At 41.2% G+C, this 71733-nt stretch overlaps 4 protein-coding genes and 2 long non-coding RNA genes across 36 annotated transcripts in view; 5 read left to right on the top strand and 1 right to left on the bottom strand.

Moving 5' to 3' along the window:
- Window positions 1-7034, top strand: part of LOC125717848 (uncharacterized) — a 7074-nt gene extending 40 nt beyond the window's left edge. Inside the window, exons 1-6 of one of the 24 annotated variants that reach the window (XR_007384684.1) lie at window positions 1-227; window positions 1396-1998; window positions 2035-2070; window positions 2107-3039; window positions 6029-6113; window positions 6293-7034. The exon at window positions 1-227 is cut by the window's left edge and continues 39 nt beyond it. This is a non-coding gene — a long non-coding RNA (uncharacterized LOC125717848). Of the gene's footprint in view, window positions 228-1395; window positions 3040-6028; window positions 6114-6292 lie in introns of all 24 variants that reach the window. The other 23 variants (XR_007384656.1, XR_007384670.1, XR_007384648.1 and 20 more) reach the window with 23 other exon arrangements.
- Window positions 7035-7194: 160 nt separating this feature from the next.
- npc1l1 (NPC1-like 1) lies at window positions 7195-21463 on the bottom strand. The gene is made up of 18 exons (XM_048990099.1): window positions 21201-21463; window positions 18578-20142; window positions 18019-18119; window positions 17644-17816; window positions 17413-17541; window positions 16988-17170; window positions 15421-15535; window positions 14306-14571; window positions 14063-14152; window positions 12835-13025; window positions 12373-12500; window positions 11960-12089; window positions 11173-11228; window positions 10853-11003; window positions 10177-10408; window positions 8609-8722; window positions 8297-8459; window positions 7195-7996 (listed from the first exon to the last, which is right to left on the bottom strand). The coding sequence occupies exons 1-18, from the start codon at window positions 21246-21248 to the stop codon at window positions 7770-7772; spliced, it is 4062 nt and encodes a 1353-aa protein (XP_048846056.1). The 5' UTR covers window positions 21249-21463; the 3' UTR covers window positions 7195-7769.
- Window positions 21464-32997: 11534 nt separating this feature from the next.
- Window positions 32998-35012, top strand: LOC125717916 (uncharacterized). The gene is made up of 4 exons (XR_007384704.1): window positions 32998-33124; window positions 33431-33530; window positions 34048-34187; window positions 34282-35012. It is a non-coding gene; the product is annotated as an uncharacterized LOC125717916 (long non-coding RNA).
- A 4137-nt stretch (window positions 35013-39149) lies between these two features.
- On the top strand, window positions 39150-43187 carry dusp2 (dual specificity phosphatase 2). The gene is made up of 4 exons (XM_048990906.1): window positions 39150-39789; window positions 40092-40222; window positions 40536-40755; window positions 41114-43187. Exons 1-4 carry the CDS (start codon window positions 39396-39398, stop codon window positions 41326-41328), a joined length of 960 nt encoding a protein of 319 aa, XP_048846863.1. The 5' UTR covers window positions 39150-39395; the 3' UTR covers window positions 41329-43187.
- A 5715-nt stretch (window positions 43188-48902) lies between these two features.
- On the top strand, window positions 48903-53302 carry adra2b (adrenoceptor alpha 2B). 2 transcript variants are annotated; one of them, XM_048990638.1, is made up of 2 exons: window positions 48903-49465; window positions 49990-53302. In XM_048990638.1, exon 2 carries the CDS (start codon window positions 50022-50024, stop codon window positions 51510-51512), a length of 1491 nt encoding a protein of 496 aa, XP_048846595.1. In that variant the 5' UTR covers window positions 48903-49465; window positions 49990-50021; the 3' UTR covers window positions 51513-53302. The 2 variants fall into 2 exon arrangements, with proteins under 2 accessions (XP_048846595.1, XP_048846584.1); XM_048990627.1 differs by having other exon boundaries at window positions 48903-49532.
- A 5103-nt stretch (window positions 53303-58405) lies between these two features.
- gpat2 (glycerol-3-phosphate acyltransferase 2, mitochondrial) overlaps window positions 58406-71733 on the top strand; it is a 65496-nt gene continuing 52168 nt past the window's right edge. For 4 of the 7 annotated variants that reach the window (XM_048990429.1, XM_048990409.1, XM_048990440.1 and 1 more), the window contains exon 1: window positions 58419-58678. The gene's annotated coding sequence lies outside the window, so the exon portion shown is untranslated. Of the gene's footprint in view, window positions 58679-58820; window positions 58846-61815; window positions 61841-71733 lie in introns of those variants that run through there. The other 3 variants (XM_048990377.1, XM_048990401.1, XM_048990394.1) reach the window with 3 other exon arrangements.

The following is a 71733-nucleotide window of genomic DNA, read 5'->3' as shown; positions in this document are numbered from 1 at the left end:
AGTATTGTTCATACGGATGTTTATCAACAGAAGACCGGCCTCTGTCGGGTTTTCTTGTATGGATCTGACGTAGTCGTCCTGGTTTTGCATATAGACAGACATACACCTGATGAATGCCTTTAAGCGGCGACGATCCGAGCTGCATCTCACCGCGGAAAATGTGGAAAATAGCAGGAAACCGGACTGACGAGCTGTGGTTCCGAGAAATTACTGCGAATACTTCTGAGGTACGCCAGTGATTTACAAGGGAACTGTTTAAAAATCACCTTTTTTATGTTTAGTGGCCGCGATTAAGTTTTCATGTTTTAAGTTTTCGTGTATCTTCGCGTTATTGTTATTGTTTTTTTTTTTTTTTTTTTTTTTTTACAAAGGACAAGTAATCTCATTAACTCGCGTTAAAGGACTAGTTATGTGACATGAAAAAGCTGATTTTTCGTTAAATGTAATATTATTTTTGTAACTTTTCTGTAGTAATAATGAAAAAAGACTGGACGGAGTTTCTTTTAATAAGAAACATATAAGCGTAGTGTATAAACAACGCATTTCTTACAGCAAGTTATATGTATACTATTCACTTTATAATTGCAGACATAATTAGTCCATATAGACTACTATATTCCTCTTACACATAGGTTCAGCAATAGATATTGTTTCTAAATTGCAAGGATTGATATGAGAAAAGTGCTGATCTATGTTATGACAAAGATTTACACGTTACATTGACGACGAATAATTCACCGCCGAATGGAGGCCTATTGCTTTATTTGAAATTTATTATGCCTATAAAAGTTGTTTTGCAAAGTTTTTAGATTAATTGAATCGAAAGAAAAGGAAACGGTTATAAACCGATCGTAATAATCGTATCATAACCATACTTTGTTTTACCTGTAGGCCTATGCTGCAAACTCTAATATGTTCCCCGAGGCCCTATAGAAGTGGTAGATAAACGTAAATATCCAAAAATTCGTTGAGATTTTAATTATCTTCAAGCTGATGAAGCAATTTTAAGGTATAAATTTAAGATGGTCCACAGGACAGCTGTCGTAGTTTTTTTCCTGCCTCCACGAAACAAATAGCTGGAACTAGTATGTACTTGCACTTGAGAGCAGACAGTCCCTGAAAGTAGATAAGTAAGGCATGAGACATTCAAAACATGCTCTGACAAGAATATACAATCCTGTTGTTATTAAACCTGTTCTTCTGGTCAGTACAATGAGAATTTAGTTGGCTCCCAATGTTTGAGTGCTGGGGGTACCGTGGGGGTGTCACTAAAATACTGTGCTTGGAAAGAGGAGGCAGCTCGGACCGTGGTCTTTTGTGACCGTGGTGGGGCTGCTTCTCATAGATGTTGACTGACTGTCTGCCTGTACGGGCCTGTGTGTCGCTGTCTTTCAGAGGAATATTCCGGAGCAGCTTGGTCTTTCCCTTGCTGCGGTGCACAGTAACGGTGAGTCGGTGACCCACACACTCCGTCAGAGCCTGACCCTCAGCTCACCTCGATCCCTGACTGTGTCAGTCCTCTTGGGGGTGTTTCCGGACCAGGAAAGACATGCTCACTGGCTTTTCTGCTATGTAAGCAGCAGGGAAGACGGGGTGCTTGAGGCCTGGGATTACTACTAGAGAGATTACCCTGTACGTGTGATGGGCATGATGGACAAGTGACTGATTTCAGGGGTCCTGTAAGTGATGGACAAGTGATTGATTTCAGAGGTCCTGTAAGTGATGGACAAGTGATTGATTTCAGAGGTCCTGTAAGTGATGGACAAGTGACTGATTTCAGAGATTCTGCATGTGATGGACAAGTGACTGATTTCAGAGGTCCTGTAAGTGATGGACAAGTGACTGATTTCAGAGGTCCTGTAAGTGATGGACAAGTGACTGATTTCAGAGGTCCTGTAAGTGATGGACAAGTGACTGATTTCAGATGTCCTGTAAGTGATGGACAAGTGACTGATTTCAGAGGTCCTGTAAGTGATGGACAAGTGACTGATTTCAGAGGTCCTGTAAGTGAGGGACAAGTGACTGATTTCTGAGGTCCTGTAAGTGATGGACAAGTGACTGATTTCAGAGGTCCTGTAAGTGAGGGACAAGTGACTGATTTCTGAGGTCCTGTAAGTGATGGACAAGTGACTGATTTCAGAGGTCCTGTAAGTGAGGGACAAGTGACTGATTTCAGAAGTCCTGTAAGTGATGGACAAGTGACTGATTTTAGAGGTCCTGTAAGTGAGGGACAAGTGACTGATTTCAGAGGTTCTGTAAGTGATGGACAAGTGACTGATTTTAGAGGTCCTGTAAGTGAGGGACAAGTGACTGATTTCAGAGGTTCTGTGAGTGATGGACAAATGACTGATTTCAGAGGTCCTGTAAGTGATGGACAAGTGACTGATTCTTGATTTGATATACATTTGTTTATTTTGCTAGCACCAGCCACCAAAAGCTGTATAATAATAATAATAATAATAATAATAACAATAATAATAATAATAACAATAATAATAATAATAATAATAATAATAATAATAATAATGAAATTATGTAAAAATCTATTACATATTTCGAATTGGTGACTAGCTGGCCAACTATGCAAGGTTAATGCCTAGATAAAACATATTAGGTAAAATGATTAAACATGGTGAATGTATGTTGTTGATAGTCCACAATTTAATTATTATATGCCATGTGTAGGACCACTTTGCCTGTGGTATCTTGATATTTGTTTGTTTTGACACTTCCTGTTCTCAACAATACATTGTATATCATGGAGGATGGTCATCAGTCATTTTTTGCCCAGTTCTCACTCTTTGAATATAATGCAAGGAATTCACGTTGAACGAATTCAAAGCAGGAAGTGTGTAAAGGATTTCTTCACTTGTATATACATATATACAAAAGGCAAACATCTTGCAACCACATCTGATTGGCAGAGTCCTATGGGCAGGATCTCTCACCCAATCATCTTTTTCTGACTAGGCTCCCAACCTGGCCCGGGGGGCCTTACGGCCGCCCCTCCGGCAGAGAAGACTAGTGGTATAGTCCCAGGTGAGTGGCCTTGACATTCCGCAGTGCCTCATAGAGGCCCACTGTTGGCAGTTTCAGGGGACTTATACAAGCGGTCCCTGGGTCCAACTTACAATCAACTCGTACATATGAACGGACTGCTATAAAGCCTGTTACTTTATATTCAAATTTTGAGTTAAATACAATGGTTCATAATAAGGAACATGTGCACTACTTTGGGATGCTTGTGAAAACATTGCACGGCTTCAGAGATTCGTTAGCTTGAGATACAAAACAATACCGTATGTACTTACTTTTATTGACTGTTCTATTGACTTATTATGATTATTATAATGTATTATCATTGTTCCGTCTTACCTACAGATTTGACTTAAAGACAGACTTATGGAATGGACCTCATTTGTAACTTTGGGACTGCTTGTAGTCAGTTGTTTATTGTATATTTCTTTGTTTACTGTGGTACAAACTCTTGGTGAACATATTCCAACAAATGTACAATATTCTGTTATAGAAATTGTTTCAATAGTAAGGGCTAACCCCCTTTTAATGTGAACTTTGCTATAATAATATAGCTGCATTGAAATACAAATAACAATCAGACATACATATATTTTCTTTGAAAATGATATTAGCAGTGTGGCATTGTACAGTGACACAGTGGGTAGCATTAATACCTCACATACACTGGGCTGGGTTTTGAGTCCTGCCTCCACTCTTTGTTCTCCCAGTTTCATACGGGTTTCCTCCCATAGTCCAAAGACATGCAGTTAAGCAAACTAGTTTGTCTGTGATGGGCTGGTATCCCACCCATGGCGTGCCCCGCCCCCTTACGGCCTGAGCTGCCAGGGACAGGTTTCAGGCAACCCTGTCCGGGATAAGCAATTAGAAAATGGATTACATGAGAAATATGCTAAAAATATTCACAATGTAAATTTAATTTTAGGCTTAAATATAACTTGGACAGAAATCTTTCCTGGCAAATGAAGGGCGTTTTTCCGTAAAATACGGTATCTTCCTTTTTTTGGTGTTGTTGCATGAAACTGCCTTTAAGTATCAGTTAGTTTCAGTTTGGCCGTAGTGCTTGAAAAAATAGCCATTTAAACGTGTGCCTGTCCATCCCAGAAAGCAGATGAAGCTGAGTGTTTGTGCCAGTTGCTTACTTTGAGGAGACAAAAAAGTAGCTCTTTACTTGTGTGGACACAAATAATGTAGTATTATACTATTACTTGTGTATTAATTAACCACAAGTTAAGCGTTAGTTACAAACTGATCTCATGTGTGTTCATCACTTATGAATTGTCATACATCTTATCTACTGTATTTGTTACTATATCTGTTCATTCTGTAAACGTTTATGAACTACAGAAGGAACCACCGTAGGGAGTACTACTGTAGGAACAAATAATGAATAACATGTTCTTGTGCTTGTTCACCATTGATGAATTGTGACGCATCATTTATTCCAAACAGCTACTATATTTTTTACTGTATCTATTTCTGTAAATCTTAGTTAATTACTGAAGGAATTACTGAGGAACTATTGAAGGAACAAGTAATGAATAACACAAGTGAAATACTGATGTCATGTTTGTTCATAGTTAATGAATCATGACTCACCTTTCATCTTAAGTAACTATTTTTGTTCATGATTTGTTCATGACTTGTGCTTCAGTAATTAAGTTATTAAAAGTATTTGTGTCCCTTCAAGTGAAGTGTTACCGACAAGGCCAGTAGTGTGTCATTTTTCTCTCTGGTAAAATAAACAGGCTGATTAAACACGCTCCCCCCACAACCCTGGCCTTCGGTTTTTGATCTGCCCTAAGCCCCTGGCCACCCACGCGTGTCTTGTTGTGCATGTCTCAGTTGTCATCGGAACCCTAGTGTGACTTCACATGGGGCTTCACACTGACCCACGTGATGATTCATTGTCACAGGCTTCCTCTCGCCCACGTTACGCTTTCTGTAGTTGGCAAATTGGAAACAGGTCTTAGTTTGCTATTCCCCAGCTTCCCTGCCTTGATAATGGGGCCTGAAGCAAACACTAGCTGGTGCCCGACGAAGCTCAGGCCTTATCTGACGCTATCTTAGCATTGCCGCTAGCATAAGAATGTTTGCCGTTGGGCTCTGCGAGCCAGGCTAAGTCTGCCTGTTTTCAAACAGACAGCGAAGCCCTTTCAGCTGCGATGATACAATGACAGTCTGACAAATCAATTCAAGGGGACCTTTGTAGACTTGGCAAACAGCTGAGTTTGCACACTGCCGTGGGTGTTTCCATTTCAGAGGGGAAGGTTATGGATATATGCTGATTGGCAGATGATTTAGATACTATGTCACATTTCGAAAGGAGCTTTATTGACATGTAGCATATGGGAACATTTAGTCAATGCCCTCAGTGAAGATTTCACTGAATTTTATCTTTTAATTTTACATAACTAATAATTTGTATTTTAGTAAAGGATTCTAAAGATTGTCGTACTTGCTATATATCGTTATCTTCTGCACATTGGTTTACTCTGGTCATGCAGACCTTTGCAAGTGGCCATATACTAATACGCTTTACGTTTAGCTACTTTTTCTGAATCATTTCCAAAATCTGCTGAATGAATTTTTAATGTGTCTGACCATGTCTAAAACCATGCCAGGGCTCGCTGAGTCAGCTTTCCTGTTACAAGCTATCGATTTTTCAGCTGGGACGCTCATGTGGTGTTAAACGCAGGTGTCGGGGTAATATGCTTAGCTGCAAATAGTAAAACTCTTCTACCATGCATTTCATGAATTTCATATGCAAGCTAATTTAAATCAGCATTTACTTTGTCACAGGACCACTGTTTCCCATTTATGAGTTAAAGAATTAAATGTATATTTGCGAAAAGCGGTTGTACTCAAAAGAAACATCATTTTCAGGAAGATGTTCCCTGTCGCAAAAAGCATGTCATTAGCCTTCAAGTTACTCAATCTGTGTTATACCGGAAGTTGGCTGTTGCCGTAATGCTCGCCTGTTTCTGTGCAGGCCTGATCGCAGCGGGGCTGTTCATCCTCTTCCTTTTGGGTCTGTATGCATTGCTGTGGAGGTGCATGGTGACCTTGCCTAGCAGGTAAGGTGAGGCAGACTCCCACACAAACACAACCGGGGGGCTATTTTTTAAAGAACACAGACAAATAAAAACGTCAGCTCCTGATCTTTATCTCAGACTTGTGATCACATGGGTGGATTTACTTTTTTGGTGCACAGACGTAAATCCTGGTAAACAAGAACTGCCTTGTCATCTTACAGGAGACTGAGGAAAAAGAGGGCAAGGGCCCGTGGAAAGCCGGACCCAGTGTGTTGAAAGGCAGAGCTGTGTCAGTGGAAGGGATCCTGGGTGCCCTGTGGTCTACCTCAAGCCTGGGCTTGGAGCGGCGAAATAAAATGAAGAGCCTGCTTACCTGACCAAGAGTCATGAGGGTCTGCTAGGGATCTGTGTTGCAGCTCGGGAATACAAGTGCCCTTGTCTAATGTGGACTGATAGACAGATCATAGCCTGATCTCTTAGCTACGGAACACGTTACAGGCACTGTGGGGCAGGGCTGGCCCGACAAATTAGGTGACATAGATGGTAACCTAGACTGCCATCACATTAGGGACCGCAATAGAGTGAGCAGTGGAAAAAAAGCACAAGAAATATGTGATATTGCACTTATTTCAACTAGTTTAAATATTTCTCTACTTTTCCTGTGAAGCAGATGGCAGTGAACTAGTTTGCCGCCATACACTCTATCCTACTCAAATATTTTTAATATAAATGTACTGATAAAATTTGTTTTGTGCTGCCCTGGGGTGAGGTGGGGGGGGGGGGGTGAAGTGCTCAGCAGAATGTCGCCTGGGGCCCCGGACACCCAGGGCCTTGGGATGTAAATGGACCCGATCTTTCTGTGTAGGTGTTTTGGTCCTTAAGTGTCACATTTCATTTAGAAACAAAATTTGTACATGTTTGTACAATGTATATTACATCTATAAAGAAAATTTGTGCTGTTAATTTGATTTTCAGTCAGTTTCTAGTAAAAAAAAAAAAAACATTTTGTAGCCTGCTTAAGGCACGATCATTGCAGGAATGGCACTGCATGAAAAATCCTGTCCCCTTGGACTTATCTTTCAACACTTATGACATGTGTTATTCACCCCTACTTCACACAAAATATAAAAAATAATATAATTTTAATATGATAGTATAGTTATTTTTTTTTATATAAATCAGTTACCTTATATATTTGAAGACTATTTACATCGTCACTGTTTACATGTGGTAGTTTGAAGTTTCATAAATTTTACTGGAGTGTTCGCCCCCTGAATGAGACATATAAATTTACTACTGTGTTACATCTCAACAAATAAAAAAAAAATTGCAAAAGTACCAACTGATATAAAACACATATTTCAAAATCTGATACGGTCTGAAAGGGTAAGGCACTCCATCCTGAAGACTCTCCCGTTGCAATTGTATGACCACAACCACCTGTCCTCCTTATTTTCACTTTCATTTTCCTTTCTTTTCAACAAAAAACCTGGATTATTTTACAATTAAGTTATAGATTAGCAGTGCTGTTGGCTATCATCATTTCAGCCCTCTCGCTCTAGTGCTAGCAAAGTATGCCCAGCAAAATTGCATTGACGTTGCACAGTGAGATTTATGAAAACCATTCCAGACGGTAAACTGCAGTTGTAGAGGTATTTCTCCTTGGGGAAAAAAAGTGAATGAGTGCCCTAGCACTGTTTAGAAGCCGCTGCTTAACTCCACCCCCTTGCTTGGTCCAGGGTCATTTTTCATTGCATCAGCTTGGTCCTCATACCGGGGTGGAAAGCCTGTTTGGCTCTTCTCAGAGTTCACAAATCCCATGTTGCTGTACATGTTTTCATAAATGTGTATGTTTGCGTTGAATGATGACGCTTCAGCTGCTTTCTTCTGCTGATCCAGCAATAAGGCTTTGTTCCGCTCAGGTCCTGAGAGAAGAGAAGAGAAGAGAAGAGCAACTTTTCACCATGATCAGCGTTCAAGTGGTTTCAGAATGATGTATGCAATGACTGCTGTGTAACCATGGCAATAGCATAATATGTTTATGACATAAGTAAATCCGTAATACTGAGACTTTCTTTCATGACTGCTTTAAGACAAAGTGTAATTAAGAGGAAATATAATTTGTGCAATTTGATGACAATCTTTGAAGCAGACAGAATGAAAATGACGTCCAAGACATGGAAGCTAGTGGGCCTGCATTTGTGTTGGTAGGGCCTCTCTCTCACCAAAGAAACTGAGCAGCACAGGCAGGAAAACAAGGCCGTGCACCAGCCCCAGGAGCGTGATGACCAGGTTCAGCCGGAAGAAGAAGATCTGTATTAGCTGGGCCTTGGCGAACGCCAGCACCACAATCCCCGGCAAGTTTGTCATGGCCACACCCGCGAATACCTGAAGAGCACAGCAAGTCACGTGGAAGGCTTGGCTGCTCGACTCATACGATGCCTTCAGATGGTTACCGTTTCAGTACAATGCAAATTGTTCTGATCGACATCAGGGATTCGAAGCGGAGTCCAGGTTTCGCCAAGGACGCCCCTTACCGCGCTGCCCATGTTGGCCGTGGCATCCTTAGCTCTCTCCACACGCGTGGGCTGGGTGCTGAGGGCAAAGGAGCGTGTCAGATGGGACACGAACTCCACTGAGATTCCCACGGCCTATAACCAAACAACAAACACACAATTGGTGTTAATATTTAGAGCGGAGCTGCGGAGCGAATATGTGGGAAATAAAGGATTCTAACATGAGATCATCCATGTAGTAACTCAATGCCTAAACATACGTAGCTATGCAAGAGTCTGCAAACATTTGCAATATTTTCCACTTGTATAACACGCCTGGTATGTGCGCTATTTTGATGCTGGCTCAGGTTGCAACCTTTTAACTCTATGTTCTTGTCATTTACAGAATAGTTCCCTTTATAATTGATGTCACCACAGTTTCATTACAGGTTTATATATAATAAAAGTATATACACTCAGAGTTAGTCTCCTGCCCCATTTGTGTCTCTGTTCTGATGCTCATAAAAATAATTCAGCCTTTATCTAGATGTAATTCTGCATTGAGTAAAGGAATGATGATGTGGGTCTGTACTACAAAATGGGTGGTTCAGTAACACTTTTCAAAATAACAAAAGTAAAGTTGCAACAACTAATCAATAATGCCAATAATAATTGGTAATAAAAATAGCTGAAAATGAATTTTTTTCATCGATTGGTTGCATTTTTGTGGTTTGTTGCATAATTGCATATAATGACATCACAACCTAGCAACGTTAACATAGGTGTGTTAAGACTAGTTCATACATACATATTTTCTGCAAGCCCTTTGACTTGTGTACATACTACATTTCTCCATGGACTCGGGCAGTTGATACTCCCCCAGACCAGCAGAGGGCAGATGTATAGCAACAAACACAAATACAACCAATGTAGTGAAATGGGAATCTTGGTATAGAGCACAATTGTTATCAAGCTAAACATGGTGGCGACGGCAGATCTTTGTTTCTACACCACTTTGTCACTTTAAATAGAGATTCTCTACACTGTGTTAAGTTTTTTTTATTACAACTATTAAACAGTTCTTTTAAATAAAGCATTTGAATTGTTCTTTAAACCATGTGTTTTGGCCTCACTAATTTATTAGAAAGTGCCTGATTAAATGATTAATCAAATATCAAAATAATTATTTTTGCAGCCCTAAAATAGAGTGTAACATTTGGATAATTGTGAACAAAGACAGCTTAGGATCCATTACGGGAAGTTTAAATAAACACCTTTTTTAAGCTATTCATTAATTTTCAGCTCATTTTCAATTTTAGAAGAGTTTATGAATAGCAGTGTTGGTCGTTTTTTAAATGCCCATTTTCAAGAGATGTTATGATAATTTATGTTGAAGGTTTTACGAAGTATTGTTTTAATATCTTAAAACACGGCTATTGGTTGTAAAATAGGTCACAGATGAAAGACGGAACCAGTCTCGGGAGAAGCGAAACATAAATAAAGTTTATCATTCAAGCACGAAAAGTATCGTACACAAATATATTTATGAAAAATACAGGTAGCTAATTTGAACACAAAATCCGTTCTCGCTGTGACTGTCACTCACTGACCGTGACGAGGTTGATGAGGGACACAGCATTGTAGTCGATGCCCCACAATGTCATCACACCCACGGTATCCACGGTGATCATGATGATGGTGAGCAGGTTGAGCAGGCCTGAACGAATGTCCATGCCCAGCAGGATGCAGCACACCACGAATGTGGGCAGCAGACACATGGAGATGTTGAAGAGGCCCTCAGGAACAATGCTCAGGTATTGTTCATAGAAGACATATGTCACCCTGTGGAAGTGGGGAGGAGAATGACCTTTTATACACTAGTGTATACTTTTATCAGGCCCTTTTATACACTAGTGGTCAAAACTGTGGAAACACTTCCAAGTTTTAGAGATTGCAGAACTTTATTCAAAGCTCCAGTTATGTACCTATTCATCCAATGTGTGATATTTGTAAACATTCTTTGACTGTTGATTGACATTACTGCTAATATTGTGCAGTAATTTTTAAAGCGTAATGCCAAAAATGTTGGGTGTTTCCACAATTTTGCCCACTGGTGTACATCCCATACCCCTCAAACAATACGGTGGCAGCTGATAGCCAGCCACAGGCAGCCACCTTAAGCACATGGTCAACAGGTTAAGACCTTGTAGGGATTGTGATCGCTGCTATCATTACTAGGGCGCAAATCCACTGCTTTCCCAACTGGAACGAACGGCGCCCACATACGTGTAAGGGAAGACCTCGAAGTCCGGTGAGGTGCCAGGCAAGGCCCGCATGCCAAGCGTGATGTTGGCGGCTAGCTCCCGTGCTATCTTCAGAGCATCGGTGAACTCCTGGGAGGTGGTCAGCGGTGTGTGGTATGCCATGAACCGGGAAGCTGGGGGCACAAAGAGCAGAGGGTCACGTCAACAATTGAAACCCTCCATGAAATATTATTTTGGCTGCTTGATCTTTAGTTTGTGGATCTCAGTATGAAAAAGCATGAGGCAGGTACAGCCAGGGGAAAGCCAGCTATGGTTTTATTTATTCAGTGGAAATAATTTTACCTATTATTTCGTCATTCTCGTCTTTCACTACAGCTTTGTCGTAGGCTCCCAGGCCACTGTCAAAAGAGGCACAAATCAGGTTTCTAGCAGCTGTGACTGAAAAGCTAGAAACTCAGTAAACAATTGATAACATTCATATCTGTTAAAGTTAAACTGATCACAGCTGATATCCTTTTTGTACCTGAGTTGGATTTTAAAGAAGTGTTTCCCAATCCAGCTTTTTGGGACCCACAGTCAGTCCATGTTTTTCCTCCCTCTCAGCTCTGTGCCATATAGTTCATGTTTTTGCTCCCTCCAAACTCCCTGCCAGACAGGCCATGTTTTTTGCTCCCTCTGAACTTCCTGCCAGACAGTCCATGTTTTTGCTCCCTGCCTGACAGTCCCTGTTTTTGCTTCCTCCAAGCTCCCTGCCAGACAGTCCATGCTTTTGCTTCCTCCAAGCTCCCTGCCAGACAGTCCACATTTTTGCTTCCTACCAAAAATGTAGATTGTCTATGGGTCTCCAAGGACCAGATTGGGAAAAACTGCTTTTAAAGAAATGATGTCACCTACCAGCTAGCTACCTGTTAGCAGAGTAATCTTAAAGGAACTAACCATATCTGCGGAATGGCAAGGTCTATACAGATGACAACATATATGACGTCATATTTTCTCTATATTCGTGAAATTCGTGCAAACTAATATAATGATAGTTGCATAATAAACATGGTATAAGCATGTATCTAAGTAAATTTTAAAAAGGCCTGTATGTCAACCCATGGTTGCCCTTTAGGATGGGGAGCCTTACCCTTTGGGACACTGCAGGTCTGGCCGATTGGTCAGGAAGCTGGGAAGGTACCGATTAAACTGTTCAACTGAAGGCCTCAGAACACCATTGGGGGGAGGACCCATGCACTTCTTTCCGCATATGAATCCAGCTACGATAAAAATGGATGGGAAAAGCTGTCATTAAGTGTATCTGTGCTGTGCAAAACATCTGATTGAAAAACAAAAAAACTGAAATTGGAATGGAATCGCATTTCAAACGTATAACATGTAGCACTGTTGCCTAGTAGATGCTGCAATTTCAATGTAATTTTTGCAGCTTCCATTTTATGACTTAATTTAGCTTAATAGTGAATTTACGAGTTTTTACACTTTTTCCTTAGGGCCTTGGTGATCATATCATTTAATGTTGTGTAGTTTTAATATGGCACATACACTGGCTGGCAGGGCAAAAACTCCCTGCATTGGGGCCCAGGGTGTACAGCCGGCAGCATTTAGATCCAGGATTGAGCCAATCAATAAAATCATCCACCCAGGAGGAAGCTGGAATCGCCAGATAAGACCTGACATCAGAGGGAAGAGATTTTAGAAAGATTGAGCAATACACTTTTTGTTGGAAACATGAAAGCCCTTATCTTTATATAGCTTAATCTTTATTTAAAATACTTTTATATAAGTTATTTTGGTACAGATACTTGAAGGGAAAAAAAATGCAGATTACATAAGAATGTGAGCTGAAACTTAATATCTGCACTCTGGAATCTTCATTATGCAACTCCTTAATCCTCATTAATCGTTAATCCTCCAGGACATTGTGTGTAAAACATGCATTGTTAGTTGTCTGTGAACTATGTTTAAGGTCCAGGGGTGGAGGCCGTTATGGGTATGAGTACTCACCGCTCGGGATACTCGGTGGCATGCTGGATTTTCTGAGTGAGGGAGAAAGGGTCGCAGCCCACACTGGAACACACAGCATCCATACCCTGTACCATACTGAAGTTGAAGCCCCGTGTTGTCACGAAGTACGTGGGAACACCCACCTCGAAGTACTTGTATAAGTACTTGAAGTACTCTAACATGTATGAGTCCTGCAACACCAGAAGAAGGGTCATAGTCGGTTGAGCCCCAATAGGAAAGTGTTTTGAGCAGTAGTGGCAGATTAACGAGGTCAGGGGCCCCTAAGCTTTCCTTTCCAAAGGCCCTTCTTCTGCCCCCATTCCCCAAAACCATACAACAATTACCTATAAACCATTATATACACTCAATGACCAAAAACAGTTAAGCATTGTTTAGCAGAAGTTAAGCAGAAGTAATGGTCCGATTTGGGAGCAGCAGTGGGCCCATACTGCCAGTTCTGTTGTCCCTTTGATCTGATATTATACTCATTGTGATACAGTCACATGACCTTTCATCACGTGCAGATTCATTTCATTTCCACCACTCCGTCTGGATGCTTAACGTTTTTTTGTCACTGAGTGTATTACTAATTTTTACAAAGTCAAACAGAATGAGACGCTGTATCAAACGAGAAGAGTCAACAAATTGACAAGTTACACTTTCACATCAGTCATATGCAGCAACCAGAAAGAGCTCAGCAGAGACCTCCCTGAATAAAGGCATTTCAACAGAGACAACCATACATTTTTAGACTCTGATCCAGTGCACTTCAACTGCATTTACAATATGCACTCAAGCATATACTGTATAGCATAGACCATGGATAATTTTACAGAGAGGGGCAAATTCCAAAAGAATTTAAATCAAGTTCTTACCATTAGAATTCACTTTTCATGCTTATTTGGCATAAAACTCATTGATCAGGCTCGTAAAAGCCATTTTACAAAGGAAACAGACTATGTGTACGTGTAGCAGAAAATACACAAAGGTATAAAAAGAGCGGCAAAAAACAAATATGTTTAGAATTGATTTCTCCGTTCAGTTTTAATCAATCACCAACTTGTAGACATATAAACGACCAATAAAGGATTGTGTTTAAAAATAGTAATAAAAAAATAATAATAGGCAACCAAAAGGGCCTCCCTGATTACTCTGAGGCCCTGAGCTGCAGCCTATGCAAGCCTGTTCATTAATCCGCTTCTGTCGAGAGATCCTGGACGAAACTCACCATGGGCAAAGCCAGCTCTTGATCGAGACCCACTTTGACATGGAACATCAGGAAAACTGAGCCACAGAACATGAAGATGAACACCACAATCTGGAGGAACATATCAGCAGCTGAAGTGAGAACAGTTTAAGTGAGAGCACCCAAGATTGCCAGGCCAGGTTAAGAGCTTCTAATCTGGGCGCATTTTGCACCCGTAAAAATCCTCCTAAACCCCAGTTACTGACTCAAGCTAAAGGTACATACCACAATGATCCTAGTCACAGGATGCAGCAAGACAGGGGCATAGAAGCGCTCCATGGTGGAAAGCAGCAAGCCCTGTTTGCGTTTGGAAGGCCGGGGGGTGGACACCGTCACACAGTAGGCCACTTCGCAGCGGTTCTGGTCTTGCCTGCGTGCGTCCAGCGACAGCAGGGCTACGAAGGCCGTCATCTGCAGCAGGAAGTCCATCAGCACAGCCAGGGCGGCGTACAAGGCGAACGACCTGACGGCTGGCATGCTGCTGAGAGCCCCTAAAAGGATGCCACAGTATTACTGGGATGCCCTGCTTTGTACAAGTCTTGTGTCTCCAATCCCCCCTGCTGTCATTACAGTCAGAAAAAAAGTAGCAATTTGTACCTTTGAGGGTACGATTAGTCACTGAGGTCCCTGGGGCTGTACCCTCAAGGGTCTGCGAATACTACCCTAGCTGTAGGTAAATGTACCTTTTAAGGTACAGAATTAGACTCAAAGGAACATTTTTATACCAGTGAGGGTATATTAATCTTGTTCTTATCTTAGGGAACAAAACTACCAGGGTTGTACCCTTTTTTCCGACAGTGTAAAGTGAATACACTCTGTATGTGACTGTACCCTTGTAATTGTACATTTTAAGATACAGAAATGGACTCTGAGGAACATCCCAATGATACAAACAGCATTAATGTACAAAATGGGATAGAAATGTTCCTCAGAGTCCCTTTCTATACCTTCAAATGTACATTTACCTATAGCTAAGGGTAAAACCTGAGGGTACAGTCCCAGTGACAAGCAGAAATTTTTACCGTTTTTTCCGAGAGTGTACTTGTATACCTCAGTTTAGTTAAATTGCTGATATTTTTAGTTACCACACTCTGCCTGAAATGCGAACTGTTCTGAGATCAGTGTGGCGTGAGGGGTGGCACGGTATGTACTACACCATTACATCGATGCCAAGGCAATAATTTATTTGGACGCTTCATGTTGTACGGTTCAGAGGACTTACCGACTGGGGAAGCAGCTAAATATGTTCCTTGCCTAATAGACTACATTATCCTGATTCATCCACCAAGGAGCACCATAAGTACACTGACATATATGTGATACATAATGGGAGAACTCACCCAGGAAGAAGCAAATAGACTCTGAGAGGCTGCAAAGCAGCATGCTAGGGGCGACCCGGCCCAGGACTCTGCCGATCTGCTCCTCCCGTCTCTCCCCAGGCCTACGCTCATCTCTCTGTGTAAGAAGGCAGATTAATGCTCACCAGATCCTGACATTCAGGACCTCCTGGCATCATGGGAACACAAATCACGTCTCCTTATTTTATTTCTCTTTAGAGGAAGCTTTTCTGTTTCATGTATTTTCTATATGTATTACTAATACATGCTACATGTATTAGTAATGTATTTTATATATATATATATATATATATATATATATATATATATATATATATATATATATATATATATATATATATATATATATATATATATATATATATATACACACACAGTGGTACCTTGGTTTGCGAGCATAATTCGTTCTGGAAACGTGTTTGTAATCCAATATCTCAAAGCAAATTTTCCCATAAGAAATAATGGAAACTCAGATGATTCGATCCACAACCCAAAAATATTCATATTAAGATGATTAATTCCAAAATATTAAGTAAACAAAACAAACAAATTAACCTGCACTTTACCTTTGAAAAGAATCGTGGATGGTGTGAGGGAGACGAGAGAGAGAGAAGAGGAGGGTTATTTTGTAGGACGACTTTCACTATAACTAACGGAATCACTGCTATCTGTTGGCTCACTGGAATCTTTTTCTTTTTGTGCAACTTTAACAAGGAACCTATCCAATGACAGCCGCTTTTGCCTCCTTTTCTATTTCACGGAAATGTGGACATTGCATTGTCGTTAGATAATAATAATAATAATATATAATATAATCTAATAATATTAAATATAATGTATTATTATTATTATTATTATTATTATTATTTATAGGCGCCTTTCTAGACACTCAAGGACACTGTACAATAAATGCAAAAGTACAATATAAATAACAAAACTATAATAATACAAAAAATGCAAGAATATAAAACATAGGTTAAAATTAGATTCATCTTTCACACTGCTACGCCCTTATTCGGGTGGTGTTTTTCTATTAAATTTTGACTATACGAGTAAGGCACGCCGACTGACACCGAGCATGGCAGACAATTACCTACAATCCCGCAGCAAGAGAGACAGAGAAGAACGGTCGGTTCAGTCGTGATCATGTGGCGCTCGGCAGACAAAGTGTATGTGTAATACTCGTATTGCAAGACCTCGCTCGTTTATCAAGTTAAAATTCATAAAAAAATTTTGCTCGTCTTGCAAAACACTTGCAAACCAAGTTACTCACAATCCAAGGTTTTACTGTATATTTTACCTTATCTTAATATGATTTCTTAATGTTTGGTTGTGTTCTTATTTTATTATTTATTTTATCTTGATTCTGTTTTGTTTTTATTTAGTTTTTATTCTTTTTGTTTTTATTATTTGTTATTTTCACTCGCTGTAAAGCATGTTTTATTAGACAAACTGACATAACTGAAGCAGATGGCACTGCATTATTTTAATAAATACTGTGCAATTAAAAGTAAATTCATGGCATCTTTGGTTCACTAGTATTCTATACCTGGTACTCCAAGACGAAGATGAAGATATTATCAGCTCCAACCGCCAACACTAGGAAGGGCACCACCTGCAGGATGACCAGTGACGAGGGGATGCCGATCCAGGCATAAAATCCCATGGACGCCAAGACCGAGCATCCGACCACCAGGATCCCACCGAGACCCACTAGAATTTTAGAGTCCACCTGCAACAGAGTGTTCTACCTCAGCTTTCCTTCATTTATCTATAACAGCAGCTATACCTTCATTCCCTCCAGCTACCCAGGTGCCTCAAAAAAGATTACATTTGGATAATTTTTAACTGTCAATTCCACATCTGGGGAACAAATATCAGCCCAGTAAGTGTTGGAATTCTCTGCATTATATTAAAACTAGAGCATTTTTGAGTCCACCGATTATGGCGGATAGCCCCTGCAGTGTAACTCACCAGTACACGTTTAAACGAGGAATATTCTCCAAGTGCCACGGCGATGTAGAGGAAGATGACAGCATAGCTGATCATGAAAATGGGAATGTCCTCCACCGTGGTCCGGTTGATTTCATCCTCAAGCGACCTCTGGGCAATGAAGGACACAAGGTGGCACCACAGTGCAATTGTGCGGGCACAGGGGGTAACGGGAAGCCATCGAACATAGTGGCACTAAGAAGAGGAACGTACCTCTGCCATGAATGCAAATGTGAAGTTTGTGGATGAATTTCTTTGGTATTCTTGCACAATATCCAAAAACATTTGTTCCCACTTCTGCACCAGTTTGAACTTTACATTGTCCCGGGCATAGTTGTTCAGGGAGAAGGTCAATATCAGAGCTTCTGCTGCAGTGTATTCCTCATCTGGGGGGAGGGGGGTCATTATTTAAGTTTCAGGTGCTGAGATCTGATATGCATTTGATATGATATGTATGATATTGGGAAACCATTGTTTTATGAAAACGTGACTCAGTATTCAGTGTTTCTGGGTTTTTCTGTGCTAGGGCTTAGAGGCTGCTGATCATTCAGTTCAGCAGTGGTTTGGAGGTATCGAGTCATGGCTTACTCTCATAACCTCCCACTGCCAGGAACGGGAAGACAGGACCGCCGTAGTCTGCCATGCAGCTCAGCCCCAGGTCTGTGATGTCTTTGAAGGACAGTGGAGAGCTGCAGAAAAACACAAGTTCGCGGAAATGTTAGGTGACAATATACAGCAGGGCTATTCAAATCTGGACCTCGACTCTAAACCCAGACTGTGTTTCCAGTTCTCCCAGTTAGTTAGTTTAATAATTACTGATTCTGATTACCAGAGGCTCCACGCCGCTCAGACTCTGAGTACTGTGATTTGTATAGCCCTGATGTACAGTTTCAGTTTTCTGACAAAAGAATCGAATGAAGCAACATATTCTATTCCACCTTGCAAGTGCACTAATATAAAATCGAATAGAAATAATACACACAAGATAAATGTCTTTGGACAATAAATTATGTACCTATGTGCCAGATTTGATCACTTCTGATTTCAGTGTCATGCATAATTGTACAACTAAACTTTACATTGAAAATTTGCTCAGTATGGTCCAATATGTGGTTAAGAAAATACTTGGAACTTCACTGAAACGTACTTTACACAGTAGATGAAGTGGTCTCTCCAGTCCACTTCTTTGGTTACGCCCAGTTCTGTCATGTTGACTTTGGCATTTATGTTCTGTATTTTGTTTTGGAAGTACTGCGGCAGGCTGTTGACTGCACAGTCACTCGGTGATGGGTTGTTGGGGTTCAAGGGTGCAAAGCAGATGTCCTTCAGACTGGCAGTCTGGTTTAGGTCATCAGACCAGAACTCAATTGCCTGGATCCTGGTTTGCAGTTCCAGAAGTTGCAAGATCAGGTCTTTCGAGATAATGCCACTGAAGTTATGTTGGCCAAAGAGCAGGGAGTCATAGGTGTAGCCTGGATAATTTGGTGCCGTGAGAATCAGTTGGTTTGTGCGGTAGAATGGATCAAAGTATTTGTCGTGGAAGTCTTTTTCTTTCCGGGCCCTGCTGTGAGGGGCAGACCAAAGCTCCACAGGGTCAGTGGTCAGTTTAATATACATCAGACCCAGGGAAAAGACCACCACCAATACTACTGAGACCAGCAATACTCTGAATGGATATGAGGCCATCAGGGTACCCCATCTCTGGAACAGGGTCCCTAGGAACTCTTGGGTCGCAAGACTGTTCCTGTCTGTACAAGACACATCCTTAGGATTTATGGGTACCTGACCCAAAACATTGCCATTTTTGTCTTTGCTTTTCTCAGAAGTAATTATGTACCTATGAAGGAAGCACCTCACCATCAGAAAGCCAAAAAAGAAGAGAGAAAGTGCAAAGAAGCAGGCCAGACACACCACCAGCACACCATCCAGGTGCCCTATCTTGAAGGGCTGAGGGAGGGGACCTGGGGGAGGGACAATAGGGCAAGATTCTACACAGTCCTGGCAGGAACACGGCTCTCCACCAGTGCCTGAAGATTCATTGCATCCCAGTGCTTTTCCAGCAAAAGGCACGATGCCTGGAGGAACAGACGCACCCGGGGGGATGAGGCGAAAGTCAATGTCAAGAGGTGCCAGGCCATTGCTGGAGTCACCCTGGAAGTCATACCAGCGTTGAGGAGTGCAGAGGGTGGCACCATAGCGGCCACACATGGTGGCGATGGCAAAGCCTCCAGTAGCCGGGATGCGCACATTCCTGCAGGACTTGAAAGCTGCATCTGCGAAGGTTGTGGAAATATAGGCCTGATAGGCCACCACAGCCTCTTTCCTCTGTCCCAGAGTAGAGTTGATGAATGCGGTGCGTGTGACATTGACTGTCTGGGTCTGGTTAGGGCTGCATGTGTTGATGCAGTGTAGGGTGGCAAAGTTCTCTGCACAGGAGGGGCAACGGTTGAGGACAGCCTTGGAGAGCGTCAGGCTGTTCTCCAGAGACTTCAGCTGATTTAGCGAGCAGCAGGCGTAGGTCGTGCCTACACCTTGGTCCAGCATCGGACAAACCTGTTTGAGTCTGTTGTAGTGCTCCCCTTGTAAAACCCTTGCTGGGCTGTAGTTTAAACATGGAACTATTGGCGTGATGAGGCTATCGCCCACTGATGGGTTACGCCCACATTCTTCATAAAAGGCACAATATCCTGGTTGGTGTTGAGCTTCTGAAACCTGTGGAAATAAGACATACTCTGAGATTTCACCTAATCTGGAATATGCGGTCCACTTGAGAGATTCATTTACATCTACAGAAGCACAGTGCTCTCCAGGCACTTGTACTAATAAACTTCTGGTTAAAATCACAGATCTTTAAGTTAGCATGTCATTTAGCTCAATGAGGGCAACGCTAAATAGCATATTTTCTCAGGCATATATTTTTTGCTATTGTCAATATGCTTACTAAAATTAAGATAAGATTTAACTTAATGAGCATATTGTGAGTTTTCATGACAGTTACTGAAAATTATAATTTCTTAAACTATTCCAAAGTATTTATAAAAGGTGAATCACCAAATTCTGATAGTTGATCTGTCTTTGTCAGATTAACCTTAACCTGCATACCATAAAGGTAAATTTTTTGAAATTATTACTCTGCCAAAGCATTTCCGTTTGACTGACTGATTGTTTTAATGCTGACCAGATGACAAAAAGCCACCTACAGGACAGAGCTGGAAGTGGACTAAAAATCCATAAAAACGCAATCTGGTAAAGTGGAAAAGGATGGTGTGAGTTTGGAGTCCAGCAAAGTAAGTAATGGTATATGCTCTGTATTTTGGGGCCAAGATAGTAGCAAAGGGTTACCAGTAGTGGCTTGACCAAAAACTGTTTCTGTTGGGCAGCAACAGAATACAACTAAATAAGAGCAGACTGTTGATATTTAAGCTATTCGATTCTGCCTAGAAAACTGGTGAGAAGAATAAAAATGAAAGATAAAAGATCTATAGAAATCCAAATACTTCATTATAATGACAACGATATCTCTTGTTTTCTCTCCTATTCACTTTTCTTCATCATAAACCCAACGAATCAGTAAACCATGACAAAAATCCAAAATGAGATCAACTTGCGGTTTTTTTTTATTTATTTTTTTTACCTAGGTTCTTTGCTGATAATAATGTATAAAGCTATCAGCCAGGTATCATCATCAGACACCTTCCCGTCATCTAATTCGCACCTGGGGAACGAAGACGGATCAGGCGCTGATCGAGCAAAAGTGAAGGGAAGCTTACCAGACACACTGCGAAGAAGCATGAGACGAAGACTAGGATACAAGTCATGGCGAAAGTTCACCCCTCAATGTTCACGCCACGTTAGAGAGGGGTAAACTGGAGTGTCGAGGACCAGTGGACCAGTAGAGGGTGGGGAAACCACTACGAAGTCCTTCGTTGCAGAATTCCCCAAGTGAGAAGGATGAAGGAGGTAACGTTGAAGACATAGGCTGAAGAAGCCAATGTAACAGCTGACAGCCTTGTCTTATCTGGCCTGACACTGAGAACACCAATCCCCACACTGGAAACCGACATTGACTGAAAAATTATTAACTTGCTGGGAAGGGCAATGGAACTTAACAGCACAAACATATTCCTGGGATTCTGCCCATCATGATCAAAATCCTGCCAATTCCCTACAGTCCAGTGTTTCCATATATAATTTTTAATCAATTTTTTTTTTCACGTGTTATTCATTGAGATTAACATTTAATTATCTCACATCATGAGAATCTGATATGACTCTTGAGAATGTTTGGATTATAATCCTTATTTTTAGCTTCTGTGTCAGTGCAGTAATGCCATATCTAATCCATGAACTGTGTTCTTCTCAAGAAGAGGAAAACCAGCATGAGTTAATTGTATTTTTTATGCATTTATGTTTTTTTACTTGTTCCTCAAGATTAATGATGCATTTATTGATGTTCTGCAGATTTACCATTAAATTTAAATTATTAATTTGTTTTCCTGGCAAATTTTTAAGTTCAACCATTTAGGTATAATGTTTACCATAATTCTCTACTTCATCATGAATTGGACTACACACTTCAGACAGAATATTTGTCTGAATGACTCTTGAACGACTATGTAAAACGATAACATAATGATCACAATTGAAATTCCAGAGGAAAAGAAAATCACATTCATTTATTTCCCCCAGGCAACTTTGAGATCTGTGTAAAACCAAAATGAGATGATGGCTTATTTTTTTCTGTCTCTCATTTTCGTTCCCCAGAACAAAAGACACACAAAACCTCATATCACCCTTCCTTTATTAAATTTTGAGAGAGATATCATCAAGCTCTAAAATAGTACCCCGATTATCTCAGAAATTAGGGAGCCCCTTTTACAACTGAAGCTGACATTCATTATTCATCTTTGCATCGATCAGAAAATAATAAATGTACTTTTCTTTGTTTGTGCTACGTTTTTGTTGGTTTGTGCAGCAAAAATAAACGTTTGTGCTATACTGCTTCTTTTATTCAGTTACTTCAAGTACTACTTGAACTACTATATGTACTGATGGAACTACATTCAATAGTAGTTAAGGTTATCCTTTTCTACTTGGTCTATTCTCTATTTATCCTCGAATGAAAGGCCATATTTGCTGAACTGCCTGGACTTTGCGTATCATGCTATATATCATGTGTGGCTAAGGGGAATGGTATGGAAGCACTGTGGTTCTGGATCTAAACTTTCTACCTCTGGTAGTTAGCACATTCACCTCACTCCCAGGAAACTAGGATGCAAGTCGACTACCTGGCGCCACGAATGTGGGTCTATTGGCTTCAATATCGCTCATTAATGAGACTGAGTTAGATTTAACTCCAGTCCTCTGGATCACATACTGTATGTCTACATTTTTTCTCCTAATGAATGTTCGGAGAATCATATCAGACAGAACATAAGCTAAAATGAGGCTGAAATGAGAATCACAGTTTTGTCACCCCAAGCTGTAGACGAGCGAGCTTTGAGTAGAAAAATTTTCAACTGAGAATATCATATTTATTTTTTAGGCGTTTTCATGATGCTGTCTTTTGAGTCACCGAAATAAAGTGAGCTTTGGTTCTGTTTGCCATTATTCCATGTCTGTGAGCAAAAACAGCAAGAGGGAGAGAGTACACAACGTACTCCTTGTTGGACATAATGCAGTAGCCACGAAGCTTGTTTTCTTGTTTCTTTGTTTTTGCGCTCGCTCCAAAAAATAGGTCTATGGATAAGTATTCATGGATAATGTAATGTGTTGATAAAAGTGCGTGGGATGCTAACTGTCCCTCACAAGCTCCTCTGGGTTTGTTTGCTTTTAAATGTAATTCGTGTGTAATTCACGCTAGTTTGTGCTCCTCATGCTCTGCAGCCCTGGTGACCCCAACCAGCTGCTGATGGTCCACCTTTGAGTTGTTTGAGTGTGTTCATATAAAAATCGTAACAACCTCAGTTTACCCTTAGTAGTATCACAGCTAATGTTTCTTCTACTGCATTGGAAGACAGCCACTGGTTGATCTGACTGCAGCATAGCTTTTGTTAACATTCATTCCTACAGTTCCGGTCTAGAAGGTATGCCATTCAGATACACAACGGATACGGAGTAACATAAGATTTAAATGACTAAACTATGAGTCTTATCAAGACCTAACTGAGTTGTACAAGAGAGAGTGAACCTTGTACCATGGCCTGAAGCATTTACAAGCTGCTCTCCCTGCTCTTTAGTGAAAACATAGTGGTTGTTGATGTGCAAAGCTGATCCTTGGCACTGACTCTAGGACAGACTCCAACAGAAAGCAACTTTTGCACAGAGCTAATCAATGGCTAGCGCAATCATGGAAACTGCCCTCTCACACAGATTGGCACTACTTGCATGTCGGATGTAATCCAATGTCAATCTAATTATGAGGCCGGTCATTGTCTACTTAAAGGGAGTTGGCAGTAATTCATGGAAAGAGTTATTATTCACACAAGATGATAATGTGAATGTATCAATGACACATGCACATAGATTGAGGAGCTATTATTATTTTAGTCATGAAATAAATTTTGAGTTTGAAAAAAGGAGATTGCTGTGCACTCAAGGAATTCTTGAAGGCATGGAAATAACACATGGTGAATCGGAAGGATATCTTTATATTATTGAGTGTTGTAAAGCATTATATTTTGACTGAATACTGCCCAAGCACTAAATCTTGGGGCACTCCTGTGATATAGCACTGAGGAGCTAGGAGTAGGCAGAGCAGAAGCACATTGAAAGGAGTCTACCATGGTCTTCTTTGCTTTGATGTGAATGTGGCTCATACTTGAAGACCTCTGAGAGGAGCGTCCCCTTAAATGATTATGGACTACTCTGAAGTGCATGGAGGAGTAGCCCATCTCATCAGGCTAAGGGGGGAAGCACAGTACAAAGAAATTATAGTGAGGGAGGTAGAACATGTTATGGGTGCTCTGAGAAGGGGAGTGTATGGAACCCAAGGTCTCAATAATTTCTGTTTTATAAACATAAACTGTCATGTGGGAGAACAAGGGGCATCCTACACCTTGGCAGTTTAGGTCAGGTGGCTGCCCATGTTTGACTTAATTTGTCTCACCCGTTGACTGGTACATTTTGACTTTCTGAGCATGTGTTGTTTGTGCAGTAAAGTAATCCTGGACCAGAGCCTGCTTGTAACAATGCAAAATATTCACCCCTCTTAACCAAAAGAACAGCTTTACTTTTGATGTTCTTCGGGAAGTTGTTTTCTGGGGTAAGGGGTGGCCCTTATTCTTCCATAGATACACCTTGATAGAAGAACTTCCTTAAGTAAAATGTGTGTCCTGACCTGAACCCTGCACGTCACGTGGTTCTGTCCTCGAGATATAAGCACTTGCTGATAAGCTGGTGTTTAACCAGATCACTGTTACTATTCTCCTTTTTTGCACGAATGTCCGTTGTTAATAGTAGCAGAGGAAGGTCTCTGATGCCCAAATCCATCTTCTGTTCCTCTTTTTAACCAAACCTACTCAATGGTCAAGTAGCAAATCCAGAATGCTCATGTGCTGTGCATCCCTTGCAGTCATGCGTCATCTGATTCTGGGTAATTATTTCTAATTTATATCCAGGCTTTGTGTCTGGGAAAAAAACCACAGAATAAGAGTCATAGATAGGTCAAAGTGAAACTGAAGTTCTGATAATTACCTTCCCCAGTCAACAGTCTGTCATTACTTCCATAATTAATATCATAATACATATATAATACGCAAAAAAAAATGGACAGCTCACGGGTATGTAATTATATCAGTAAATATCAATTATTAGCAGTATTAATACTCATATACTATTAGTGTGTTATTAATGATATAGTTAAATGTAGATGTAGTGCTGAGAACCATAATTATGGGCTGGGCTAAAAGCATTGCAGGGAGGATACCGGTGACCCAGGACAAGGTCATGTGACAAGTACATTCATTTTCTTATTATCTGTGATTTATTGCCAGATATGTAATACAAGGCTCTGCTTTTCTCTGAGGTAGCGTAGGTGCTAACCTGCACCCAATGGCCAGTTTAACTTCCGGCGTGAGGGAAGAAAAGGTTGTAGCATGAGGTTACAGTTCATCCTGGACTGGATGCCAATTGTTTCTGTTGTCTCGAAGCCAAAACAGGTGTCTGTTGATTTCCTTCATCCCCAAAGTTGTTTGTCGAACCTGCCTCCACTCCCACACTTAAATAAAGTCATCACGGCACCCTCCCAGTCATTCTCTTGTCACATGGCTCTCTTTGCCATGCTACCTCTTTCTCACGCAGATCTGTGCAAAATGTTTGTTTCTCGGGTCGAGGCCTTAATTAGCAACTTTGAATCATGTAACTTATCCTTGGTTCATACTGATGTCCTGCAGAAACTTTTCCCATACTGCTGTTGTTATCGGTTTATTCCTCTTCCCTTGACCTTGAAAGATGCCCGGGTTACTGAGGGAAATTTCTTTATTGTGATGCTATCTGTGCAGAGCGCTGCCAGACACTATTATGAGCAACCCTGACCTTGCAGCAGAATCTGCAGATGCAGCAACAATGATTATGCTGCCAGGAACATAGAGTCACCATTTAAAAAAAAAACATGGAAAGTTTAAAAAAGTAAGACATTTCTACAGTATTTCTATAGAACGTGCACCACGTTTTACACAGCATAAAGGTTTATTTAAACTACCCAGACTACTTATTTTATTACAGTTTTAAATATCCATCAGAAGATATAATATATTATCCCTGGATTGTTTGTGACAAAAGAGGTAATACACTGTGTTTTAGTTTTTTTACAGAAACAAGTGCTTCAGCCATTAAATTTTACTATAACACATTTATCATCCAACTGCTGAGTCAGAGCAGAGTCATAGAGCTTGGAGCCAGTCCCAGGAAACACTGGAGAGAATGATAGCAAATTACAGGAAATAAATGTAAACAGACATTAGGGACACAGACTGGCCTAGTCACATGTTTACATGTTTATATCCTCAGAGCAAGGGAAGGATCTGAAATCCCCCCAGCCTTGGAGGTGTGATGTAACAGTGCTATACTCAGACTCCCTGAAAAAAGACAAGTAATATTCAGAAAGTGTTCTTTTACTAATCGATACTAGGATGTCCTGTTAAAACTATCCTGGAAGCACACGTTTTGAACACATTATTGAACTCATATTAGCAATTATGATTAATAGCATTTAGCCTCTTTGATGTTATTCTTCAGAAAGCGTATTGCTGCGTGAAAGTTCTGTTCAGAGGACATATTTTTTGTATTTTTGAAATTTAAGCTTCACTTTTTATTTTGTAATGGGTGGCGTGGTTGCTGAGCTGAATAACCTCTCGCATTGACGGCAAAGTAAAGGTCATTTTCAGTGATTTTCAAAGGCCTACGATTGCTCACTTAACTAGGTGTGGGGTTTTTGACCCGGTTCTTTGAATGAACAATCCTCCCGACCAGTACAGGCTTTTCCATGATCTGCCCTTTTTACAGAAATCGGCATTCTGCCATCCTTAATGAAAACTATAAATTACATCCTACACCCTTAATAATACTAATGCTTACCAAGCTCTGTGACTAACACGGAATGATTGGTTTAAAAAAAAAAAACACCAGAGCTGTTAAAGTGAAGTTTGTCCACCCTGATGCTGTTGTACGACTGATGAAACGTGACGGGAACAAACAGGATGTGAAGGTCACCGGGGACGTTGGTGAAAAGCTTGGCATTTGGCCTCAGCAAAGCACATGTTCACACGCTATAGATTCACACGCTATAGATTCGATTTACACCTGCTTATCCTTCTGTCCATGTCTTCATGTCAACATATATGATAAGGTTCAAACTCTTATCAGATCAATACTGTTGCAATTCGTGGTTAGAACTCATGGACCTTCCAAACCTTGTTTTACTGCAAAGGCTGCACCCTCTCCTTCGACACTTGTATCTATTCAGCTCATGATCAACACAGAAGATACGGAAGGTGTGATACCCTGTGCCCACTGTGTCATGCTCCTCCATGAATAATGTTCAAATGTTTAATCAAAATTATAGCTCCACTTCAAAGTTAAAGCCGGGCTCCACAAGGCCCAAGACTACTGTAGGGTTTTCCTGCCAAAACTTTCCCGATTATTATGCAAAGAAAATGGCTGAAATTGAATTGGATTTTATACCGACCAATCATATTCACACATAATCATATATACTTCAGACAAACTGCACTGAAAAACGAGGCCATACAAAACACAAACTTCTTACTCATCTTTGCAAATGCATGACAGGAAAAATTGCATTTGAGGGTGATGTAACCCACCCTGCATGTCTTTTGGGTTTTCCATGGGTCCAGCACCCTTTGGGACCCGGCCAGATGGACATTTCTTCCCAAAGCAGTTCAGCTGATTTCTCACTTAAAGAATCACCCCGGTAGCCCATTACTCACAGCTCATGGGCACAGATGACTAGTAAACAATGACGTTTGTTTGATGATATAACTCATGCTTCTCCACCACGGGCCTCCTAAGTGACCAAAGCACAGTCACCTAATCGATTTGTCACTACATCTCTCATTCCCTCTTACTGTTCCTCCTGACCAAGGTTCAGAGGAACTTAAACTCATTCACTAAGCACATGTAAACTATGTTAGCAAATAGACATTATCACTCACACAGCAGGGCAGGGGCAAACAGCTCCACGGCCAGGCCAGAATCCACATTATTTAGGCCTACAAATAATTATACCTCACATTTTGTAGAGCTTGAACTGATCAAAATGACAATACATAATTTCAAGGACGAAATAGGAACAATTCTGGCAGAAATATCTGTGGATTCATTTTGGTTTAAGGATTCTATCCACCACATCTAATTTCCAATTGTGCTTTCCAATAGCCAGTTAGCTAAAAGCAGCGCTGCAGGATGTGCTATAGGAAACCACTTCCTAAAGTCATTCCATATAAACTTCTCAGTAATATTTTGATGACACGAGGATGCCAGCATGTGACGACCTCACGTGGACTCAAAGTTGACAGCAACGCAGGAGCGTCACACAAAGTGGCGGCGCAGAGGTTCACACAAACACATTCAGACGCGCGGTCCGATAACCTGGACTATAAAAACAACTTTGAATGCGCCACATTGTCATGCTGCCAGCGATAAATATTTAAGGACATGAAGCTATGTGAATCTGTCATAAAGCCACCTGCAGCACTGTCCGCTAAAGAATGTATTTTTATATCATTTGGAGGCACCCTCCTCATACATTTCAGACATTCTTTGACGGGAAAACACATCTGATCAGACCACTTGTGTGAGAATGAGCCACACTGCAAATCACTGCGAAACTCAAATATTGAGAGTACTGCAGTGACATCACCACCTGTTGCATCAGTAGTCCTTTAAAAAATAACAGAAACACAACGTGTGATACGTGGAAACAGGGGCGAACTTTACAAAGTGTAAGTAGCTGCCGGGGGCCCCAAAAACTAGGGGCCACATGAAGACTGAACTTCCAGAAGTTATATTTAAGGATAGAAGATTATATGATAATTTAAATTATAGCAACGGGTCTGTTATTTGCATTTTTAGAGATGGTTTTCAGGATAGATATAGTTTCCCCCCGTTCCACCTGTAATGGACTATTCCTACTTTGAGACTTTGCACTACCCAGCTTTCTTTTCACACTGGTGTCTAGTGGTGGGCTACTGGTTGTTTTACTGCCAAGAGAACTGGCATGAAGTACCCTAACAGAGGAAGAAAATGACACGAATATACAAGACTAACATTACATCTCCGGTGTCTTTGATACTAGAGTGGTGGACACGAAGTGAACAGACATAGAGAGAACACAATTAAATAAGTGTATTCAAAAATTCAAGACTAACCTTAGCCTCAGAGGTGACGTAAGGCATTGGCTATCCTAGACTACATCCTAGGGCCATGGTAATAGAGGTAATAGGTAAACTACTTAAATTTGGCCAATTAATCCACAGGGGTGATACCCCACTTCCCCCAATCAGTGAATTTTACCAACAGCACTCCTGCCCCCAGCCTGGTCAGTAGGATTTACCACTGCCACCCTGTGTTTTGATTAGGCATCCCCAAGGTACATACTTCCTGTCAGTTTTACAGCTGCCCATGTTATGCGATTCATTTATGGAAAGTTGGTTATTTTGCCTCACAGAAGAATCAAAGTTTTAATTAAACCAGTTATCAGTGTGATAATATTATGTCAGGTCACTCTGTCCCATAGCCTCACCGTGATCAAAGGCTCCTTGCAATAAATGACTGTTTGCTTGCATCTGAATCAAGGTCCTTGTTACTACGGGAAACTCTGAGCCCTCCACCTGCACGGTCCAAGTGTCCTTGAGCCTAGCATGCTAACTCATGGGTGACATATTAACCAGGGTGTGGCATCTCATGGTGTGCTGATAAAAAGGTCAGGCAACGTGGCCTGAGGGATTTCTCTGAAACCACACCAGCATCTCGGTCCACTGGCACTATATAACCATTTGTAGTTCTGTCCTGGGATACACTGACCAGCATTGAATCAGAGCTGGATGTCCACTGTACAGTTCTGTGCCACTCACACATAAATTGCTTCTAAAGTTTTGAATCCAATCTGCTGTTTGTTGTATATTTTTATTATAAAACTCATCCATCTCTTTTCTATACCAGTTCGTCCGGTACAGGGTCATGAGCATCCAGTACTGATCCCAGATGCTATGGGTGCAAGGCAAGGAATTACCCAGGATGGGCCACCGCTGCACACCACACACACTATTCACACCTATGGACAATCTGGCAACTCCAATTAACCTTGCATGTTTTTTTTTGGACTGTGGGGGGAATCCAGAGAAAATCCCATGATGATATGGGGAGAGCATGCAAATTCCATAGACGTGGAGCCAGTGCAGAGAACCCCAACACCAGTCCCAGAGGTGTTCAGGCAACAGGGCTATCCAAGTGCACAACCACACCACCCCTTCATTATAAAACCTTTACTGGTATGACACTGTGGCTCACTGGATGGTCTTGTTTCCTTGTACATTGAGGGTTGGGGAGTTTGAATCCTGCCCCTGCTCTGTGTGTGTGTGTGTGTGTGTGCGCGTGCGTGTGTGTGTGTGTGCGTGTGTGTGTTTGTGTGTTTGTGAAGTCTGCATGTTCTACCGGTGATATCCAAGGTTCCTCCACTACTCTGGTTTTGTAGCAAAGTCCAAAAACAGCCAGTTACACTAAATATTATTCCAAAATTGCCTACACTGTGAAAGCATGTGTGTGCAAGTATGTCACCAACCATATGACGCAGGGATAGGCTCTAGGTCACCCTATCCATGAAAATAAGTTAGAATAAAAAAACCTCATATGAACCTCAGAAATATTAACAGAATTGTTGAGTAACCTATATCAGTGTTTTCCAATCCGGTCCTTGGGGAACCGCAGTTGATCCATGTTTTTGTTCCCTCCAAGTTCCCTGCCAGACAGGCCATATTTTTGTAAAAAAGTGGACCGTCTGTGGATCCCCGAGGATCGGATTGGGAAGCAATAACAATGAGATTCAGAGCAGCAGTGGACAGCCCAGCTTCACAGCCTCACACCCACAAGGTTGGCGGGTCTGCGTGCATTTGTGGAGTTTGTATCTTCTTCCAATACCACATTTCCAATGTTCTCCCACAGTCCAATCCAGGGGTGTGAAACTCCATTCCTGGAGTGCAGGAGCCCTGTGTAGCTTAGCTCGTTTCCTGTTCTATCACACATGATTCAGCTCAAGAGCTGTGTGATAATTAGGCAAGGAGTTGAATCAGGTGTGTTAAATGAGGGGAAACCTAAAAATGTGCAGGGCTCTGGCCCCCAAGACTGGAGTTTGACACCCGTAGTCTAAATACATGCAAGCAAACTGCTTCTCTAAGCTAGCCATATTGTGTTTATGTGTATATGTGTGCATAATATTATAATATAAAAATAATAAATGTAATTTTTTATGCTAGAGAAACAATAATTCAGTAATTTGTCATGGTATGGTTACTATACTCAGTGTATTTTTAGGCATGATTTGTCCCCATTTATAATACGTGTCTCTCCAGTTATTATAATATAATATTTCTATATGTATATACAGTATATCTGTAAACTGGGACATCGCTAGGACTGCCCACCCAATAAATATGCACCAGTGAGTTTCTAAAGTGGGTTCTCTTTCATTTTCATACAAATCAGACCTCACAGTAAAGGCGTAGCCTCTCATTTCATAAATCACATAAGTCACACTACAGTCTCTAAATAAACTAGAACATGCCTCAAGTAGGCTTGCAGTGTTCGTTGTTATATGTTGGAAAGAAATCGTTACTGTCAGGGGTGGACTGGGAATAAAAATTAGCCTAGGGCTTTGTACCCCTCACAGGCCATTGGCGAATGTTGGCGGGGGGCGCGGGGACTGGTTCCCCACATACCCATCGGTCCACCGGGAAAATGCCCCCTATGCCACATTGCCAGTCCAGCCCTGAATAAGGCATTACAGCTAGCAGGTTGTAGTCGGTTTAATAACAACATTTTACAGACGGGACACTGAAATAAAACGGACGCGAGTGGCATTGCAGTGATTTGATGCTGCCGTTAGATGGCAGTACTTATTCACAATTACGGTCGTTTGCCACGACTAGTACGTGTTATTTCGCTCGTTTTTTTTTTATATACGTGCAATTAAACAACAAAACACATACAAAAGCGTAAACTAAGTAATAAGTATATGGCCTAATTATTAACAGCCTGTTAATTTAATATTTAATTAATACATTTAAGTTATTTCATTCAGTAAAAAATAGCATGTTTCCAGCGGTACTGAAGAAGCCACTAAGACAAAGCGGACTTCCTTAATGAAAAATTGTTCAGAAGATCATCAAACCCGTAGCCAGAAACAGATTTCCAGGGGGGACCGGCAACCATACCGATACTCTCTTGGTTAATTTTCTCTGCGTTTTCCTTTAAAAACAAAAACATTTCAGGAGGAGTGGGGGAGGTCAGATAGGCTAGGTCGGTATACGTGCTTTAAATTTATTTAATAAACATTAGAATTAAATTAATAACGAGAAAACACTTAGCACGTATGTATTGTTTAGTCATAGTAAACAATAAGTCATACGTCATCAGCAAAGATAGATGTCGGACAGTAAGTTTTTGGATGTTGCTCCAGCTACCGTCGTCTGGCTCTTTCGCATTACTTGCTTCTCTTTGTCAGCGCCTGCTTGTAGTGTGATCAGCCGGTGAAGGAGTTGCTGAAGATCTTGTTGGTAAAATTCTGTAAAATACACCGATGGAGTGGCAGAAAATGATACATGCTTACGTCACATTTAAAGAGACCTGCGACAAGCAACAATTATGAAGTATCATGATAATTTCGTGGTTGAATAACTACACAGTACATTTCTACCTGCTCTGTAAAGTGTAGATGACTCATAGCTGGGCTTGGTTTTACCCTGTTGGTGCACTCTGATTGAGTCTGACCTAAGGCCATAACTTTGGGTTGAGCACTGGGGGGGTTGAGGTCTCCAGTCATTTAAGTGGAGACATGATTAATGTGTGGGTTGTATTATCCGGTTTTGATTATTTAAGTCCATGGATGCCACCATACTGTTCAGAGCACGTACGGAGTACAGGAGTGAGTCTCCCAGGTTTTGGCTCAGCCTCCGTAGAGGTAAGTGCACTAATCACACAACAGCCTTTTGTGGAGTTATTTAAAAAAAGAAACTGAGTGAATTAGAGTTTCTCTCCCAGACCGATATCTGTTGTTTAAGTCACCCAAATGATGGAGAAAGGGACAAACGGGTGCAGTATAATTATGCCTGTCTGTCTGTCTGTCTGTCCATCCGTCCATTCCATCCATCCATATCTGTATACCCAAATGCACACTCTCCTTTTCTGCTTTACTCCTGTATTTTGTTTACGGACCCATATCGCCAGCCGAGCAGTATTAATATGTCTTTGTCTGCCTTGGTCCTAGGACCACCTGGAAGCATAGGAGAGAAGCTGCGCAGTATTGGACTGTTTTTTCGCCTTGGCACAAGTTAGTAGTGGGAGACAAGGAGTATCAGTTCTACCAGGTGAGATTCACAGGGGGTGGGATGTGGCGTGGCTCGGCGGGCTAAGTCTCTGTGCCTGTGATCGGAATATCGTCGGTTTGAGGCCCGGCCTTCGGAAGTACAGTCACATGTCTGTGAGTCCCCAAGCAAGGCCCTTAACCCCCCAGCTCCAGGGGCACCACACATTGGTGACCCTGTGCTGTGACACTCCCCCTTCCCCAGATCTATGGAGAGCAAGATGGAGCAGGCGAAGAGAAGAAATCCAATGTACTCGTACTTGTGCAAATGGCAAATAAAGGATTATCATTTACAATAAATTAACACTATGGGCCTCTTACGTCACCCATTTCCGTGTGTGCCGACCTGCATGAAACAGAACTTTAAAATAATTCGACTGAAAAAAGAACCACAAACTGCGGATACATTGGTTGAATAAAAACCTGTTAGAGAATCAGCATTGCTGAAATGCATAGACACATCGGGCTGTTAAGGTTTGCTAGTGTTTTTCTCATGCATTACTTTATGCCTCTGCTCTCAGATCGTTCCAGCAAGTTTGTTTTCAGCTTTCATCAGTTGTGGTGCTGAATCAATTAAACTTGAATGAGGAAGGATTATATCAGTGCCTGTTACTGGATGGCAACAACAGGGCTTTGGCCAGCTTGAAGTACCTGCTGACTGGTGAGGTCACCATCCAATTTACATTCAAGCTGTGTTTGGCCCAATTCTAAAGTAATGGTTGTCCGACGGTAGTGTCTCCTCTGTCTCTTTTCAGACAAACCTTTACCCCCAACCGGCAGCAAACCTGCGCCCACGCTTCCCACACTTCCTCCCGGTGTCAGCAGCAGCCTCCCTCATGCGTTTCTCAGATACTTTATTGTTGCACTTGTTGGCACAGTAACTGGTCTGTGACTGGTTGCAGCTATGACATAGCAGCAGCTGTTGGGTGCTATTCATGGGGAAAACAACAGAAAAACAGAGATACTGATGCGTGCCCATAAAATAAAGAGTGACATAATCTAATTATTCCCGAGTAGAAATATTTGGGCAAGCCAGTATCTTAGGGGTTATGTTACCTGTGAGTTTCTCAATCAGTGGGCTTTGTCTGAGAGCAGGTTGAGTCTAACAGATCAAACTGCAGTTTCTTTTTGAGGTTTGCACTTGTGATCTGTAAACTTCATATAGTGTTGGGGAGGAAACAAATACTATTCATAACTAATGATCCTGGAACCATATATACAATAAACTGCCAAAAGAAAAGAAAAACAAAGAAATAAGAAATATAAAATGTTTCGAGCAGGTGTTTCTGCATCGGCATGGTTAATGATTAATTAAGCACTTAACCTCACATGACACTTTACATCATGTATAAGCAGCCCAGAAGGGCAGAATTGCCCATTATTTTACTTACCAACTGGAGAAGAGAAGCCAGTGGCTTTAAGGGAAGAGTGATAGTTGGGACACTTTTGTCAAGATCTCCAGTTATTAAGATTGTTTTTGGTTGCATAAACCCATTATTACATCTAAAAATGTACTTTACCTGTGAGTAAAGTGGTACAAAGATCTCAAACCGCAGTCTTCTGAGCAGTGGAAAACTATGTTCAGATGAGTCATCCTCTGCCCTGTTCTCAACTGGCGGACAAGCAAATGTGCAGTGCACTGAAAAAATAAAAATTTGCAGGCTTGAGCTCTTGTTCTTTCTGTGAAGGACTCTGCTGTAGTGTGGGGTGCATGATCATTGGACTATTATTAATGTACATTACACTTATATTTATTTAATTTGCCACTTTATATTATAGTGCATGATGACAGTTGACTGAGTGTGTTGATTGGCTGGAGAATGCATGGGAGGAACATACTTCCTGCCTTCAAAGTCTGTGGTTAAGAAGCTGATATAGATGTATGGCAGCTGGTTGGTCTTTCCGGTACCTGCAAAGGGAAGGTCAGATGCCAGTGACTCACCTGGCCCAAGAAATGTGCTCCCCAAGGCTGACACTCAGTGTAGCACAAAGCATTGCGTAACCTGTGGCAGTTTTAAGGAAAGTGTGTTGGCGGGACTGCGACTTTGACGAGTGAGAACCATCTGCCCCCTGTTTCCTGACGCATGGGGGGCTGACACTGTAGGCAGCCAAGTGTAAAAGATAGAATTGGCAAATTGGTTAGAAAATTGTATGTGTGTGTGGGGGGGGGGTGTTAAAGGCTGTTCTGTTAGGGTTTTGTCTTTGCTAATGCAGAATTAAGTTCCAATAAACAGCTAAATTGTGTGTCCTTCCATGTAAGCTAGTAGATTATCTAAGCTGGTTATGATAACTATTAATAAAGGCCAATCAAACTGGAAAGGAAACATGTTCGTATAGCCTAGCACTGAAATGGGACCAGAGGCAGGTTTCGAAGAAGAGGAGGAAGGCAGAAAAGCTGATGATGGAGAGGAGGAGGCTGCTGGATTGAGGAGCAAACGCTGGGATAAGAAAAGAGCAGCCTTTGTTTAAAAACTAAAATTTTTTATAAAATCCTATAAAACCTTCAATGCCTGAAAGGTGTCTCTGGTCTATCATTCGTTTATGGGCTGATAGACGTCTTCTGACTCCCACAGTCAGGGGCACAAAAAACTGTTCCAGAAATGATCTTAGTCACCACGATAGTTGTGCATCGGGAAGTCATAGGTAGCTGTATCTGCTGTTTGTATGCATTTTTAATTTGTAGGCAAACATTTTTCACTTATGAGGCCATAATATCAAATCAATGGTTTCAAATAAGAATTAACTGTTATACCGATTGTAGTATTTAGCTTTAAAAAGGCTTTGCGGTAAATCTCATTGTATTTCTTATCGGCACATTTGGAGAGAAAATAAACCTCAGCAACATCTGTGCTAACATTTGTACACTTATTTTAGCTACTGTAATGTTAGATTCAGGCACCCCAGGGCAATATGACTATATGTAATAATAGCTACGATGAAATAAAACCCCTGTTCAACCGCATGTCTGAACTCTACACTTGTAGTATTTGTACAGTGGCTACAGACTGACATAGCATTAACTATTTTCTTTTGAATTGCAGTTTTTCATTTAAAGGTACTTGCGGGTTTCCTTTTATAGATTTTGGTTTAAGTAATGGAAAGGCATTCTCATACTCTCTCATAATGATGTTGATTTTTGTCCAACGGTGCGCCACTATATTTCAGTATTTTACAATACTAATATGTAATACAACATAATCACTGTATGTGATTATTGAAATTGGCTAGTAAATATGACAGATTCTGATATTTATTTCTAAATTAGTGTGTGTGTAAATAGGCATTACTATATATTTGTTATCAATGGAAGCATTTTTAAAGTAAAAATGTTATTGAAATTAACACACCTAAATATTACAATAAGCATTTTTGATATTATGTCTGCATGACTTTAGGGAGATAAAATGATGGCTTTTGGTTGTGAATTTTTTTTTCTCTTTTCCTTTATGCACTATCTGTACAAGTATCTGTCACTGTGTACAGTACATGACATAAAATCGTTCCGACCAGCTACTAATCATGTGACTCCTGTTTCCTCCTGTCATTCAACCTCAATCAACTATACGCAACGGCTACATCCTGTCACCCAAACCTCAGCCCACATCCATGCACTCCTCACACCTAGAAAATATTTGGTCTTCTATAAACTGTTTTTAGACTTTTAATCTACCTACAAACTGAACTGTAGGCTGTTGTCCTCTTTGAAGATCTTTCAGTGAGCTACAGCTGATGTTCAAACTTTGTCTAAAAGCTATTTCAGTTGTATTACATGTAATACTGGAATGAAACTGTAATATAAAAAAATAAAGGAATGAGGCTTTTTGAACGTCCAGCTGTGACAAAATCAGAAGGGGGGAATTTAAATGCCCCAAAAGGAAAGCAGAAGGAATATTATTGAAATTCCACTGAAAATATGGATTGGGGGAATGAATCACCAAGGAAGGAAAAAAGAACAGTGGGAGAAAAGAATGAGTGCTTATAGCGCGAGGAATGAGGTTTGGGAGACTGAGCAGAGAAGGATGTGCTTGATGTTTGCGCTCTGAGTTCGCATTACAGAAGAGGGGAAGTAGGGGACAAGAAAACGGCAATGTGGGATGGTTTGCCGAGGGTGGGGGTGGATGCGGTGGAAAGTGGGGGGGGCGGAAAGGCAGTTCTAGGGAAAGCGAGTAAAGCGAGTACGACAGATGACTGAAGTGGGGAGAGATTAAATTAATACAAAAGGGCAGAGCGGTCATGCAGGCACGCGCAGGCAGGCAGACAGAGAGAGAACACATGGGCAGACAGAGAGGCTTTGGGGATTTCTGACAAACGTGGCAGACACATGAATTGCTGATATACTGGAATCGATTTCACACTGAATAAAAATACGTACAGAAAACACATAACTGCGAATAAAAGATGATGATATGATCAATACCATTATCTCATTCGGCATCAGCTAAACTAAACCCTATTTTAATGTATTTGTTCTGAACACATTATCATATGGGGGCTCTCATCTTGCCTGCTTTAATGTGAATATAATGAATATAATCTTGTTTTGTATCTTGAATTCGTGCTGCAGTCCTCGTTATGGTACTTACGGTTCCTTTATGAATCCCTGGTTTGCTTTTCCAGTCCCACTATCATGGAAACTGCATTCTTTGCAGTACTAATTAGGGTTATTGTGCTGTTGTTATCACACAACAAAAAGGGTGGGAGATTGACCTCAGACTAGCTAATGAAGTAAATATTTGATGAGGCAAAGTAGAAAGAGGAAATTCTAATTGTGTTGGGGAGTGAGTGAACCACACTCCTATATTCATTCTCTTTCTAAAAATACCAGATTATTTCGTCATTGAAAGTTTAATTCGTTCCTTTTTATCCCATTTAAATTATATTTCCTGGAACTAGAGTAAAGCACGTAACTTATAAACGGGATTGGACCTTATATCAAAAATATGGGGATGCAATAATTTTTGGGGTCACACTTTGGGGTGACTCATTATGCGGTCCACTGAAACAATTATTCGTAACGAAAACTAAAATATAATCTTATCTAATATTGGTAATCCCCCCGCGACCCAGTAGGATAAGCAGTTTGGAAAATGGATGGATGTATAATATTGGTAATTCTTCCCTCACTTTAGAAGACAAATAAATTTAACGCAAACCTGGAGGAGTAAGAGGAAATCGGAGTAGGACGCAAATGATGGGAAATGATGCCGTTCTGACCCAGCAGTATTGATAATTAATACACATAAATAATCACACAACTAATACACATACGGATGAATCAGCTCTGATTCAGTGGGGTTCGAAAAACGGAGTGATATGGAAAAATCCACACTAAGGCACACGCAGCGCAATAAAACTTCGAGTGAAAGTACTGCTGCCTGCCCTACGAATAACGTCATGTGAGCGTAAACACGGGGTAACCCCCCTCCCCCCATAAAGCACCACTTGCGGACGTGAAAACAGAGTGCCTACGTCGTTAACCATATATGGTGCTCCGGTAACAGGCACATGGGCCATATATGGCGTTTCCGTTGGTGACGTTTTTCCTCGAGGTGGAAAACCGGGGAGGGCTCCTACACGTAATTTTTAGTACAAAAGCTCGTGGTCCGCCCCTCACTATCAGTCTTACAGCTGTTGACAATAATTGATGAAAAAAATATATTTAAGTAAACTGAATGGAAATAAATATGCAACGGATATTCTTTTAATGTAAATTACATGATATAATCAAACAAATTAAAATTAACGAATATTAATTAAGCTCAGAAACTAAATCTATTGTTTAAAAACTTTTTTTTTTGGAATAATCATCCTTAGAGGAAAACGCATTAACATAAAATACTACAACCCTATTTAATTCCAACCGAAAAAAATGGGCAATACAGATTTGCTGGAAATTTGTGGTAATGAGTTGGTACAAGTTCTGCGCACACACTCGGAGCGCTTCACTTCGGGTGGTTGCGTGGTGCTGGACTGCAGACCTTTTCTCTCCTATTCCCGGGCTCATATATGTGAATCACGGAACGTCAACTGGAACTCCATGCTCAGGCGAAGATCCAAAACCTCTGTCGTCAGTCTGGAGTGGTTGCTGCCGGACAGGTCGTTGCTGAGTCGGCTGCGCGCCGGAGAATTCTCGTCCGTGATAGTCCTCGACGAGGACAGCCGATCCATCGGTGACTTGAAAAACGAGAGTCTGGCCAGTATGCTGCTTGCAGCACTTCAAGCTGAGATTGAACCGGGTACCACTCAGATCTGCTTTTTACAAGGTACAATTCATTTCAAGGTTCCATGACAGCAAACTAGCGAAATTAAAATTAACAAATTAACTTAATTAAATGAAAGCCAGAAAAATGTTTGCTTTAGTGTTGTTTAAATAGTCTCATTTGTAAATTATGCATATAAACATAATACAATATAAATGTCTGACTTGTTATTCATGCCCGTTGGGAGCTCTGTTCATTATATTAGTTTGTTTTTACTATGCTCGTTTTTCAAATTTAAGATTACCATGCCAAGAACTGGTGGTTTAATAATATCTTGTACAACTGACACGTTCCGTTTATTCCAGGCGGATTCGACAGTTTCTCTGCCACATATCCAGAGCTGTGCGTTACCGCATCGGTCGACTGGGGCAAACAGCCTTCCTTTAGGGACCCCGAACACGGCTTAAACGGAAGGACTACTCCATTGTATGACCAGGTGAGAGACAGGGGGGCAGGGTTATGGCAGAGTTCTAATTTTACTACTCGCTGAATTATCAATCAACGCGAAATGACGTTTAATTTAAACCATTATTTTTCCTCTTTTGATTTTGATCGATTTGCATTTACAAGGATTGTCTAAGAATTTTAAAAAGCCATTTTGGGTTACTTGAATGCAAATTTAAAAATGAATAAAAATTGGTGGGAAACTTTAGGGTTTCTTCTCTTAATTTCCGTAGTTGTAAAGGTTGACTGACTGCAATAAAATGTCCTAGGAAGTAGGCCTAAGTCTTGTTGTCTTTGACGGACAGGATGGTCCAGTGGAGATTCTGCCCTTCCTGTTTTTGGGTAGCGCCCATCACTCCTCCCGACGGGAGACCCTGACAGAGCGTGGCATCACAGCCGTACTCAACGTGTCCTCGTCCTGCCCCAACCTGTTTGAGGCTGAGCTCCGCTACATGACCTTGCGTGTTGAGGACAGCTTGGCGGCAGACATCCGCGCCCGCTTCCCAGAGGCCATCTGCTTTATCGGTGAGCTGCAGCCTGTCGCCCGACCCCCTGGCATGGGGTTACGCCCACTAGAGGCAGAGGGCAGTCGTTGCGGATCGAGTTCGGTAGCCTGAGGGGTACCCTTATCGAGTCCAATACAGATTTTGCACCCTCAGACTGAGTATGACATCATCACTGACCTGTTTCAGTAAATTTTCATCTGTAAAAAACTGTACACAACTGTGAAAATAACACATGTACTGAACATCAAATTATGTTTTAAAAACTAAGCATCCAAAGCCGCCGTTGAGTAATGAGGTAGCATAGCATGTAACTCAGACAGAAGCGGCTCATGTCGTCCAGCATTGCAGTTAAGTTTAACTTTGGTTCACCCCCGCAGACTCCGTGAAGGAGAGTGGAGGGCGAGTCCTGGTGCACTGCCAGGCCGGCATCTCGCGCTCGGCGACCATCTGCCTGGCCTACCTGATCCATTCCCGCCGCGTGTGCCTCAACGAAGCCTTCGACTTTGTGAAGAAGCGAAGACAAGTCATCTCACCGAACCTCGCCTTCATGGGACAGCTCATGCAGTTTGAGACGGACGTTTTGTGCCACTGAGCGGGGCAAGGTGGACGAACGGATGGATATATATATATATATATATAAATGGACTATATCTTGAAGGCTTCACAGCATTTAGATGTAGGTTGGACGTCTGTGTGCCCTCTGTTCTGTCCCGACAATGGTGGCTGTTTCTCTATTCTTTCTTTTCGTTCTTGACTCCTGGCTCCTGTCAGTAGTGACACTACCTTTTGCCTGAGCTAAATGACTAACAGAGTTTAACATCCCTGTCTTCTATGGATTCACATCAGGACTTAAAGAGCAGCCTGGTGCTGGAGAAGGTAAAGGTGTCTGTGAAAATGCACCTAGATGCTGCACTCTTGCAGTTGCACTTTTATTTCTTTTTTAGTTTTTGCTTTAATCCATTTTTTTTCCAAGACAAGCAATAGTGTGTGTGTGTGTGTGTGTGTGTGTGTCTGCGTGGCTGCTGGTTTGTGTACAGAGGGCTATTCTACCAAAATAATCAATACAAAACTACAGTCTTTCCATGGATTTAGGTGATAAGTAGTGGCTTTTTTCACGGTCATTACATTTTGCACTAGAAAACAAGGGGAAAAAGCCATATCCCTGAATATAATGGAGCATTTCAAAATATTTGTGTACATTCAACGTTGTTTCCATTGCACTGCACTTTATAAGTGGAAATTCAAAACGCTGGTCGACTACTGTTGTTTATTCCTATAGAATAAAAGATCATTAATTTATGGAAAATAATCTTTTCTGCTTTTTCTCTTCTGTAGCTTTGCTAGTCATCATTACTTAAAATATTACTCATGTTTTTTTCCCCGGAGTTAGTCATGCATTTGAACTGATGTAGGTTACAAACACAGGGTTATTTTAGCTTTCATTACATGTTTCATAGCACCAGACTCAAGTGAACAAAGCACTAATTGCATTTAAAATGTAGTGGGTTGACATTAAGTCTTTATTACTGCCTGAATGCGTACAGTCATACTTTGGAATTTGACTGAGAACACACACTTAAACAGAGGAATGAATATTTCTTGTAATTTAAATCAAATTCTATCTGCATATAGTATTTATTTACAACACGTAGTATTTAATACACCTGGTCTGTTCACCAGACTGATATACAAAATATTATGCCTTATTTTGGTAAAAAATTAAACAAAAGACTAAACGTAATAAGGAAACTTTGGATCTATAGAGACTAGCTATTCTAAGCATTTGTGACTCTAACAAATTAACAAATGACACTCAAATTGTTTTACAAGCTATAAGAATCCTTTGCATTTCAAGTGAGGTTTCGTTTTATTCATCAGTTCTCTCTTAAACTCTGCCACACTCTTAAAACCATCACTCTGATGTCATGACGCCATCTTGGAGGCCAGTGTCTCCCATTTTGGGCCAATAGCAGACATGAGCACAGGTCTGAGATGATCCGAATCACACCTTGTGTGTACTGCTGATGGTTTACACACATTCTCATAAAGCTCAGAAAGGTTTCAGCTTTTAAAAGTCCCAAAAATTCTCCGTGTGGGCGCCTTCTGTCCCTGTTCCTTGTATTCGGTCCATGTTTGGCCAGCAGAAGAAGCATCTCCTTCTTGTATCCCCTTAGCACAAGTGTGTCCACCAGTTGTCTTGGGTTACTGTGTAGCTCAGCAGGTTGGGTGTGCACGGCTTGGTAGCTGTACCCTCCAGTCAGAACCCAGCTTCTTCTGCTTATTTGGACTGACTGTTTTTTTTGCTTCCCTGGTGTTGTTATCTTCTATCTTATGCTTGGTATTTGGTCTCTTGTATTACTTGTTTTCGTTTTTACTCCTCGTGGTCCCAGTGCTTTGTGGTTTTCCCTCTGCATTCATGTTTTGTTAATAAACCCCAGTTGTCCAGCCTTATTTCTTGTCCGTCACAAAAAAGGACTTTTAAGGAATCAGTACAATCCAACGCAAACAAATACTGACTTGGAAAATGATCATCTTAAGAGACATCAAGAAATATACATTTATACTTTAACGATTAAGATTATTTTAAAAATGCATCTACTGAATAATCTGTATTATTTGGGTAATTTCATGTATCGCGTTGCTATGAATAATAACTAATATTCTCCACTTCCGGTTCATGTTAAACAGCCCTCTGATGTCAATTATGTAACATCCCAGGTCACGACAGCACCGCACGCCATCGCTGTTCAGTTTGCTTACTACACACTTGCTCGGTGCGGCTTAGTGAAACCTGATCATACGTCTGATGAACTGTAAAGAGGAAACACACATTAAAGGGGAATTTATCTTCCCCATTTGAGTGTTACAGTAGTTATGCCTAAAATGGATTTTTTGAGCCGTTCTGTCACCACACACGTCACGGCTCCCCGAGATTGGTGCACCCTGGTAAAGTCATATGGATTTTTACATTTTTAACAGGCGGCACACGTTGTTAAATGGTATTACTAAGAACCCCTAAGCACATGGCAATATATGTTTCATTATTATGTAATTTATTTCCAGAATTGTCTCGTTAGGTAAAACCCTAAATAAAACTGATAGATGTAGCTGCCTGGAATTTCCAGTTTTTTCATGACACATTCTATACAAACGAAAACATCAAGACAAATTTGGCTGCATGGATGAAAAGAATAGGGCAGGCCACGCTTTCTCTCTCAATAAAATTTAATTATTTTTTTGTTAACAACATCCGGACAGAATATGGTAACAATAGCTATACAACGTCTGTCGGTATAAATAATCTTTAAAATGTTGTCCATTAAAACAATTAAGTAACATTGTTTCAGAAATTTCATCGCGTAATTTACACGTAATGCGTCATGTAGGATAAGATATTAAAAGACTCATGGAACACATATTGTAAATAACATGACAACGTGAAAGTAATGTTGGATTATCAGGCAGGTTACGCTGGGTGGCGGTCAGGTGACCGTTTCCCTTCACTTCGAGGTGTTATAAACAGGATATGTATTTAACATCAGATAGGTCTGATGGCGTCATCTTGCGCTCTTTATTCCATCTGGCGGCTGCACATTGTTTTCCTCTTGCGGTTTGCGATATTATTGCTCTCAGCGCCGTTTCCTTCTCTTTCTTCACAAACGAAGATTACTGTATGTACTCATTTTATTTGCCGAAATAGTTAAAACGGACTTTTGAGTTTAATTTAATCGTCAAGACGGAATAGGCCTGTTTTTCTCTTTGTAAATATATTATGTTTTTAATCATTAATAAAAAATTTCTTTTATAAAAACGAAGTTTCAGATTTTTTAAATACATTTAAAATCACATGCCCATAACAATTGTTGTTCTAATTTGAAAATGTTCATATGTTCAAATGTTCTAATGTTTGCATTGTGTTTTGTGGTTTGTGTTTACGAATGCCAGACGCTGTCGTTCCTGTTCTCAGCTGCTCTACCTTAAATAGTAAATGTCCACAAGATGGCAGTGTCTATACATTAATAGCTTAAAATTGCTACGCAAAAGGGGCCACGTAATTGAAATAATTTAGTATTTTTTTTGTAAATATTAACGGAAAACCATGTAGTGAAGGTGTCCTCAGCTCTAGACAGTTAATCACTGCAGGATCTGGCTCAGATCCTCTATTACTGACCTGAGGTTCTGTGCTGGTTAATCTGAATTGAATGCCTTCTAAGAAAGATGACAGGTGTTTCCCTCAAAATCAAAAGTCCCTGAGGGCCCAAGGAGCTGGTCTTCTGGTCCAAGAAGAGCAGGTTGTCATTAAATGCTCTTCCAATTCAACTTTATCTTTAAGGACGGGTAGAATGCCTCTGTATAGACATGGTCGGCCTTTTCAGAATATAATGGTTAGCTTTGTTATTGCACAATTATATATTTCCCGTAAATCCACAGAAGGGGGAACCTTGATAACAGCATTATACTGAAACTAAATCAGATATGTTAGGCAGATCAAGTCAGTGCTAATGACTGCAGGCTGCATCACTGTCTGCTTTTTCCCCTTGAACACAAATTCTGCCAGTACCACGAAAGAATATTTAAGTGATTTTGGAATGTGCATCTTCCTTATCACTACTTCAGTCAAGAGGAATAGATATTGCAGAGAGCATGATAAACTACATAGACTGGGGTTTGACTTATTTGGAAACTGAATTTGCTTTCAAATAAATGACATTCACAAAACCACAAAAGTAGAAAGCACAGGATGATAAGGGCACGTTTTATGATTGTATGGCTATTTATAAGGGTCCCAAGCTGTAGGATAAGCAGTACTATGGAATGTGGGGGAAATAGCTTTTAGATGGCGCAAACACATTAAGCCAAGAACACAGTGTTATGAAGTGCTGCAGTCAAACCGCATTTCCTGCACTCAACCAGAGGGGGACCCAGGTGGGAAGAGTCCAGGCCTAATTAGTTTTTCTACATTAAAGACGCTTGAACTTCACAGCGATGCTATGGCTTGAGCTGGATGTTGTAGCTGCTGTCCTTGAATGAGGTTGCTGCCTGGAATCATTAGCGGAGACCCATTTACATGTATCGCGTAAAGTCGCTCCACGGCAGACAAAGATAAACCAAGAAGAGCTGATTTATGTTCCTCTCTCTCAGACAGCCTTTAACTTTGCTTACTGTGTGCCCTGAATGGGAAATATTATCATCTTCCCAGCGTGTGATTTGGTAACATTAAAATGTTTTCACGTCTTTGTAATGTCTTCAGTTTATTATAAAGAACTAAAAGACACATTTAATTTATCAGTGTAGTTAAAAGGTCGGATTGGATCGAACCTGCATCTCTCTCTTCTCCTATTTTTGACCACCCTGGATGAGCTGTTGGTTAGCATTGGGAGTAAATTGCAACATTGATCTGAGCCTCCAGGAAAGGCAGCTTCGGGTGAGTCTCCTCTCCCTGTATGTGGAGTTTGGATGTTCTCGCTTTCTTCTCTAGTGCCAGTCTCCATCAGGTGCTCTCAGGCTCTTCCCAAGAGACATGCAGTGCGGATAAAATTGCTCCATGTTGTCTTTACTTGTTTCTACAATACGTCCGATTGACCAGATGAGCAGAGCTTTCTGTAGCGATGTCTAATTTTCATACACAGGGGACAGAATGCAGTTGGACTTATAGTTCAAATCCAATTATAGTCTTACAATTATTCCAATCTTCTTACAGTTTGATACTCAGCTATGCTGCCAACCCAATCCTGGCCAAGAATAAAGAATAATGGAAAAATGTTAGACCACAGATGCTATTCATGCCCATTTTGAAAGCGAAAATTCGCACAGGTCACACAAAGAAACAGTTTTTGAATGTTCATACTTTTGGAGCTGTACCCTTTTAGCACTATGCTGTTAGCAGAACATTAACATTCCAAGTGATTTTAAAACACATTGCACAGAACAAAATTACTTTGATAATTTAAGCTCTATTTTTATGTGCTGTCTCTGCGAGATGGAGGCCATGTGAAATGGTAACCTGTAGGGTCAATAGCCAGGCCCTTTCCGCTGGGGCATTATGCGCTTGTATCCATTTGCCATCTACTCAGAATATCACAGTTAAGTGAAGGACTCACATTTCATGCTAAAATCAGGCTGTGTACGTCGAGTATGACTCAGAATTTCTGTCTTCCCTTTGTTTTACTTTGACATTGGTGACGCATTGTGCCGTTACTGCATGATAGAGATACACAGAGGCTCTGATTGGCTTTGATTACGAAGGCGCTACGCCTGCACACTGCAGTACGTGTCTACAATTCGGACACCGTCCAGTAGACGTGTGGTTGGCATTATACTCTCCGTTAATGCCTGACTTCAAAGCCGTAACGCGTGTAAATGAGCTACTGTGCTGTTAAGTCAGTGCTAAGGCAGTATTAGTGCATAAAACTCAACTCCCCCCCCACCCCCCCCCACACACAGTCCAAAAACATGCTAAGGTGAATTGGAGTTAGCAGATAGCCCACAGGTATAGAGTGAGTGCGCCCTGGGATGGGTTGGCACCCCCTCCTTGCCCCGTGCCTATACCTTCCAGGAGAGGCCCCAGACTCCTGTACCTCTGAAAGGGACAAGTGGGTACAAAGAATGGATGGATTGACTTTAAAGCCAGCATACATCACGAAAAGCATTGCGTTCAGTTTAATGTTGATGGAGCAATTAACTAAATCTATGTCAATATCCTAAGAGTAATGTATTAAGCGTCTCAAAAAAAAAAAGAACATTTTTGTAAGAATATGGAATATGGTAATGATGATGGTTCTGTGGTGGGCTAGTGGGTAGCTGTGGGACCTCACCCCTCCTGGGTCGTGGGTTTGACTCTCACCCCGGCCTTTGTGTCTGTGGATGTACTTCCCATGTTTGCATGGATTCCTTTGGGGGGCTCCAGTTTCCTCCAGCAGCACAAAAACATGTTGTCACGCAGACTGGAATCTTTATATTGCTCCTAATTTGTGCGTCATATGATGGACTGGCATCCAGTACAGGGAGTCCATTTCCTTGTGCATCCTGGAATTGAAACTAGTTATGAATGATGAATTGATAATACTCTATATCAGGGGTCACCAACCCTTTTGATGCTGAGAGCTACTTCACAGGTACTGAGCCATACGAAGGGCTACCAGTTTGAAACGCCCTCCTAAACTTATCTAAACTTCATGTATAATAAACATGTTTTAAATGCTGTTTTTTAGACATTGTCATTTTCAAATGTATATAAATTCAAATGTGATTAAAGAAGAATGGCAACAGGATAAAATTACATTTTAGACGCTGCTTACTGGTGAGTTGTGCTCTTTTTAGAACAGGTCTGCGGGCGACTCATGTGGTCCTTGGGGGCATCCTGGTGCCCACCAGCACCAGGTTGGTGACCCCTGCTCTATATGGATCAGCACCATAGTGAATTCTGATGAACATGCAATTTTTAACATGGACATGGTATTTAAAAAAATGTAGCCTATATAGTTTTTGCCACAAAAAAAAAAAAAAAACACAAAAAATTTTGCCACAAACACATTTTGCCAATGACATATTTGTATGGACAGGTTAACTATCCTTGGGTATGGTTATTAACTTGGTGTTCATATTTATGAATGTACAAATAGTGCAATCATGTACAAATAGTGTGGCAAGTGTGCAAGTCATTGTAGGTTACTGGTGATAATCTTGAATTTCTGCTAACACTTTACTTGAGGTGGCACAAATACTGTAGTAGTACACTTATTTAATGTATTAATTAGAAACTAGGTTTAAGTTACATACCGGATCCATGTTCTTTCATCAATAATCAGTCATAATGGTTCACGTTTTTCGTGTAGTTACTGTATTTGTTCATGATTTGTACTTGAGTAGGAACTGAGTTACTTATGCCCCTAAAGTGTTACCGAAATTTTCTTCACTGCTTTTCTGAACCTCAGGAACCTAGTAGTTAAACAAAAAACACTGAGCAGATGGAGACAGTTACGAAGCGGCGCTGCCTCTCTATTATGAATGCAGAGCATGATTTGCAGGGTTTTGCTCTTTCAGCCTTTGGAACACATTTGGCGGTGGGAGGAGAGGCTCTTTCGTCTCGTTACGCCAGCACTGACATCACTCGGGCCATTAAAAAACTAGGATGCAAGACGCGCCTCTATTAAAGCCGGGCGGAGTCTTGCGCGGAGCGGTGCAACTGCCTTCAGGTGTGGCGCGCGCAGGAAGGTGCGGCGCGTACTGAGCGGCACGCGGAGCGCGCTCTAAGGATAAAAACCCTTGGATGTGAGGGAAAAGTAAAAGCGCGAAAAAACGGTCCTGAACTCCGCCTGGCTGTGCCGTGAGGAGTGGCACTCAGTGCTTATCATGCCCGTGGGAGTCTGTCCGCTTGGTTCCCAAAAATAAGACAACAGGTGAATATTGTCAATACGTGACCGGCTGCAAGGATGGAGCATCTGAACTGAAGGACAAAAAGTCAGCTGTCTGCAACTTTGCCGCTGGATTTTGTAACTTATACCTGTCTGGACAAGAATATTTCGAAGAGATGTTTCTTTGGGTTTAAGTATTTTACCCTGCCTAATAAGCTAGTACGTTATTATTTTTGAACTGTTATCCATATTTTCGCTCTGCAAAATCTTTTAGGGAAACTTACATTGACGTATATATATGTATATTTCCATCCACTAAAAAGAAGAATTAATGGACTCGCTGACCATCTCCGTTCTTGTTTTTCCGAAACTGCGGTGAGTCCTTTTATCTGGATAACAGAGAACATCGTTTTCCCGGTTTGAAAATGGCTTTGGCATTAAGGTAATGTCATCTTTTACGGAACATGGACAATAGTATATAGGACTGAGGATAATTAAATAACTGTAAACTTCTTGAAGCTGCATGAATTAAGCTAAAAAAAAAAAACAATCAAATACTGTATATTTACAACTTCTTACAGAGCAACAATTGTATTCACAGGACGCAAAAAAACATTAGTTCCGTTTACTGTGCTGCCCTCCCCCCTTTAGTGACCACATTTTATCGATTGGATTCTTAGAAACAAGGTAAACGAAATAGGAAGAAAGGATCGATCATGGTAGTGGGAGAGTGTAATAGTCGAACAAACCTCGGTCTGATAGGAAAGTTTAATTGCTGTATTTAGCTAATGTCCAGTGCTGCTTTGATCTGGGGGTAACAATGTAAACCACGTTAAAGGGGGAAAGTAATACTAACCTTTTGTAACCTTTTTGTTTGTTAATTCCTCTACACTTCTCAGAAGGTAGTTCCTGTTTGTCATACGGCCCCCTCATGACTGTATCGGGTGTAGATGGCCCACGGGGCTCAGAGCAGGACAGCAGGAACAGCAGTGCAGCAGAGCCCTCTTGCTTTGGCAACCAGTCCCTGTACTCCCCCGAGGCCACGGCTGCCTTTGCCACTGTCATCACGCTGATGGTGCTCTTCACTATCGTGGGCAATATCCTGGTCATCATCGCAGTTCTGACAAGCCGCTCCCTCCGGGGGCCCCAGAACCTGTTCCTAGTGTCCCTGGCCGCGGCGGACATATTGGTGGCCACTCTTATCGTTCCCTTCTCTCTGGCCAAAGAGCTAATGGGCTGCTGGTACTTTGGCTCCACGTGGTGCAAAATCTACCTGGCACTGGACGTGCTCTTCTGCACCTCTTCTATATTCCATCTGTGTGCCATCAGCCTGGACCGCTACCTGTCCATATCTCGAGCCATCACCTACGGCGCCAAGCGCACACCCCGGTGCATCAAAGGGGCCATCCTGGTGGTGTGGCTCATCTCAGCGCTCATCTCTTTCCCTTCGCTGCTCTTTGTGAAAAAAATAGACAAGGAGTGTGAGCTCATTGAAGAGACGTGGTACATCCTCTACTCCACCGTCGGCTCCTTCTTTGCCCCCTGTCTCATCATGATCCTGGTGTACTTGCGCATCTACCAGATAGCCAAGCAGCGCACACGCTGCCCCCCGGGGGAGCAGAGGAAGGAGGGGACGCCTGCGGCCACCACGACACCCCCTCAGGCCCAGCAAAATGGTACCAATGAAGGCACGGTTCAGAAAGGTCACACTCACAGGCCACCTAGTCTTGTCGTGACACCCTGTCCATCTTCAATGCAAGCCAAGAAGTCTACCAATGCCCACAACATGCTGCAGCCCCCCTCGCCCTCTGTCACCCCCACCACCCCCTCCTCCCCATCAGGTCCTTCCCCTATACTGATATCCTCCTTGTCTTCTGCTCATCCACTGGAGAAAGTTCCTAAGTCTAATGGAGGCAAAAAGCTCAAACGAGTGGGCAGAAGGCCGGTCAACAACAACGGTGAGAGTACCAGCTCTGGGTCGGACACCGATCAGGGGCTGGTGCTCGAGGGCCCACAGGCCGCCGGCTCTGGGATGCATTCTCCAGCTTCAGTACAGAAGTACAGGGACACGATTACCACCTCAAAGGGGGTGATACTGGCAGGGTGGAGGTCTAAGCCAGATGGCACCCGTACCTCGGCACGGCGCAAGGCCATCGTGAACCGCGAGAAGCGCTTCACGTTCGTGCTGGCAGTGGTGATCGGAGTGTTTGTGGTCTGCTGGTTCCCCTTCTTCTTCTCCTATAGCCTGCAGGCCATCTGCCCTGAAGCCTGCAAGGTTCCAGATCCCGTATTCAAATTCTTCTTCTGGATCGGCTACTGCAACAGCTGCCTCAATCCTGTCATCTACACCATTTTCAATAAGGACTTTCGCCGGGCCTTCAAGAAGATCCTCTGCAAAAGCACCAAAGGCACATTCTTTTGAAGGCCGCTCAGATCAGCCATCTTAAGTCACAAGCATGTCGAGCTCACTCCCCCAAAGACGATTCCATTCAGTTCATTTTAACAGGTGAATAAAGGATATTGGGAAAGTCACGTGCTAAGTAACGACGACCTAAAACTTACCAGCGTGGCTTTAAATTATGGGGACTGCTCTGAGTAACAACTAAAACTTTCTTTTAAGTGATCAAGAGCTCAATTTGAACAAGGCTTCAGTGACTGATTGAATGAACACTGGGCACAAGGAGTGAGCAGCTTTGTGAACTGCACCGAGGAAAGTGCTGCACTTATATTAAGTTAAGGATTTAATTAGAAACTTAATGCTACCACAACTTAATGCGTGACTTCAGCTCGTAAATGTTACTTAGGTTCTTATTTTTTAAAGAGCCCTCAGGGATGTTCATGGGTTCCTAAATTTTATTAAAATAAAATATGACTTAATTTTTTAAGCTTCTTTTAAATGTATCACTGGACCAGAAACAAATTGATCCTCTACATTTATTTTGAGAAGCTTTAACACAATCTATTAGTAGCAGAACTGTATTTTAAGAGAGAAGTGCAAGAAGAGTTAAGTATGGTTACAAACAAACAGGTCTGAATAGTTGGTGTTTTTTTCTGGACATTTTTATATATATATAAAATATATCTGTGTGTTTGTGTGTATGGCACTTCCAGACTGCAGTACGCCTGACACCTTATGGATCATTTTCCTGGTGTGAAATTTAACATCTCACATCGCGAGAGTAAAATTGCAGATTCACACTGTCTGTTTGCTGATGGACATGGTGACGTCTTAAAGGATGAGCAAGTACTCCTGGATTTAAAGTTCGCCTGCCTGGATGCTTGCAAGTTCTGAGAAAGACAAACAATGTTCTGTGATGTTCTCACATGGATTTTTATCTCTTTCTGGAATCGTTTTCTGTGTTCTGGGGGTGAGTGGAGGACTGTTCTGCACTATGGTAAGGTGCTCGTAAAGTGTGCTTTTCTCACTATCAGGACAGTCTGAATGGTAGTTTGAAGGTCTGGCTGAATGTAGCAGCCTTGTAGAAACAGAGCTGGCGTCAGAGCCTGCAGTTCCTTGTTTACGTTTGTGCGCCAGTCGTCTGGGTCTTTGGACGTGTACGCGCCTCTCACAACGCATGTGAAAGAGTCAGCGCACCTGCTCTTACTCCCTCCAAAGCAGGGCCTAGGAAATGTGTGTGAGTAATTGGCTTACCTTCACTATCACTGATAATATTGGTGTGTGTGGTTCTGGAAGATTAGTCATGATATGCATTCTGTTCTACCACAATTCCCATCTGGGACAGTGTTCCCTGCTTCAGGAAGGCAGGATGTGTTGACAATGAGATGTGACTATTGGGATGTGACCAGTACATGTTCTGTATTATTTATTTGTTCAGTTGGTGTTTGTCTCTATTTTCAGTATCTTGTATTATTTTCTTCAAGTATACCTATTTCTGAAATGAAACAAAGATGGCATGTATTTAATAACTGAAAACCAATTGATCAAGAAAAAATTATATCTCCAGTGGATGTTTTGATTTTTATATAATGGAATGGGTACAGCCTTGATGGACTGTCAGAGCTGAGTTCTTGTCAGGATTTTTTTTTCCCCTGGGACAGAGCAAAGACACAATTTATATCACAGCTGTGCTCGACTCTCATTCCCTGCACTATTCCTGTAGGTTATTTTTCTTTGTTTGGTTTTGTTTCTCTGGAGTACAAAATAATGGTGGCTTGTTTCCTCTACTTCAAAATAAAGCAATTAAAATGAAATCATTAAGTTATGTGACTTATTTACAACAACAACAACGTTTAACATTCCATATATACCATATACAGGTACAGCAAATGTCATTTAAATATACCCATATTATTTTCAGCAATGATGTTCAGGATTTTTTTTCGCACCCTAGGTTCTGGCTTTTCTGTCGCTGATAATAAATATGAATTTACAATTGTTCTATATTTCTATTTTAAAGGACAATATCAGATATTTCTTGTGGTTGCTGATACATCTGAAATTAGGGAAGTGTGTATTTTTCCATTTCAACCCAGTGTGAGTCAAATGCTGCAACTGAAAAGACGTATACAGCCTGTTATGTAGTATTATTTCTGCAGCAGAGGGCAGAATCTGTGACTCTCTCTCTCCATGAATGATGTTTCTGCATTGGATTGTTACCTACAGTGTAAATACCTCACTGTGTCATTATGCAGTGGTGGAAAGTTCAGGTGCAGAAAGTAAAAATCCAGACCAAGATTTTGTTTCAACCAACTAGGTGAACATAAAGAGTGACAGTCCCTGAGTACTCATCTGTTTGGTTGAAACAAATTCTTGTTCTGGATTTGTACTTTCTGCACCTGAACTTAGCACCTCGGTCATTACGGTTCTGACAAAGGTGAGGGCCCTGTGTTTATTTGAATATTGATTCTCATGTTGGATATTTTCCCCATAATTATATTGAAATGTATTGCCATTTATATGTTGTAGTAATAACTTTGTTTTTGGGGTTCATTGTAGAGAAGAAGCCTCACAAATAGACTGATAGACATTTTCTATCTGACGTAGCCAAAGACTTGATGTGGTAATAAAACAGACATGTGACTGGTTAATATTTAGTGTGGCATGGAGGCTAACTGGCTAACATTGTTGCCTACACATTCAGAAGTGGGGGCCCAGATCCTGTCTGCGCTAATCATGTGTGTCGAATTTTTATGTTCTCCCTCTGTTGTGTTTTTTTCTCCTGTTGTCCAAAGACATGCAGTTAGGCTAATGAGTGTCTGATTCTTCCGTTGCGTGTGTGCCCTACCATCCACTGCCATTATATCTGGGGTATCCCCCAGCGCCATTCCCTGTGCCTGACATAGGCTGCAGCCCACATCGTCCTGCCCTTGAAAAGCTGGTGAAAAATAAACAGTTTATACTTATTAAGATCTAGAAATTGGATAATAAATAATCATGAAATGTCCTTTTGTGTTTTATTTATGTACTTTCATTATTCCTAGCAATGCGGCTCCAAGCCAGACAAAAAAAAAACCTTTTTCTTTTTAAAAACATTGTTTTTTTTTTAAATGTATTTAGGGTTTCTAGCATTGTTTGCACTCCCTCCCTATTGTCTTCCTACAGTGATCTTCTGCAATCCGATCCTTGACAGTTTGCTAATCAAATTTTAGATGTGTTATGCTTTATTTTCTGACCAGTGTATTCCATATCTTGGTAGCATTAGAACTGAGGCAACTTTGCCCAAACTGCCATAAATACTTGTGGCAGCGAAGCCCCCTGTCTGACCGATGAGTCGTGACGTCAAGAAAAGCTGCGATACAACACATGCATTTCCAAATATGCAGAGGAGTGGAAGCTATTTCTGTTTCTACTTGGGATAGCCAATAAGGAGAGATTATAAGGAGGCTTTCTGCTTCTTGTCTCTGCATACTCACTTTTTAATGGGTGCTTATAATTGGTTGTTTTTTTGAGTTTGACTTTGGGAAACGTATAAACCAGCACTTTCCTGTTTTATGTTTTCTAGATTAAACATGATTAATTTTGATTGTATTAGTGTACATAGAGCTCAGTAATGACTCTGGATGCCTTGTCGCTTTAAATTATACTTGATCACTAATACATGAGTTTGGAGCCATTTAGTCTGATGTTTTTTAGGGTAATTATAATGTATCAAGACTGTCCATGTATAATTACAGTGGTAACAGGGAACTGTTTTTCAAACCTATTTTTCGGGTTTAAAAGTGTGTTTAGAGTTTCGGGGTTGTTGTTTGGAAGTTCTTTAAAAATCCTGCTGTTCTTTAATTAGCTGGAAAATGCAGCAGTTCCCTTAAGCACACAGCAAGGTCAGAGGTCATATGTGACTAGTTTATGAATTTGTGAGGAGGATGTTTGAGCATGTTTTGGCAGATATATTGGAACAGGATGTTCAAACCGTGTTTGGATGTAACACCAGTACATGCTTCCCATGTAGTTTAGCTATAGATTCAGTCGTCTTCTTGCTGGTCTTAGCTCTCTCAAAATGCTCGAGGGACATACTGTAGCTGTCTTTTTAGGGTTTTAACAAACTTACCATCAATCTTAAAACTATTTCTTGTGCATGAGACATCTCAGCTGTAAATTTTGTTTGATACTTCCTTATGCAAACTGTTTGAGTGCATTGACGATGTATATTCATTTGTGTGTGAGTGTATATATATGAACAATAGGTTAGTAGAGTCTTATAATTTCTAAGTGTGGGACAGCACGCGCATTGGGTAGCGCTGGTAGCCCTCAGAGTTGGAGGTTAAAATCCTACCACTACTTCCTGCTTACAGACCTTGCATCTTTGCAACCTGTGTCATGTAGGTTTCCTCCTGCAGTTCAAACACGTTGTTAATTGGCATCTCTAGGTTGTCCTTGCAATGGAAAGACATCCCATCCAGGGTGTACCCCAGCCTTGTGCTTTGGGCTGCCTGGGATAGGCTATACACATTTAATCGAATACATTAAGGGATCTGTATGAAATGCAAAGTGAGAATAAAGACAAATGTCAACCAGAAAACACAGAATTTGAAATGGCACAAATCTATTACTCCCTCTGCTTTATATAGCATAAGAGGGTGATATTCTATATATGTATTCCATCTAAAATCCACATATTTCTGAGCTTAACTAGATATTTTTTAATCTTAGTTTTTGGTTCATAGTATTGGAAGGTGACCCATATATATTTATAACTGAATGATCATTTGCTGAGACATGGAAAGGTTTATCAAAGTGACGAGGCTTGTGTTCCTGGCTTGGCAGATGCGAGAGCTTTTTAACCCAGAGTTAATACAGGATGATAAACCTAGGATTCATAGAGGAAGCAGCAATGTGTAGCTGCAGGCTAGCTTCAGAAAGAGACAGGTGTGGTGATCGTACTGTGCATTGATTTCAGCCACATAGAGGACAGAGACTACAAGCAGAGTGATGTCATCTCTGACTTCAGCTTTCCTATTCTACACCTCATTGACGTCAGACTTCACTGGCATTGTTTGTTGACAGCACCTGGACTCAACACACCTGCAGTGATGCCGTGAGAGATGGCAGGGTCGACTGATGCCTTGTGCCTTGGGGAGCAAATATACCAATAAGCAGAATGATTATAGGCAATCTGAAAACAAACAAAGTCAAACCATTTTTATTTATGAAAATACAACTAAAGTGCCACTAAAGTGGCAAAAGAAATGATCACATTTTGCACTGTGGAAATATCAACTGAGGGTAAACTGTTACACCCAGTACTGAAGCAAACTGAAATAATGGTATGTGTAGAAGGCTGATATCTAGTTGGAATAATTTGTTTTGTTTGGAATTTAGAATTTGGTGATCAGTGATCATTGTTGACACACCACAGCACACAGTGCACAACAACAAAATGTGTCCTCTGCACATGTACATATTACATTGTGCATGTACATATCACACAAAATATATCTAAAAATATACAGTATGTAAAAGAAAACAAGCAAATTTATATAGTAAATTTTCAAGATTACAGTTAAGTGGATGAAAAGCTGTATTTGTGCACATAACAGTTTTACCATCAATAAACATCCTTCCTAACTGGAATAGAAGACAAGCAGATGAACTCCTACTAAACCAAAATCTTCCACAAATATAGTAACAGATTTTATACACGCAGGTCAAGGGGAACATATTAAAAAATAATGTTAATGTTTATTGCTCCCTTATAATTATTTATTTTTGCGCATTTTATTTTTGATCTTATGCCACAAAGAACAAACCTTAATGTTTATTATGATTAAATAATCCCCTTAATATTTTGGTCATGATAAATGGATAGGTAATTTCACAAAAGACTTAAAAGTCTTAGATATACAACAAAACTGGTAAAGCAAAGGGTAAAGCAAAGGGTAACACAGACCCTGCAGCATTTCAGCTGCACCAATGAATAATCCATATATATATATGTATATACAGATATATACAGATATTTTAAATCACATAGAAATGACTCTAGGAACTTTCTTTACTCTAGATATGTGATTATTAGACAATGAAAGGCGATACCGTGTTAACCTAATAGTGTTGCCATTTAACCTACACGAATTTATATACAGGGTTGCCAACTCTCGCGTATCTGGCGTCACTCACGCTTTCTGACTCACGTTCACGCAATAATCACACAGCAAATTTATATTATTCCATTATAAAACTAAAATTAGCTGCATGAAATGAGTAGTTTGCAAACCCTGCACACGACTAATAATATATTATTAGTCCAGCTTATTATTAATGTGATTATTACATATATTATTATACATGTATATACTCTGTATATGTATATATAGAGTCACCAACTTTGGTCGGGTGGCTAGCTTGGCATTTTCAATTCTAGACAAGTCTACACATCCTACTGGGTCGCGGGGGGTCCGGAGCCTATCCCGGAAGCAATGGGCACGAGGCAGGGAACAACCCAGGATGGGGGGCCAGCCCATCGCAGGGCACACTCACACACCATTCACTCTCACCTGCATTCCTACGGGCAATTTAGCAAGTCCAATTAGCCTCAGCGTGTTTTTGGACTGTGCGGGTGGGGGAAACAGTCCAAAGTGTGGGGGGAGTACCCGGAGGAAACTCCACACATGTAACCCAGGCAGAGACTCGAACCCGGGTGTGAAGCAACAGTGCTAACCACTGCACCACCATGCCGCCCCTCCACTCGCTTACATGTATAATAATATATGTAAATCGTGTGCAGGGTTTGCAAACTACTCCAACTCATTTCATGCAGCTAATTTTAGTTTTATAATGGAATAATATAAATTTGGTGTGTGATTATTGCGTGAACGTGAGTCAGAAAGCGTGAGTGACGCCAGACACGCGAGAGTTGGCAACCCTGTATATAAATTCGTGTAGGTTAAATGGCAACACTATTAGGTGAATACGGTATCGCCTTTCATTGTCTAATAATCACATATATAGAGTAAAGAAAGTTCCTAGAGTCATTTCTATGTGATTTAAAATTTATAAAGCATATGTGAACATTGCAGGTTTAATTAAGACTCTGCTATAGTTGTTTGGTGACTCTTGCTGTGTAAAACGGCGTCTGAGGGCAAGAGGTGAGGACGTAACGGCGGGGCGCGAAACCTCGGTCGAGCTCGGTGAGTTTGTCCACGTCGTTTCCATGTACTACATCGTTAAAGTGATTCAAAAATAAGAGCAGCGTCCCGTCTTTACTGTCTGTTGTACGTCCTGCTGGTTTTTACCTCGTAGCATTACTGTCCCGGCGAGGCTGGGCGTAGGCCGGGTGTACAGCCGAGGTGAACAGGTACGCTGTTTGGCTGCCCGCTCCCATGTAAAGGTGATTCCTAAAAACCTTAAATAGGTTACGGATTACAGAGTCGAAGTCACCACAGCTGGACTAAAGAACCTGACACACGGCAAGAAGGTTAATTTGAGAACGTAGTATCGCTCGGTTCGTTTCTTTAAGGAGGCAGGGTTGCCAACTTAGGCCGGGTGGCTGGCGTGAGATTTTCAATTCCAGACTAGTCTGCGCCAGAATTACATGTATGTAAGGGTTTTACTACCTTGTAAACTGTCTGTAGAGTTTGTGAAGTACCCCAACGCTTTTGATAGTTAATTAGGTTTATAATGGAATGGTATAGATTTGCCGTAAGATTTCTAGCTTGAGAGTCAAAACGCGGGGGTGTACCGCCAGCCTGACGGCTTCGAGGCCTGAGACCAGTTAGGCTATTAACACATTATTTTAAAAACATTAACACAAAATTAGGAATTCGTTTCCTTTACTTGGGGGCGGCATGGTGGTGCAGTGGTTAGCACTGTTAGCTAGCACGGTTAGCACTCTAGGACCTGGGTTCGAGTCTGGGTCACATGTGTGTGGAGTTTTCATGTTCTCCCCATGTCGTCGTGGGGTTTCCTCCGGGTACTCCGGTTTCCTCCCACAGTCCAAAAACATGCTGAGGCTGGAGTTACTGAATTGCCCGTAGGTGTGCATGCGTGAGTGAATGGTGTGTCCTGCGATGAGCTGGCCCCCCATCCTGGGTTGTTCCCTGCCTCTTGCCCATTGCCGAACCCCCCCCGCGACCCAGTTGGATAAGCAGTTTGGAATATGGATGGATGGATATGGATGGATAGATTTCCTTTACTCATTTATTAACCATCACCTTCATGTTACTATATGCCTATGAAGGCCTTGTAAAAGGCCTTGGCAAAGTGGCAGATGTTTTTGTTGAATGTCGTAGCTATTTAAATGGTATTCTGTTTTGTGCATAGTACATTTATGATATGAATATGATATACATATGGAATTCCTAATATTTGAATAGTATATTTTATATTTTGGTACTTCGTTCTGATACCACGGTTCTGTTGTGTCTCTGAGAATTCCACCTAAGCAACTCAAATTAGTAATCATAATATTACATTTTTACAAAATACAAAATATTTTTGCCATTTCAAATAGACACAACGTCTCGATAAATGTTTCCTTCAGTTTTTGCCATTGAAACACTATAGGTAAGTGAGTAATTTATGGAAGTAAATTAATGACAAAAGTCGTTGATGAAAAAAACACGTTGAATTACACTTGCGTCCCCTTACTACCCGTCCGCACCCGCGAATCCTGACAATTATACACTGATGACGATATGAATGTTCATAAACACGACGCGGTATTTCGCGGCCCAGCCCTGTCTGATGCCGTTTCATCTTCACCGTCTTTTCCTTAATTAATTGGGCATATGATACTTTCAAAAAGTGCTATTAAGGTCCCTTCTGGTGACATCGCAGACCCATCAGTCTCCAAGTCGAGTACTATCCCATCCCAACTACCTAGCTGGCCAGCTTGCAAGCTAGCGGACCTTGTGGGTGCCCGCAAGATAAGTTTGGCGATAATTAATGCAGCTAGCGAATTACTTGCATAAAAAGCCTATTATTTGGGGGTGCAATAAGTTATCGGATTGACCAGTAAACGACAAGAAACAACACAATCAACAAAAATCTGCTGCCAAGTCAATCAGTACTTGTATTTCCCGCTTGCTCCATTTTGACAGCAGTTAGATGAACTCTATCCTGCTAGTCCCGGATGTATAGAGTGGAATTTCGGACCGTATTTTAAACCACTGAAATTCTGGCAGCTTATTTGAAAATAACGGGACTGAATGTTGTAAAGCGCAAATAAGACGACTAAATAATACTGCTTGAATAATAAAGATGCGAATAAAACGCATGGAATATTTTCAACTGAATTTCTTTTTAAATTTATTTTGAGGCGAAATTAAATGAACTGAATTCATGTGGTTGAATTATAAACATGCACTTTAAAATACGTATGTTTTGGAACTGAATTTTGGAAGCCGAATATTTTTGTACTGAATATTTAAGCCGTGAAATTACAATTGAAATGTTTTCAGTTGAAATGTTCAATGTTTAAATGTATACACATATTAAATTACAGTCCCCAAAATTTCAAAGCATCATTAATGCGATGCTTTTTTTATGTGACAAGTGTAATTCAACGTGTTTTTTTTTTTTTCATCAGCGACTTTTGTCATTAATTTACTTCCATATTAATTGGTTTGATGCATCAAGCTATTAAACCGTTAGTGTTTACTTCACTAAGCCAAAACAGATACATTTCATGCATGGTACATTTAATGTAATTATGATGTCTTATTTCAGTGCTGTATCATTACAATACTATGATAAACATTATGTAAAACATTATTAAATATAAGCTTATTACCTTAGTATAGCACATTTTAAAATGTCTTATTACCGTGGTACAGTACAAAAAGCATAACTGATTACCTTTGTATTTTAACTGAAGATACACTGTAATGCTATGTAGTTTTCAATGGTATATGGCTGATCAAATTATAATGGTTTTACTATAACTATTGATGGTAAAAACATAGTACCATGTTGTACTCTGTATGAAAAGAAACTGTGATGACTTTAAAATCCAATCTCTATTAATCAGTGATTGTACCTGAAAACGCTGAATGCCTAATTGGGCTTAATATTTGAATTTTGAAACTTTTGGTCTATGAAGGGAATTTTAAGAGATTGTGATAGTATGTATGCCTCTCCCACCCTTCCTCTCCAAGGCTTCAAAAGGCCCATAGTGATGAAAGGATGCATTTCTTCAAGAAAAAAAACACTCTTTTAAATTCATAAGATTGAAGTGGCCTGCTTGAATCCACTCCATTGCATAATAGTAAATGGTTGTAGCTGTAGACTCTCTCTCCTTACAAATGACTGGATGCTGTCTAGCTGGGGATGCATGACTGATTCCTGATAAGGTAAGGGCTGAGGAATTGATGTGCCGCAGAGAAACAAGTATATAAACGTAAAAAATAATATTTGCTCTTTTTGCTTGTGTACTTCCTACATAAACAGGCCTTATGCAGGGAATATTTGTAGTATCAGTACACAAATAATAATATTGGCTTGAGCAAGATTGGAGTTCTGTCCATCATTTACCAGCCGAATGGTACTATATGTCAGTGTTTGCCAGTTACATCCCAAGTGTAAAGGCTTCATCTCTACTCTGTGTTTTGGTGCTTACTGATCGTTTGGCAACTGGAGGGTTGCAGGATCGAGCCTCGGTTCCTCCTAACCCCATCGAAATGTCCTTGAGCAAGACACTGAACCCCAAATTGCTCCCATTGAGCAGGTTGGTGCCTTGCTTGGCAGCCTCCACCACCGTTGTATGAATGTGTATGTGGATGGTTGAATGTGAGGCATGAATTGTAAAGCGCTTTGAGTGCTTGTACGAGTAGAAAAGCGCTATATAAATGCAATCCATCTATCAAGACAGTAACACATTGTTGTATGTGGTCATTTGAGATGAACAGTCCTCTAGTGATCCATGCAGACAAGGCCACATGGAAATCAAGTTTTGAGCAGTATTATGGTTAAACACTGAGAGAATTTTGGCCGTTATCATTTCTGAAGCATTGTGTTGTTCCTTTGAGTCCATTCACTGAACTTATAAAAATGATATTCATCAAAAATCAGTCTAAGAATACATAAAATTTATTAAATCTGTCAGGCAGTGCTTTTGTTACAGCTTATGTCCTGTACAAATTTTATCGTCAAATATTTTGCGAAATTATCTTTACGGTGTGCTGTACAGGCAGATAAGATATAGTTTTTAGGCCTTTGTAAAAATGGGGAGTTAAAACTAATTTAGCTGCATTTGTGTATGCCATTGGAGAGTGGATTTACAATGAACTTTTTTCAGACTTTTTTTTACATATTAGGTAGATATTGTGATGAAGTTCAATGGTGTACATCACAACTTTGTAAGGAGATAGTAAATGAAAAGGGAGTACAAGTGGGTTTTTTAGAAGGGGTTTGCTGGGTCAAAAGCACTATGGAGAGAAGGAGAAGAAGTTGTATGAGATTCATGGCACTATTACTGGATTGGTAGCACTGTTGTCACACACGTGCGGGGTTGACCCCTTCCTTTGTGTGTATGGAGTTTGTATGTTCCTTCCCAACGTCCAAAAACATCCAGGCTAACCAGTGTCTCTCTCTATTGCCTGTAGTGAGAGTGGATGTGTCTGCTTTGCAATAGACAGGCATCCTCCAGAGTCTCTCCTTGTGCCCTGTGCTGTCTGGCATAGACACTCGACTCTCCATAACACTATACCGAATAGGTGGTTAGCAAATGGATAACATGCATGCTCTTAACCATTCATTGGTAATTTTGTGCTCTGTGAGTCCAGTACGGCGGCAGTTCTAGGTGCATATGCACTTCATATTGTGGGTCTCCAATTCCCACCTGAGAGTCAAAGCCGGTAAGAGGGCGGATTATATCGCTCCATCCTCAAGCAGTCCTGAAACTCATCTTGGAGAAGCTGCTGGGTGGTGGTGGAGCAGTGGGGAGCTCCAGCCATGCTTCCTGTCCATCACAATCGGCTACATACCCTGATCTTTTGCTCTTAGCAATTATGTTCCCACTCGGCAACTGGCAGCATAATTTATTGTTAATTTGGCCTTAGTAAAGAGAATCTGAGCCATGTTTCACTCAAGTACGGGCATTTTAATTGAGGGAGGGAATAAAAATCCACTGATGCTTTTCCCCTGATGCCGTTACATTTTTAACCAGGGAATTGTTACTGCTGACCCCTTGTGACTTGTATATTATCAAGATTAGAATTAATTTTCTTCATACCCAAATGTGGTGCAAACAAATTTTAAAATTGTACAGTACACAAATGGAATATCCTGAAAAATGGAATATCGTCATATAGTAAAATCCCATTATAGTGGACTTTTAATGGAATATCGTCTATAACGGACGAGGTCCTCTGGTCCCGGCTGTGCGCCTTTAAGAACATGCAGAAAAAGCATCGGATATAGCGGACTCGCATATAACGGAATTTCACTTATAACAGACAAACAATTTGGTCCCCAGGGCCACTTTTAGCTGTAGTTTTGTTGTATTGCTCATTGGACATGGCAGCGGAGAGACAGATTTCTCACTGTATTGGCAGACATGCGTTCTTGATTGTCTGAGTGGTTTATTATAATCACACAGATTATCCATAAGCATAATATACATCCTCCTGGGTAAGTATTGACTGGGGAATGAAAACAGGATGGGAGATAATGTGTGGTTGGGAGCACCTACAATGCACTTAAGTATCGAGCATATCTGGTAAGATTTTAAGGGTCTGGGCTCCTTGCTTTCCTTAAGGTACCGTATATCCATAAGGATGCATTATGCTTTTTGCAGTTTTGTACAGTACAAAGAGTCCCCTCTAATGAGTACCCGTAAATCTCGGTTACCAGTTAAAATTGAGCCAAGCCAGACACTCTCTCAAACTTTCTCTCTTGTGCCTTACACCCCCAGCCCCTACCCCCGCCCCCCCTAAGATGCACGCATCCTTCTGGGCCTTGGGACTCTCGGGTCAATGTGAGTGCTAACTTTTTCCACAGGACGCGCAGAGCCTCCGGGCAGTCTTTATCTCTGTCTGCATCCTTGTGAGGTGTCTTGTTCTGCCTGCTGTGGGTTGTGCGGGGAAGCTCCTAATCACTGCTCAGCAGTGCCGGTGTTGGAGTGCCGCCCGTTACTCTGTGGTGTGGAATTACTGTGCGGCTCTGGCCCTGCAAACCTGTTTCTGAAATGTGGTGGAAACGGTTTCCTTCACACCCCATCATGATTGCCTGCTAATGCCATCCATCCATTCATCCATGCTTTTTTCATAACTCACTGCTTATCTAGTACAGAGTTTTGGTGAGCCTTGGGGCCCATTCCAGGAAACCAAGGGCTTAGTTTGTCAACCAACTCTAGTGGACTGCGTAAACGCAGTTTGGCCTGTAATGGGCCGCTGCACGGACGTGGAACCAATGGGGAAAATTCCTGGTCGGAAATTTTACCGAGAGGAATCCCCCCTCAGGACCGGCAACATGATAAAAGATAAATAGTCAGGCTTTGTGGTTGGAAAAGGTGAGAAGCTCAGAAATCTAGGGTCAGCTGGATTCACCCTTAACAGTGCTGCTTTTTTGTGTCCTCTGTGGTGCTTGCCAATAAATCTTAATACCCCTTTTAACTATCATTGCTATATGAACATGCGCAATATCACGAAAGACTGCCTGAATCGCGATGAATAAGAAAAAACATTTTATTTACCGTATTTTTCTGACCATAAGATGCACTTTTCTCCCCCAAAAGTGGGGAGAAAAAGTCATTGCGTCTTATGGCAGCTAATTCAGCGCCTGGGGGGGGGGGGGGGGGGGGAGAGCTTGGGGGCGGTACCTTGCTCAGGGTACCTCAGTGGTGCCTTGCTGGTCGGGGATTCGACCCTGCAAGTACTTCCCTAATCTTTAAGCCACCACTGCCCACCATGAACTTTGGATATGCATTATACAGCACGTCGGGCCAAGGGTTTAAAACTGTGATGAGGATAGTTTCCGAAAATTCATGCCGTTCTCCTTGTGTGACAGGCGTTCTCACCAAAAGAAATGCTGTGTTCCTCGTGTGCCAGTTATGCTCACCATTCAGAAGTGGCCCAAAGTGACTGTGGATACACCCACAAACAACCATGTGAAACCCAAGGAAAACTTGACATTCCTGGTGCGAAAAAATATTGATTCCGCTGCTGTGCTATAAGTGAATTACCTTCCTATTTCATGGTCAGAGATTGTTTACAGAAATATCGTATTATTAGGGGTCCAAGCAGCCTTAACTGCAGAATTCCTTTTTTTTTTTTTTCCTCTTACTTGAATGGTTTTATTTTTATGGCTTTATTTAACTTAAGTTGCAGCTTTTGTGATAATTGTTTTATGCTTGATTAGTACTCTGCTAATTTAACCATTGTGATAATGGGACTTCCAGGAAACATTATTACCTTACTTAAGTTAAAAAAGTGCTCAAACTTTTTGCAAACGTAGTGTACTTACAATGGTTATGTAAAAATACAATCAGTTCATCCTAAGTCATATTGTCATCTCAGTGTTTAATGATGTTATTGCACATTGCAGATTTTCCTGATACAGCACAGGCCTAGTGCTCAGCTATGAAGTGGTTCCTGGTTATTTGCAAGTTTATCTGACCTATTTATCGCAACCAAGAAAGAACCAAGCAAAGCAGCACACTTAGAATATGCTAAAGAACATGTGAACAAACCTACTGATTTTTGGAATAAGAATGTTGAATTATTTGGTCACAATTCACACAGATACATCTGGCGAGGGAAAAAACTGCCTATGAGGAGAACACCATACCCACAGTCAAACATGGTGGAGGCTCGATGATGTTTTGGGGGTGTTTGTCTGCATCGTGCACTGGAGCTCTGCAGGTAGAATGAATGCAGGTCAATAGTCTCCTACCATCAGTCAAAAAGCTAAAAATGAAGAAAGAGGTAGTGGATCCCACAAGAAGGCAACGATCCAAAGCACAAAGCAAGTCAACTCAGGAATGGTTTAAGAAGAATAAGGCAAAAGTTTTACCATGGCCATCCCAGTCTCCAGATTTGAATATAATGGAAAACTTGTCAATTTAGATTTGAAGAAGGCCATGCATAGTAGACGGCCAAGGAATCTAGAACACTTAGAACAAATATGCCAGGAAGGCATATGCATGACAATTTAAAATGAAACCTTAGATGATCCAAAAGGTGCTAAGAGGTTACCCAAAGAGATTGGAGGAGGTTATAAAGGCAGAGGGTGGACCTACAAAGTATTAGAGAACAGGGGATGCAAACTTTTGGACTGATATTATATTATTTCACTATCACTTTATTTTTATGTACTCTTTGGCCATTTTTTGTTACTTTTGGTGTTGAAGGACTCTTTTTGTAAAAACATACAGTGCATTAAAAATAGTGTTGATGAAAATACATTTTTTATTTTAGTTTTGGCATTTCAAACTGAGGAGATGCAAACATTTGCACTCGACTAATATTCCCATAGCATCTAATAATGACAGCATACCCTATTTGCAATTTAACTTTGGTCGATTTGCTTATAATGTGCTTTGCTTGAATTTACTTATAATTTGCGGTAGATGTTAATGGAAATACAGCTTCTGAGAATTGTTTGCGGGAATATACGGTTGTGGTGTGGAGGATCGCCCACACGCCTCCGCTGCCTTAAAGGGCACTCTGCCTATGTGTGCTCCCATATGGGAGCTCAGCTCCCCCAGTTGTGCTCAGAAACCAGAAACCCTGCTACTGGCATTGGGGTAGCAGGCTGATCATTTCTCATCCTCCAGTCTGTTCTCAGGATCACATGACCAAAAGAAAGCAAAAGATAAAAGTGAAGTATGGCATATTTATTATCTTGGAGCCATGTAGTAGATGGGGAGTATATGTATTGCACAGTGAATGAAAACTCACATGTGATTTCACATTAATGCCTGCAAGTGCAACTCTGTGGGATGACAGTTTCTTTTGGCAGTACTTTTAATAGGTACTTTTAAAACAACAATATTAATACGACTACTTTTTAATAGTGTTATTTGGCTTGAAGACCACTTGAATCTGCTGAATCTAGACCCAATCTCTCTGCTATCCATTGAATACTACTGAAGCCTTCCAAGCTGTGGGCACCGATGGGTAGACCATTCTGGCCCATTACTGCTCGTCATACAACAGACATCGTATCCAGTTGATGAAATATAAGATAAAGACATATTCTATTACATGAACATGGTGTGGAGCAGGGGTGTCCAGACTTTTCCAGAATGAGAAGCACCTAAGAAAAAAAAAGTGTCCAGCTGTCCTTCCTGTTATGATTACCATATATCTTCACATAGTAGCCGTGGCCTTTATTTACCATGTCTGGGGACTTTTGGTTAGGAGGTTCAGTATTCAGTTACCTAGGGAGGTGTTGCAACGAGGTGATGGTGTTGAATGCTGAGCTGAAGTCGATGAACAACATTCTGACGTATGTGCTATTTTCTTCAGATCTGAAAGGGAGAGGTGGATAATGGTTGAAATAGCATCCTCAGTAGAGTGGTCTAGGCTATAGGCAAACTGCAGTCGGTTGTGTGGTGGGAAGTCCAGCTTTCATGTGCCTAATGACCAGCTGCTAAAAGTGTCACGATATAACGGTATTGATAACTGATTTTCAAAAAAATGAAATCTCTTGCATTAAATATACACACATAATAATATTGTACATAATCCAGCGCCAGTAACTGAGTCACACTCTAACAAAGTTGGTGGTGGTCTTCCATCCATCCATTTTCCAAACCGCTTATCCTACTGGGTTGCGGGGGATCCGGAGCCTATCCCGGAAGCAATGGGCACGAGGCAGGGAACAACCCAGGATGGGGGGCCAGCCCATCGCAGGGCACACTCAGACACCATTCACACACACATGCACTCCTATGGGCAATTTAGTAACTCCAATTAGCCTCAGCATGTTTTTGGACTGGGGGGGGGGGAACCGGGGTACCCGGAGGAAACCCCACAACGACATGGGGAGAACATGCAAACTCCATACACATGTAACCCAGGCAGAGACTCGAACCCGGGTCCCAGAGATGTGAGGCAACACAGGTAGTGGTCTTTCTCCTTAAATTCTGGTTTCCACCAGTGCTTAATTTGTAAACCCTGGGGTACTGGACCTCATAAAGAGCAGAGACCAACTGTGACCATTAGATGAGGAGGTGGAACACACTCGGTTTGAATGGTGTCATATGCATAGCGACAGTATGCTATTATTTAAACGTAGAAATGCATTATTTTCTATCTACTCCTGTTAATGTAACTAGCAGGGTACAGCTTTCAGTTTAGTCAAAAGTACATGTTTTCTACATATGCATGGTACAGTTATTCTGTTTTAAATCAAAAGGCAGATAAGTCAAACAATATTGTTTACACTTACAGCAAACTACAGTGGTCTCTTTATTGTTTAGGGAGAACTGGTGCTAATGATTCCACTGACCTGAAAAAAATATTCTTTGCTTGTCATAAGTGTTCACACTGGTCTGTTTCCAGTCTTTGAATCAATACTACTACCTAAATATCACATTGGTTAAATATGTCTTCATATGCATAACAAGATATTTTGGACAATTCTATGCTTCCGATTTTGTGGGAACAGTCTGGGGAAGGCCATATTGTGTTCCTACATGACTCTGCCCTATTGCACAAAGTAAGGTCACATGGTGTATGAGTTCGTTGTGGAAGAGCTTGATTGGCCTGCACAGAGCCTTTATCTGAACCCCATCAAACACCTTTGGGATGAACTAGAACAGAGATTGAGAGCCAGGCCTTCACGCCCCAACGCCAGTGCCTGACCTCACAAATGCTCTTCTGGATGAATGGGCAAGAATTCCTGCAGTCACACTCCAAAACCTTGTTTAAAGCTTTCCCAGAGCAGTGGCAGCTGTTATCAACATGGAGTTGCAGTTATGTCTGTGGATTTCGGATGAGATGTCATAAACGTTCTTGTAGGTGTAATGGCTAGGCGTCCCACTGCATTTATCTATATAGTGTATCAGTGGAGACATCTGCCAGTTGGTCTTGCACACTCCCTGACCACACAGCCAAAAATATTGCCTGGTCCAGCAGCCTTACGTGGGTTTACTTTGGACAGAGTTTTCCCACACATCAGCTGTACACAGATACAGTGTCTGATCATTGAAGGGAGGGATGGTCTTCCTTGCAGGGGTGTCATTCAGTGCCTCAAACCATACATGGAAGTTATTCAGCTTATCTGGACTGGAAGCATCACTGCTCCAAACTTGTGGTTGAGGCTTGTAGTCAATGAGAACCCTGCCACATGTGCTGTGTGTCTGTGTTCTGGAAGTGGCTATGGATTTTCTGTCCATATGCATGCTTTACTTCCTTTAGTTTTGGGGTAAACTAGAAAGCACCGTTATCATACATGCATGCAACCATGTGTGTGCTTTGCATAAGATGCATGAAGAACTTGATTTTATCTTAAACTGTGAAAAGGAAGTGGTCTGTCTTTTAGTCTTCTGCATGTTTCTTTCACCTGGCATACCAGTAAGGTGTCTGGTGAATTTGAAGGATTATACCTGTATGAAAATGAATTCAGTCCAAAAACAAATTCATAAGAACCGTAACTTAAAATGAAGGTAAGACCTGATGAGCAGAGCCGGGATTTGGGAGATTGCCATTTAACAGCTTTCATTTGAGCTTCATTGAAAACTACACAATATGTATATGTGCCTGCATGTGGCAACAGGGGGCGCCCTTCATAAATCCCCTTCCTCCTTGTGAGTTGCATTTATTGCTGTAATTGTTGTGTTTTTTTTTTTTTTTTTTTTTAAATAAAGCACCATAAAGCCAGACTCCCAGGCACTGCTTACATAGGGAAATGCAGTTTTGTATTAACATATTCAATCTTGCAGAAGTTTAATATTTAATGGGCTTGTCATAGATACCTCTGTGTGTTATACCATTTTAGCATGCGACCAGATGTAATCATGAAATATGGACCTGTAGGAATAACATTTTCCCCCTTTAACACTGGGGGCAGTATGTGGCTCAGTGGGCTAAGCCTCTGTGCCTGTGAGTAGAAGGTTGCTGGTTCAAGCCTAGTCTCGGCAAGTCTGCAGGTCCTTGAGGAAGGCCCTTAACACTCAGTTCCCTGGGTGCTGCAATGGGTGCTACCAATTATTATTATTGTTTCCATTTTAGTTAAACACTTTTCTCGGATATTGCAGTTTTTGCCATTCTTTATCACTTAGTTTTTTTTGGAAGGTTTTACTTGGGCCTGAAACAACTTTCTTATGGAGCAGCTACTCCTCTTTTACTCCAAGGAAGGATGTGAACCTGGTACACGGCATGGAGATGACATGAAATCCAACACCGAACAGACCTACTTTGGAGAGGATTGCGGAGGTTAAGACGCATCTCTTCGACCAAATATCAGATACTTTCTGTCGATCAGTCTGTTGTCATCTTGTGGTCTTGGAGAATCCGAGCAGTTTTTTTCCTCCTCCTTTACAACGAAATAAGTGCTTACCTTCAATCCATATTTGGAGATGGAGATTTCCCTTAATTCCAACTAGCAATGATATTTATAGCAAGAAGTTGAAAAAGAACTTCTGCTTGGATTGTTTTGTATTTATATAATGTTGTTTGGGCACGTATTCTGTCCATGTGGGCCACCGCTAATATCTGTGCATCTGTTCCCTCTGAGCATTGGGAATGTGGTACAAAAATGTGATGAAGACTGGGAAAGAGCTTTCCTGTAGTGAGGCTTTTACTCAAGGCTAGAATTTACCCTGGTGCCCTCTCCCCGCCCCTTTCCAGATCTGCAACTGCATGACTTATGAACCTCCTGTTATGATTATATTGTCTTAAACGACTAATACATATAGTCAAAAAAGGCACTCTTAGATGGGTTTTTATGTACATGTCTTCCTTTTTACTGTGATTAACAATACAAAACATATCTTGACTTAAAATATTTCACATTCATAATGACTGTTATCTGGGGGAGGCAGCTGTTTTTTTCCAAAAGTGTGCGTTGGGTGGAACGCCAGTAGTGTAGTAGTCGGTAAGCCGTGGGAAACTGGGCTACGTAGGACAGGATTTTGGTGAAATGCAAGCTTGTTTTCCTATCCTCGGAAAGCTGGGATGGAGCCGGGCATCCGTGACTTGCATCTGCTCGATCAGGGTTAGGCTGTTGACTGGGAGTACAGTAGAGGATGGGGGATGTTCACAGCATGACAAAGAGGAAAGACGTGGTCAAAGGGTAC

The sequence above is a fragment of the Brienomyrus brachyistius genome, chromosome 2 (assembly GCF_023856365.1).
Source record: "Brienomyrus brachyistius isolate T26 chromosome 2, BBRACH_0.4, whole genome shotgun sequence".
In the NCBI taxonomy this organism is placed as follows: Eukaryota; Metazoa; Chordata; class Actinopteri; order Osteoglossiformes; family Mormyridae; genus Brienomyrus; species Brienomyrus brachyistius.
The sequence above is the reverse complement of the archived record's forward strand: the minus strand, read 5'-3'. Positions and strand labels throughout refer to the sequence as shown.

Coding starts and splice junctions, on each gene's coding strand:
- npc1l1 (XM_048990099.1), bottom strand. CDS start 21,248: ATGACTTGTATCCTAGTCTTCGTCTCATGCTTCTTCGCAGTGTGTCTG. Junction 20,143..21,200: donor GCTTCTTCGCAGTGTGTCTG/GTAAGCTTCCCT, acceptor TTATTTCCACAG/GTTTCAGAAGCTCAACACCA. Junction 11,229..11,959: donor GACCTGCAGTGTCCCAAAGG/GTAAGGCTCCCC, acceptor CTCTTTTGACAG/TGGCCTGGGAGCCTACGACA.
- dusp2 (XM_048990906.1), top strand. CDS start 39,396: ATGGGCAATACAGATTTGCTGGAAATTTGTGGTAATGAGTTGGTACAA. Junction 39,790..40,091: donor TCAGATCTGCTTTTTACAAG/GTACAATTCATT, acceptor CGTTTATTCCAG/GCGGATTCGACAGTTTCTCT. Junction 40,756..41,113: donor AGAGGCCATCTGCTTTATCG/GTGAGCTGCAGC, acceptor TCACCCCCGCAG/ACTCCGTGAAGGAGAGTGGA.
- adra2b (XM_048990638.1), top strand. CDS start 50,022: ATGACTGTATCGGGTGTAGATGGCCCACGGGGCTCAGAGCAGGACAGC.